Consider the following 72,089-nt stretch of genomic DNA (forward strand, 5'->3'; position numbering starts at 1 on the left):
TAGCTATCGATTGTTTTTCTAAATGGGTCGAAGCGACATCATATGCCCATATCACATAGAACACATTTCTCAAGTTCCTCAGAAATAATATCATTTGCCGGCATGGCCTCCCCAATGAAATCGTCACTGATAACCCCAAGAATTTGAATGGTCCAAAGATTCAAAAATTATGTGATCAATACAAGATCCGACATCTTAATTCCTCACCATACCGTCCCCAGATGAATGGAGCAGTGGAAGCAGCAAACAAAAATCTCAAAAGAATAATCCGAAAAATGACAGTCACTTATAGGGATTGGCATGATATGCTTCCCTACGCCCTTCACGCATACCGGACTTCTGTAAGGACATCAACTGGGGCAACCCCATATTCACTGGTTTACGGGATGGATGCGGTACTGCCTATTGAAGTTGAAATTCCTTCCCTAAGGATTCTGAAGGAATCTGGGATCGATGAGTCGGAGTGGATCCAGTCAAGGTTGGACCAATTAAATTTGCTAGACGAGAAAAGGCTAGCAGCAGCATGTCATGGGCAGTTATATCAGAGAAGAATGGCCAGGGCATTTGACAAAGGCGTCCACCCACGTGAATTTCAACCAGGAGATCTTGTCCTAAAAAAGATGCTCCCGAGTCAAAATGATCCCCGGGGTAAATGGTCACTGACCTATAAGGGACCCTATGTGGTTAAAAAGGCATTTTCTAGTGGAGCCCTGATCCTGACCCACATGGACGGCGAAGAACTTACAAGACCCGTGAATGCCGACACTGTCAAAAGGTACTATGCCTAAAAAAAAAAAGAGATGGGGGTGAAAACCCGAAAGGGCGCTCCTAGCAAAATATGTGAAAGAAGGCAAAAACACGGAAGGGCGCTTTCTGTAAAATGAGTGAAGGGTGAAAACCCGAAAGGGAGCAAAAGCAAGCAAAAAAAAAAATCTAAGGGTGGAAACCTGAAAGGGCGCCCTTAGAACCAGAAAATGGAGAAATAAGGAAGAAAATATGGGACCAGGAAAGGAAAATAAACAATTACGACATGAATCTCTGTCAGTAGAGTACTTGAAATAATGGCAGTTAAGGGACTTCAAAGCTAACTACAAGAAATTTGTGAGATCTATCCCTGTACCTCTTATTTTTCTTTGAAACTGTACCTTTTATTCCTTAGCCGTAATAAAGTCATCCTTTCACTTTGATCTACTTTCCTCGCACATTTGCATTTTAATTTATCTTTTTGCTCACATTCTAATATTGCTTTCCATGCGCTATTAATTTGTTAAAATTTTATTATAAGATTAGGATTTGAATATTGATAACCTCATGTACTTTGCTATGAGATTTGCAGGGAATGGCCCAAAAAAAAAACAAAAAAAAAATAGAGGTGAAAACCTGGAAGGGCGCTTCTAGTCGAATGGGTGAAAAGAAAGTGATAACCCGCAAGGGCGCTTTTCGCAAAATAAGAGGAAAGTCGAGAATAGAAAAGGGGCATCCGGGGAAAGTGAGTAAGGAAAAGGAAGTTGTAGGTCAAGTCTTGTAACTCGTCCTCCATTAATCGTTGACCCTCGGGATCCTGTTAAGTACACTTCATCGCGAAAGAACTTCTCACGTCAGGTTAGGTTTACTCTGTAAGCATTTTTAATTCTCCAGCATTTTAAATTTCCTGCTATCAACCTCTGGTTCATTGATCTAAGTTGATTTTAATTTTCAAGCGTTTAAATTTCCTGTAATCAACCTTTGGTTCCTTGATCTAAGTTGATTTTAATTTTCCAGCATTTTAAATTTCTGCTATCAACCTCTGGATCCTTGATCTAAGTTGATTTTAATTTTCAGCATTTAAAAATTTCTGTAATCAACCTCTAGTTCCTTGATCTAAGTTGAATTTAATTTTTCAATATTTAAATTTCTTGTTATCAACCTCTGGTTCCTTGATCTAAGTTGATTTTATTTTTCCAGCATTTTAAATTTCTGTTATCAACCTCTGGATCCTTGATCTAAGTTGATTTTAATTTTCAACATTTAAAAATTTCTGTAATTAACCTCTGGTTCCTTGATCTAAGTTGATTTTAATTTTCCAGCATTTAAATTTCTTGTTATCAGCCTCTGGTTCCTTGATCTAAGTTGATTTTAATTTTCAGCATTTAAAATTTTCTGTAATCAACCTTTGGTTCCTTGATCTAAGTTTATTTTAATTTTCCAGCATTTAAATTTCTTGTTATCAACCTCTGGTTCCTTGATCTAAGTTGATTTTTAATTTTCAGCATTTAAAATTCCTGCTAATCAACCTCTGGTTCCTTGATCTAAGTTGATTTTTAATTTTCTAGCATTTAAATTTCTTGTTATCAACCTCTGGTTCCTTGATTTAAATTGATTTTAATTTTCCAGCATTTAAATTTCTTGTTATCAACCTCTGGTTCCTTGATCTAAGTTAATTTTTTTTAATTTTCCAGCATTTAAATTTCTTTTTATCAACCTCTGGTTCCTTGATCTAAGTTGATCTACATTTAAATTCCTGTTACCAACCTTAGGGTCGCTGACCTAAATAGGTTTTAGTTTCCTAACTTTAATTTCAAAGTTCAAATTTTAATCGTCCAAAATATGGGTCTGAATCTTTATATAATCCCTACATGGGAAAATTTTTCCTTCAGTAGGAATTATGTAAAGAAGGGCAGCTGTCGACACCATATTTTGGCCGATCCCCCAAAATCAATAAACTCTGAAGTCGATCCCCAGCACCAAGTCTCCATGTCATTTCAATTCATTTATGATCTCTCTTTGCCAGTTGATCACATTTCCGATCTCTCTTCATTGGGATCAAACCAAAGCCAAGTCTCTTTGCCAGCTAATCACGTTTTCGAACTCTCTTTATAAGAAATCAAACCAGTACTAAGTCTCCATCCTTACCGATCTCTCAAACCAAAGCCAAGTCTCCTGGCCAGTCAATCACATTTCCGATCTCTCATCAAGTGAAACCAAATCCACCTCAGGTCTTCATGCCACCCAGTCTTATTTTCGATCTTTCTTTAAGATTTTTTGGATAATTGTTTGATAAAGTTAAGGTTTAAATCCGGCTTAATGGTGCTTCCAATCTTAAGTGTTCAGATCAGGTTTCCAATTTTAATAATCTTAAGTTTCATTCAGTGTTTTGTTCTCGGTTTAGGCCGATCTCATGTTTACAATATTTTACCGATCTCTCATACATAGATTAAATAATTGCTTTCAAGTTATTCTAATATGTTCAGATAATCAGGCGTTTGCGCAACTTAGATACTTTCCAATCTCATCCAGTCATTGAACAAAAAGGAACTTCATTTCATTTCAAATTAAAAATATGTACAAGTCATTCGGCAGGAGGATCACCCCCAGCCTGTTCTACAGTTTGTTCACCCCCTCTATCACCTTCAGCCTCCTCCTCGCTATCCTCTTCATCTTGGGGAGCCAGGTCCACCATCCAAGAAAAGTCCACTTCGGGATAACGCTTCTTGAGCTCAGACAAAAGGTCCCCATAGGCGTTCACATAAGCACCGGCCCCCCTTGTCACTGCCTCTTCTTCTTTTGCTTTGAGTTCGCCAGTGAGGCGAGCGACATCAGCGACTTGGAGCGCCTGAACCTCTTCAAGAACATGAACTTGCTCGGCCAGTTTATCCTCGTAAAATTTCATCCGCCCCTCAATTTCAGCTATGTAGTTTTGGGCGGATGAAAGTTGGGATCGGAGGGAAGCTGCTTCCTGACCCACCTTCTCGACCTCCTGTCTTAAACGGTGAGCCTTCTCCCGGACAATGTGTTGGTTCACCAAACTCTCCACACTCAGGCTCATAGTCCGGGTCAGGATATCATCGAGACTGTTCGGGGTCAACCTATCCCGATCCTCCTGAAGGTAGATGGAGGCTCCCAAGACCTTAGCCAAGTCCGGATTCTCTCGAACAGTGCGATTCTTCTCCAGCGAGTGGATCAGGACTTGAGCGCTGTGTGAAAGGGTCCTCGCAGGAGGTTGGGAAGGACCCCCTTCCGCACTCGAAGCAACAGGAGGAGGTGGTGGCAGCTCTTCATGTTGCGGAGGAGACTGAACCACTTCTACTTCAGGGATCGGCGGTTCAGAAGGTCGGAACGAGCCTCCCTGTGTCTACCCTGGATCGCGCCTTGGTGTCTGAGAGGCCTCGGCATACTTCATCTCCCACACCTTTCTGGAGACCTCTCTCTTCCGCTTTCGGCTCTCCTTAGAAGCCTCGCCGCTCGCCATACCTGCACAAAGGATAAGTCAGTGAGTTCGCTAAGGCCCAGAGATCAGAGATATAGAAAGTACCGAGGCCGAGGTCAGAGAGCTGAAGCCCGCGTTCTTCGCCGGTAATCAGTTGCATTGTCCAATGATGCAGTTCGGGTGTCACCGCATCTAAACAGGAGAACTTCTGAGTGACCACCTGATCTTTCAACTCCATCACCATTATGCCCTCTTCCTTATTCAGGGTGATGCGCTTCGGAAGTAATGGGCCCTGATGCAGCCAGCTACGTGGGAAACCCTTAAAACCGCTCGGAACCTTGCTCCTCAGAATGAAAAAGTGATTCTTCCAATTCTTCAGGGAGGAGGGCAGGTCGGTAAAAAGCCCACAATGTGGTTTCGCTTGAAAGAACCAATACTCGTCGTCCTTTCGACGAGTTAGCCTATGTAGCTCAGCAAACAGCTTCGCTGTTGGACGGAGTCCCTTAGCTCGGCAGAGGCCCCTGAAGGCTACCAGGATCCGCCATGAGTTCAGGTGTACTTGGGCTATGCATACTTGGTGGAATTTCAGAACTTCCTTGAAGAAGTTATCAAGAGGGAACCGCAGCCCGACTTTTAATTGCTCTTCGTATACCATGATCATATCATTTTCTTCGAAGAAGTGATCGACTCGGAGATCGCTATGACACCTGATAAGTTCGTATGAATCGGGCTGAAGGTTATATTCTTGGCTAAACGACTGCAGATCGGTTTCTTGAAGGATCGACGGCAACTCATCCACGGGAAAGTTTTCTCTCCCTGAAGAATGCGCTTGCCTCGAGGGTGCCACTTGACCACGGGCTTGAACGGAAGATGTAGGAGGATCAGGTCGCACACTTGGACCGACCACCTCAACTTCGTCTGATGACCACGAGACGTGAACGGAAGGGGGGCTCGCCACTCTCTGACCCTCGGTGCTAATCATTTTCAAAGAAAAGAGAAAATTTAAACTAAAAGAAAGATCAAAACCCTTACCGGAGTGTGATCGGTGTTAGAAGAGCTTGAAGAAAACGAGAGAATTTTGGAATTTCTCGCGAGAGGCCGAAAATGACATAAGGGAGCAACTGGCTGACCCATCCCCTATTTATACCCGTTTGAGCATTTAATGCTCACGGTGTCCCAAGCGGCGCATCGGTTAGCTGGATTCGCCAGCTTTTTCTGACACGTCTCACGAATATTCCGGAAATTCCATAATTGAATAAGGAGAGATCGGCTGGTTAAAGACCGACAGATTAAGGTGGTTATTTGGAATTACAGATCGGCTAAGGGCTATTCAGTTAGGAATCAGATCGGATGAACACATCAAAGATCGGAAAATAACCAATGTAACAATAATAAAATGATAATTGTCAAAATAAAATTTTATTTCCAAAAGGTCAGATTACATCATCTGGGCGATCTCAAGAGATCGGATTAGATTAAATGTCAGATTACATCATTTAGGCGATCTCTAGAGATCGGCAATACATCCTATCTAGTAAAGGCCTATGTCAAAGCCTTGTCTCGTGGCTGAATCAAAAGATGTGTTTGATCAGGAGACCGGCCGTCGACATCGGATAGATGTACAGCTCAGATGGGGAGACTATGACTCTCATGAGAATAAGAGAGATCGTCATCAATGTTATCGCTCGAGGCAGGCATTGTCGGGACACCCAATGTGGTGAGAAGCCAAATGAACTTCGAAGGGCAGTCACCAAAGATCAGAGGGAAATTAGCAGTCTTCTCGCCCGAAATCAGTTTGCCAATTACATCGGTCGATCGATTCGAGATCAACACAATCGATATTTTCGATTTAGGTCGGTAAATTAGTCCAGTTCTCTCACTATCATCAGAGGTGGCCATAGTGATTTTCTGATCACCAGGGTTGTAAATTTTCAATTGATAAACAAGGTGAACAGCCGAAAAAAGATCAAAAGCGGCTATCATGGCCGGGATTATTGCCGGAGCGGCTAGAATAGGAAAAGTGAGAAGGAAAGAGGAGAAAATCAAATGCGGAGGGGTTTCCTGTTGAAGGTATATATAGAGAAGGTCTGAGCATTTATTGCTAGCAGAAAACGAAGCGGATGCCTCGAAAATCGAAGGAATAAATGCTTTGACTGGACCGAACCAGATGAAGGAGAAGACTGGAGTGGGAGAGATCGGAAGAGGGGGCCCGGCATGAAAGATCGGAAAAGGAGCGTGTTAGAAAGATCAGAAAGGAGGGGAGGTCAGAAAGCAAAGAGAATAAAACAACTGCCACTAACTGTTGTCATAATCAGAGCCAAGGTAGTTAAAGCATTGCAGATGAGATCTCCACCGCACGCCTCATTTGCAGAATCGCCCACATTACTGACAGGTGCCAGAGTATGTCATGACAGTCCTGTACATCCCAACCTCCACCGTTGATCTTACTTGTAAGGACAAGTCAGGAACCCTTGGATCAAAGAGGAAGACGACAAGACCGACACTTTTTATTCCCAGCCTTCGGATCGCCCTTGACAAGAAGATTCTGAGCCGTCAGATTAGAAAGGAGAAAGGACAAATATTCAGAAAAGGATCTCAGTCGTTTTTTTTTATTCTCTTTAATTCCCAACCATCAGATCATGTCCTTTAAAATCCAAACCTTCCATTTCCCTCAAAGGAAATCCTAACCCTTCATTAGGAACATCTGTTCCCTATAAATACCTGCATAAAAACTGTTGAAGGGAGGACAAAGAAAAAAGGGTGGTGATTATAGTGGAAAGGCTCTGAAAATTGATTCAGTTTTGCTACTCTGCTATTTTTAAGCTAGAAAGACTTTAGAAACCAATTTTCTAAAGTATTTTCTTTGAAGAAGTGTTGGACACTGGAACTCTTGATTTTCAGTTTGTTCATTGCTCTGCGATACTCTTTCTTAGTTTCAGTTCTGTTTTCATCACCTTTATATCCACTTTTATTTTCTGAGCTCTATCTCATTCATTGTCATTCCGACTAGATTACATGCTAACTAGGCATTCACCATTTCAAGGCAAGCATTAATCTCCAGACTATTAACACGCAACTCTGCAACATTCGCGACACCATAGTTAGTTCAATAGCTTCAATTTCCTACAGGTGAGTGTCTGAACCGTTGCCTTATCCAGTGTTCGTCTTCATTTTCTTTTTACGCTCGTAATTTTCGTTAAAGTTTGTCTTATGTTAGAAGGTCCCACGTGGGTGGTTATTCTCTTGAGTTTATCTTTGATATATCAGCTCATGTTATTTATTTGTTCTTGGTCTTTTATTATCTCCTAATGTAGGTGTTCTAGTTACGGGTAACATATAGGTAGTTTGATAAAATGTTGGTAGCAGTATTTTAACATAAGAGTTTTTTTTTTTTAAATAAATGTTCGGATAATAAATCAGAGAATTATGAAGTCGAACCACTAGACTAGCTCAGGAAACAATTTGATATAGTGGGGGATCGAGGTAAGATCGAGTCCCGACTAGTGAATGGAAGAGATCGGACGTCACCCACCAAAAGTGCTAGTAAGGCGATCACAAAGGAGATCGGAAAATTCAGTCTAGCATCCTTTCCTTAGCTATAAGGTACCAATGGGTTAAGAGAAAGCCTTGTTCGGGTTCTTGGTGTCTTCAGATGCCAAGTCTTAGGTTCTTATGATAAGTAATTGTAATCAAATTTTAAGAGTCCCTACCTGGCTCTCATTCAAACAAAAAGAGATCGGAGGAGAGTTCTTATCCGATTCTCAATCCAAATTTTAAATATTAAAAGGAGATCGGAGGAGAGTTCTTATCTGATTCTCAAATCAAACCAAATAAATATATAGAGATCGGAGGAGAGTTCTTATCCGGTTCTCTAATCAAATTTTAATAAATATACAGAGATCGGAGGAGAGTTCTTATCCGATTTTCAAATCAAATTTTACTAAATATACAAAGATCGGAGGAGAGTTCTTATCCGATTCTCAAATCAAACCAAATAAATATACAGAGATCGAAGGAGAGTTCTTATCCGGTTCTCTAATCAAATTTTAATAAATATACAGAGATCGGAGGAGAGTTCTTATCCGATTTTCAAATCAAATTTTACTAAATATACAGAGATCGGAGGAGAGTTCTTATCCGTTTTTCAAATCAAATTTTACAAAATATACAGAGATCGAAGGAGAGTTCTTATCCGGTTCTCTAATCAAATTTTAATAAATATGCAGAGATCGGAGGAGAGTTCTTATCCGATTTTTAAATCCAATTTTACTAAATATACAGAGATCGGAGGAGAGTTCTTATCCGATTTTTAAATCCAATTTTACTAAATATACAGAGATCGGAGGAGAGTTCTTATCCGATTCTCAAAATCAAATTTTAAACACGCAAAGTAATCCCATAAACGAAAATCGTAACATAATATCAATTCACTAAGGTCGTCTCATTTACTTATGTATCTGGGTAACCCGAAAACTAGTGAAAAATTAAATATTCTCTTTTATCAAAGGGATTAACATCTTCTTTCTGGCCCAACCCTCCTAGCTATCGGTTTTAATTTATAAAGAGCATAATATTAAATCTGCTGGCCCTCATAGAGGGATGAGGCGGGGTGCCTAACACCTTCCTGCCCGTATACGGACCCTGAACTTAGAATCTCTGTTTTTGAAGTGGTTTTATGTAAGTTTGTTTTCATAAATGGTTTCCTTTAATTTCCCTCAAAAATAAAGTGGCGACTCCTCACTCTTTCCCACTTCGGTGAGTGTTCGTCCAGGTGACTGCAAAATACCTTGCTATATATGTGTGTGACTCACTAGGCTTATCACTAATTGGCAATGAGATATGATATCAACTCTTAATGATTTTCTCTAAATTATTTTAGGCAACTCATAAACCATAGTTAACACCTAGTATAGCATGCCATGACCACCCAATCAATAATAAGGAATGCCTTAAATGAACTTATAATCATATGTTACTATATGATAGAATCTCTTTGTTAGAAAATGCCAATTCAAACCCCATTTGCTATGAATATTATGTTCTCTTTCAATTCCAGTTCTTGATTAAAAAGATTTTCTCATCAAAAACTCTTTTCTGATTAAATCTATCTATCTTGGCTAGGAACTTGAAACATTAAGAACAATTAAATGAACATAGGATTTTATCCCTATTTACTTAGGGTAACAGATTCCATCTTGATTAACATCTATCTCCATATATAACTAGTAGGAGCCAACACATGCCCATATACCCATACACAGTAAAAGTATGAAAGCAGTATCAAACTCAAACCACCTATATACAAGATAACTATGCTATCTTAGATCTAAAGATTATTTGTACTCATATGATTTATGACAATGCATTGACAAAAGTAAACTCCACATGCTTGTCATAAGTATCACTGGTTCAACCTCCTTATCATGTATATGTGCCTATCATGTTTGTTATATGGCATGAGACTCACCATTCCATCTTATTTATATCTCATATAAATACCTTGGGAACAAACATGAATATAATCTTTATAGATAAGTCATGTCCTGTGTGAAGTATCCTCGATTGTGAACCAATTTATGATACTTTGTGCTAGAAATACTATCACTTATATTCTTAACAACTTAAGAATAGAATTTCTAACAAAATATTAATGGACATTTTCTATTACACATAAATACATTATGTAAATGGAAAAGTGAAATTGCCTTTTTATTAATAAAACATGCACAAGATACATACTAAATGATATGTTCTAGGGCATACTACTAACAATCTCCCACTAGCACTAGAGCCATTCATTATAATACCTTAGACCCATCTTCTCAAGATGTTGGTCTAACTGAGCTTGTGACATAAGCTTAGTAAATGGATCAGCTAGATTTTCAACTGATGCTATTTTCTGCATGGCTACATCGCCTCACCTAACTATCCCTCTGATAATGTGGTAGCGCCTTTCTATGTGTTTGAATTTCTGGTGAGACCGGGGTTCCTTAGCCTGTATGACTGCTCCATTGTTGTCACAGTAGAGTGGAACTGCTGACTCAATGGAAGGAACTACCGTAAGTTCTATCACAAACTTCTTTATCCAAACAGCTTCTTTTACAGCATTTGATGCAATAATATACTCAGTCTCTGTAGTGGAATCTGCAGTCATACTCTATTTGAAACTCTTCCAACTGACTGCACCTCCATTACAAATGAACACAAACCTAGAGGTAGACTTTCTATCATCGATATCTAATTGAAAATCAGAATCAGTGTAACCATCCAATTGCAAGTCACCACCTCTATAAATCAAGAATAAATCCTTAGTTCTTCTCAAGTACTTAAGGACATTCTTGACAGCTATCCAGTGTTCCAAACCTAGATTGGATTGAAATATGCTTTTCAAACTAACAACATATGCGATATCCAGCCTAGTACACAACATTGCACACATCAAACTTCCAATAGCCGAAGCATATGAAATCCTAGCCATTTTATCTCTTTCTTCAGGTGTCTTTGGAGACATCTCTTTAGAAAGGTGGATACCATGTCTCACTGGTAACAATCCTCTCTTGGAATCAAGCATGTTAAACCTCTTTAACACCTTTTCCAAGTATAGACTTTGGGATAAACCAATTATTCTTTTCGCTCTATCTCTATAGATGCAAATCCCAAGAATATAGGTTGCCTCCCCTAAGTCTTTCATGGAGAATGTATTTGTCAATCATACCTTTACAACTGTCAACATACCTGTGTCATTACCTATCAACAAAATGTCATCCACATATAAAACAAGTAAAGTGACAGCATTATCACTAACCTTCTTATATACACATGGCTTATCCAAATTTTTAATAAAACTAAATGACTTTATGTCTTCATCAAAACTGATGTTCCAACTCCTAGGAGTTTATTTCAACCCATAAATGGATCACTTTAGCTTGCATACTTTGGAAACATCTTGGGATTCAAAACCCCTAAGTTGTTCCATGAAAATATTTTCTTTAATGTATCCATTGAGAAAAGCTGTTTTGACATCCATCTGCCAAATCTCATAATCATAATATACAGCTATTGCTAATAGAATCCTAATTGATTTAAGCATGGTAACAGGCGAGAAAGTCTCCTCATAGTCGATTCCTTGCCTTTGGCAAAACCCTTTTGCTACTAGCCTTGCTTTATAGGTCTCTACCTTTCCATCAGAACCAATTTTCTTCTTGAAAACCCATTTATTCCCTATAAGTACCATACCTTTAGATGGGTCAACAAGATCCCAAACTTGATTCTTATACATGGAATCAATTTCAGATTTCATAGCAACAATCCATTTTGAAGAATCTATATCTGATATAGCTTCTTCATAGGTAAGTGGATCATCTCTATGATCTACTTCTTCATGAGTAAACAATTCTTGTTCATCTTCATAAAGAAAACCATATCTCACTGGTGGATGAGATATCCTAGTTGATCTGTGAGGAATTGCTGAAGAAGTTTCATCAATAGGTGTAGGTTAACTAGATAGATCTATATCCATCTGATCTATTGGTTAATCAGAATTCTCCAATTCTAACTCTATTTGCCTTCCTTTGCCTCCTTCTTGAACAAACTGTTGTTCATGAAATGTGGCATCTTTACATACCACAACCTTTTGTGATGTAGGCAAATAAAAATAATATCCAAAACTCTCTTTTGGATATCCAACAAATCGACCCTATTCTGATCTGGTTTCCAATTCATCAGTGATCAGTTTTTTTATATAAGCTGGACAACCCCAAATCTTAACATGCTTAAGACTTGGTCTTCTTCCATGCCATATCTCATAAGGTGTGAAAGATACTGACTTTGATAGAATCCTATTCAGAATATGTAAAGCTGATTCTAATGCAAATCCCCAAAAGGAGATTGGCATATCAATATAACTCATCATACTACGTACCATATCTAATAGGGTACGATTTCTCCTTTCAGATACACCATTCAATTGTGGTGTTCCTGGAGGAGTCAGCTGGGAAATAATGCCATGCTCTTTCAAGTATTCATCAAATTCAGTACTCAAGTATTCACCTCCACGATCTGATCGAAGAGCTTTAATACTTTTTCCTATTTGATTTTCTACTTTAGATTTAAATTTTTTGAACTTTTTAAAGGATTCATGTTTGTATTTCATCAAATACAAATACCCAAACCTTGATTTGTCATCAATAAAGGTAATAAAATACTGAAAATCGCCTCTAGCCATTTCTCTAAATGGGCCACATACATCACGATGTATTAGTTCCACAATATTTTCAACTTTTAGCCCTTTTCCAACAAAGGGTGATCTAGTCATCTTGCCTTGAAGGCAGGATTCACAAGTTGGAGTAGGTTCAGAACTCAATGAGGATAAAATCCCCATTTTCTCTAGTTTTGCAATCCTATCTTCTGCAACATGACCTAACCTTAAGTGCCAAATATATTTTGAACTTGAGTTGATTTTCATCATGGCATTGCATTCATTTAGATCACTTGCATTCAATTTGTGTTTATCATTATTATCCAAATAATAAAGATCATCATGCATATAACCCGAGCCAACATATTTATTTTCAAAATAAATATTGCAAACATCATTTGTGAACTGAAATTCATAGCTATTTCTAGTCAAACTAGATATAGAAATGATGTTCTTAAAAGCATCAGGTACATATAAAATATCATTCAAACACAAAATATGTCCACACATGTAAAAAGATTTAGATCCTATGGCTAAAGCTTCAACAGTTGAGTCATCGCTAATCTAGAGTCTAACATTTCAAGAACGCAAGCTACTACTGTTTGCTAGTTCCTGCATATCATAAGAAATGTGAAAACTAGCACCAATCTAAAATCCAAGCTGTAGATGAACTATGAGTATCATCAGAATCTAAATAACAAGACACAGACATACCTTCTGAAGGTCTATCCTTCTTGTCCTTCAGAGAAGGAAGATACTCTTGGCAATTCCTTTTCCAGTGCCCATCTTTCTGGCAGTGGAAACACTTTCCTTTGTCTCTATCAGCTTTGGTCTTCCCCTTCTGTTTGGCTATCTTCTTAGAAGGACCAAGAATTTGAGTTTTCTTTTTCTTATTGCCCTTCTTCTTGTTGGACTTTCTAGCAGAAGAAGATGCAATCAAAGCTACCTCTTTTCCTTTATTGCCCGGCATATTCTTTTGGGCAATAACTAGCATGTTAAGTAAACCAGCCAAGGTGTATTCCTGCTTAGTCATATAGAAATTTGTCACAAAATTCCAAATGACTCAGGAAGGGACTGAAGGATCAAATCCGTTTGCAGTTGGAAATCTATGTTAAAGTCAAGATGTTCCAGCTGCTCAATAAGCCAAATCATCTTGTGGACATGATCCCCAACATTCTGTCCCTCAAACATCCTCATGCAAAATAGCTACCTAGATATCTCATACCTGGCATTCCTACTATGTTCACTATACAACTCTTGGAGGTGAAGGAGGATCTCACTTGCATATTGCATGTTCTCATGTTGCTTCTGTAACTCATTACTCATAAAAGCAAGCATGTAACACTTGGCTCTCATATCATGCCCCTTCCACTTGTCCAAAGTTTCATGTTCCTCTTGAGTGGCCTTTGGAGGTAAGGGACCATGAACATTTGAGTCTAGAACATATCCTATATGTTCAAGGTTCAGGACAAGTTTCAAATTTCTAAGCCAATCAGAAAGATTAGGTCCTGTCAACCTATTGTGATCAAGTATGCTCGCAAGGATATTGGATGGTGGTGGTTGTTGTGTGCTTATTATTATCAGAAGAATAACTATAGAAAATAACTAGATTAATTAGTAAATATATCATGTAATTAACCAAAATGATTATGATTTTTTAATTAAATTGGTCCTCCCACTAACTTAGTGAATCCTGCACTTCCACAGTAGGAAACAAAAATCCTAGTTGGATGGATTTCTAGTGGGTGATTGAATTCTTATAGTCTTATTGATCATCCTCAGGCACATCCATTATTGGAATTACAATAAACTACAAGTGAGCAACTCCTTGCCCATCACATCTCATGTGAGGTTCAATCCTTTATATAGCCCTTAATGCTCAAAATCTCAGGCACATCTATTATTGACTTATCTTGCATTAGTTAAGTTGATCCCATTGAGCTAGTAAATATGCAAATAATTTTAATATCCTCAGGCACATCCATTATTGGCCACCAAACCATTTACATATTTACAACATCTCATGCTTAACAATTATTCCTAAGAAAATCTCTTAAATTAATTGCATTATATGCAAGTATTTAAAATTTTTTAAAATAATTTCCTCAATGGAGGGCCCATTATATAATTACTTTAATTATACCATTTCCAACTTAATCATTTGTTTGAAAGATTTTGTGGTCGGCTTAATTAAAATTATGGTCTCACTTTGTATATTATCCATTTACATGCATATATCATATACTTGCATACATTCCCATAAATCTCATGCATACATTGATAAACAATAAATATGGTATCATCGATGATACTTCACACAGGACATGACTTATCCAGAAAGATTGTATTTATGTTTATTCCCAAGATATTTATATGAGATATAAATAAGATGGAATGGTGAGTCTCATGCCATATAACAAACATGATAGGCACTTATACATGATAAGTAGGCCGAACCAGTGACGCATATGAGAAGCACATGGAGTTTACTCTTGTTAATGCATTGTCATATATCATATCAGTGCATATAATCTTTAGACCTGAGATAGCACAGTTATCTTATATATAGGTGGTTTGAGTTTGATACTACTTTCATACATGTACTGTGTATGGATATATGGGCATGTGTTGGCTCCTACTAGTTATATATAGAGATAGGTGTTGATCAAGATGGAATCTGTTACCCTAAGTAAACAGGGATAAAATTCTATATTCATTTAATTGTTCTAGATGTTTCAAGTTCTTAGCTAGGACAGACAGATTTAGTCAGAAAAGAGTTTCTGATAAGAAAATCTAATTAATCAAGAATTGGAATTAAAAGAGAACATAATGTTCATAGCAAATGGGGTTTAACATTAACCATGACTTCAGCTCGAATTGGGATTTTATAACAGAAAGATTCTAGTGCATGGTAACATATGATTATAAGTTTATTTAAGGTATTCCTTGTTACTAATTGGGTGGCCATGGCATGCCATGCTAGGTGTCAACCATGTTCTATTAGATGCCTAAAATAATTTAGAGAAATCATTTATAGTAAGAAAGAGTTCTGATGATATTAAGAGTTAATATCATATCTCATTGCCAGCTAGTGATGAGCCTGGTGAGTCACATACATACACAAGTTAATTCCAAGTTAAATGTGATTTAATTGATTAATTAAAGAGTTTAATTGATTAATTAACTAGGTTTGGTTTGCAATAAGATTGCAAAGTCCCTAGCATGGCTTGAAACCAAATCTAGGTTATTGGATGTATAGTATAAGTTAAATTTATATTAAAAGAGTTTAAATATGAATTTAATTATGATTAATTAATTAATGGAGATTAATTAATTAATTTATATTTGATATAAATTGATTAGAAGATGAGAAATAATGATTTTGGGTTGAGAACTCAAAATTAAAACATAAGAGTAATTTGGTCATTTCACATGGTGACATGTGGCACCATGAGATGGTGACACATGTCATCATATAAGTTTGCCATTTGTCTTCCTATAATGCAATGTGATCAAAGTCAAGATTAAGTCTAGCTTTGACAATTGACTTAATGTGATTAAGTCAGTTAAAAATAAGATGCAATGTGGTGGTAACATGTGGCAAAGGGTTTAAGTGATTATTTGACATAATTATAAAAGGGAAAGAAAAGAAGAAACACATACAACTCTCTCTTGCCTCTCAAGTGTGGCAGCATATTGCTCTCTTCCTCTCCTTTCAATTTCTCAATAATTCAAAGAGAAATCATCCATTCCCTTTGAATTAAAATTGCTAGGAATTGTTTCTAGAGTCCTATATACACATATAACCTCTCTAAAAGCAAAACCCCAATTTATAATTAGTTGGCAAGGCTTGAGAAGCAAAGTTGGGAGCTGCCTATTAGTGATCTTGGTGTGGACAAGCTAGAGGGACAATATTTGGGGTCCTAGGATCTTCCTAAAGCCAATTGCATCCATAGTGCATCAAAGAGGTTAGTACCCAAATTCTTCTTTCAAACTAGGGTTTAATTGAATTAATTGTTAATTCACAATCTTGAATGGCAAATGAAGATCGTAATACATATTAAAAGTTTTTTAATATGCAATTGAGCATTGAAATTAATTAAGCACATAAGAGATGTGGCATGATGCATGTAACCCAAGAAGAAAATTTTTGAAATTCAATGCTCCAATGAACCAATTACCATGCTTTCGCTCCTTCAATTGGTATCAGAGCTACTATATTTGCCATTAAGATTATATATGAGATTTAATTGTGTGAATTAATCAAATTTTGAATGATCTAAAGCTGTTTGGATGCATCAAGAGGTGGCGGCATGAAAGTGATTCACAACCTAAGGGTGTGTTTCACATATGCGCATGGTTTATGGGCTAATGATGCAATTGTTGTATATTTTAAGGCCCATAATTAGTCTTATACCTAATTAAATTGTTTAATTAGGAATTTTAATCACACAATTAATTATTGAAAAATGTTTTCAAGGCATTAAATTTGGAAAGAGTTTCTAAATTTAAATTTGCTTGAATGAGATTCAAATCTGAATTTTTTGGGTTGAATATGTGATATTCAATTTAATTTTTAGTATGTATATTTTATTTAATTGTTAAATTTTAATATGCATGATGGATGATCATGGATAATAAAAGACCAATGTGATTGGATTTAATTCTTTTATTTTTCTTTGGGTTGTAAAATAATTAATTTTATTTTAGTGGCATATATTATAAATGTTGTAATAATTTGAGTTGTAGTTTCATTTATTTGAGGACTTTAAAGTCCATATTCTTGTAAATTCACCTTGGTATGCCAAGGATTACAATGTAATTAGATTGCAAGAAGATTGAGAAGGTCAAGAACATTGGTGGGACCAATGGGAGGAAATCAAGATCAAGTGTTGATTATGTACTCCAGCAACTCTTGTAAAATGAATGAATGAAATGCACCTAGGAATGTCCTAATTCAATTCTTGGTGGCTCAGAATTGAATCTCTTAGAAAGTCCATGATCATATCATATTATTTGTTTATCCATGTATGCATGAGATGTATGGGAATGTATGCAAGTATATGATATATGCATGCTAATTGGAAAATGTGCAAAGTGAGACCATAATAGTAATTAAGCCGACCACTAAATCTTCTAAACAAATGATTAAGTTGGAAATGGTATAATTAAAGTAATTATATCATGGGCCCTCCATTGAGGCAATTATTTTAAGAAATTTTAAATACTTGCATGTGATGCATTTAATTTAAGAGATTTTCTTAAGAATAATTGTTAAGCATGAGATGTTGTAAATATGTAAATATTTAATGGCCAATAATGGATGTGCCTGAGGACATTAAAATTATTTGCATGTTTACTAGCTCAATGGGATCAACTTAACTAATGCAAGATAAATCAATAATGGATGTGCCTGAGATTTTGAGCATTAGGGGCTAGATAAATGATTGAACTTCACATGAGATGTGATAGGCAAGGAGTTGCTCACTTATAGTTTATTGTAATTCCAATAATGAATGTGCCTGAGGATGATCAATAGGACTATAATAATTCAATTACCCACTAGAAATCCATCCAACTAGGATTCGCCAAGTTAGTGGGAGGACCAATTTGATTAAAAGACCATAATCATTTTAGTTAATTATTTGATACATTTACTAATTAATCTAGTTATTTTTTGCAGTTAATTTTCTGATAATAATGAGCACACAACAACCACCACAATCTAATATCCTTGCGAGCATACTTGATCACAATAGGTTGACGGGACCTAATCTTTTTGATTGACTAAGAAATTTAAAACTTATCCTGAACTTAGAACATATTGGATATGTTCTAGACTCAAATATTCCTGGTCCCTTACCTCCAGAGGCCATTCAAGAGGAATATGACACTTTGGACAAATGGAAGGAGCATGATATGAGAGCCAAGTGCTACATGCTTGCTTTTATGAGTAATGAATTACAGAAGCAGCATGAAAATATGCAAAGTGCAAGTGAGATCCTCCTTCACTTGCAAGAGTTGTATGGTGAGCACAGTAAGAATGTAGGTATGAGATATCTAGGCAGCTATTTCGAATGAGGATGTCTAAGAGAAAGAATATTAGGGATCATGTCCACAAGATGATTCGGCTTATAGAGTAGCTGGAATGTCTTGATTTTAACATGGTTTTCCAACTGTAGACGGATTTAATCCTTCAGTCCCTACCTGAGTCATTTGGGAATTTTGTGATAAATTTCCATATGACTAAGCAGGAATACACCTTGGCTGGTTTACTTAACATGCTGGTTATTGCCCAAAAGAATATGTCGGGCAATAAAGGAAAAGAGGTAGCTTTGATTGCATCTTCTTCTACTGGAAAGTCTAATAAGAAGAAGGGCAATAAGAAAAGGAAACCTCAGGTTCCTGGACCTTCTAAGAAGATAGCCAAATAGAAAGTAAAGACCAAAGCTGATGAAGGCAAAGGAAAGTGTTTCCACTGCCAGAAGGATGGGCACTAGAAAAGGAACTGCCTAGAGTATCTAGCTTCTCTAAAGGACAAGAAGGATACACCTTCAGAAGGTATGTCTATATCTTATTATTTAGATGCTGATGATGCTCATAGTTCATCTACAGCTTGGGTTTTAGATACCGGTGCCAGTTCTCACATTTCTTATGATATGCAGGAACTAGCAAACAGTAGCAGCTTGCATGCTCGAGATGTTAGACTCCGGATTGGTGATGGCTCAACTGTTGAAGCTTTAGCCATAGGATCTAAATCTTTTTATATGTGTGGACATGTTTTGTGTTTAAATAATATTTGGTTTGTACCTGATACTTTTAAGAACATCATTTCTATATCTAGTTTGACTAGAAACGGTTATGAATTTCAGTTCACACATGATGTTTGCAATATTTATTTTGGAAATAAATATGTTGGCTCGGGTTATATGTGTGATGGTCTTTATTATTTAGGAAACAATGATAAACACAAATTGAATGAAAGCAATCTAAATGAATGCAATGCCATGATGAAAATCAATTCAAGTTCAAAATATATTTGGCACTTAAGGTTAGGTCATGTTGCCGAAGATAGGATTGCAAAACTGAAGAAAAAGGAGATTTATCCTCATTGGGTTCTGAACCTACTCCAACTTGTGAATCCTGTCTTTAAGGCAAAATGACTAGATCACCATTTATTGGATAAGGACTAAGAGCTGAAAATTTTTTAGAGCTAATACATAGTGATGTATGTGGTCCATTTAAGGAAGTGGCTAGACGCAGTTTTCATTACTTTATTACATTTACTGATGATAAATCAAGGTTTAGGTATTTCTATTTGATGAAATACAAACATGAATCCTTTGAAAAGTTCAAAGAATTTAAATCTGAAGTAGAAAATCAAACAAGAAAAGCTATTAAAACTCTTCGATCAGATCGTAGAGGTGAATACTTAAGTACTGAATTTGATGAATACTTGAAAGAGTATGGCATTGTTTCCCAGCTGACTCCTCCAGGAACGCCACAGTTGAATGGTGTATCTGAAAGGAGAAATCGTACCCTATTGGATATGGTATGCAGTATGATGAGCTATATTGATATGCCAATCTCCTTTTGGAGATTTGCATTAGAATCAGCTTTGCATATTCTGAATAGGATTCCATCATAATCAGTTTCTTCCACACCTTATGAGATATGGCATGGAAGAAAACTGAGTCTTAAGCATGTTAAGATTTGGGGTTGTCCAGCTTATATCAAAAAGCTGAACACTGATAAATTGAAAACCATATCAGAAAAAGGTCGATTTGTTGGATATCCAAAAGAAAGTTTTGGATATTATTTTTATTTGCCTACATCACAAAAGGTTGTGACAAGCAGAGATGCCATATTTCTTGAACAAAAGTTTATTCAAGAAGGAGGCAAAGGAAAGAAAATAGAGTCGGAATTGGAGAATTCTGACCAACCAACAGATCAAATGCATATAGATTTATCTAATTAACCTACACCTATTAATGAAACATCTACAGTAATTCCTCACAAATCGACCAGGATATCTCACCCACCAGTGAGAAATGGTTTTCTTCATGAAGATGAACAAGAGTTATTTACTCATGAAGAAGTAGATCATAGAGATGATCCTCTTACCTATGAAGAAGCTATATCAGATATAGACTCTTTAAAATGGATTAAAGCTATGAAATCCGAAATTAATTCCATGCATAAGAACCAAGTTTGGGACCTTGTTGACCCACCTGAAGGTATTGTACCTATAGGGAATAAATGGGTTTCCAAGAAGAAAATTGGTTTTAATGGAAAGGTAGAGACATATAAAGCAAGGCTAGTAGCGAAAGGGTTTCGCCAAAGGCAAGGAATCTACTATGAGGAGACTTTCTCGCCTGTTGCCATGCTTAAATCAATTAGGATTTTATTAGCAATAGCTGCATACTATGATTATGAGATTTGGCAGATGGATGTCAAAATAGCTTTTCTTAATGGATACATTGATGAAAACATTTTCATAGAACAACCTAGGGGTTTTGAATCCCAAGATGGTTCCCAAGTATGCAAGCTAAAGCGATCCATTTATAGGTTAAAACAAGCTTCGAAGAGTTGGAACATCCGTTTTGATGAAGCCATTAAGTCATTTGGTTTTATCAAAAATGTGGATGAACCATGTGTATATAAGAAGGTTAGTGATGATGCTATCACTTACCTTGTCATATATGTGGATGACATTCTGTTGATAGGTAATGATGTAGGTATGTTGACAATTGTCAAGGTATGTGTTTCGGTGGTTTTACAACCCCGCAAGTGCACGAATCGCTAACAAGTAATAAAGTGATGAGTAGAGTGTCGTTCCCACGAGGATTTTGTTTAGCAAGTACCAATCTACACAGTAATTTTGACTGTCTAGGCTATCAAATACTTAAGGAATGAAGTTTGTTAACCTTAAATGTCACACATTACCCCTCTGTAAGGTATAACATGATCCCATAGAATACCTAATGAACTACCGAACTTCACCTACCGATAACTCATTAAGTACCCTACAAGAGATTTTAAAATCATTTTCTTACTTTTTAGAAGTGGTGAGCATTTTCTAATAAGTATTAAAACATTTAATTAAAGTTTATTAACTAGTTAAAATTTTTGTCCCTTTTTATTTTTCCACAAATTTTAGAAAAATTTCGGCAGAGTGTCGTCTATATTTTGATAAAACAGTTCTTTAAATACCTAAAAAAAATACTTCCGATGATTTATCTCATCAACTCAACAACTTCAACATCCACCACAACAAATTTCAACATCATTTCTCAAATTCCAAAATTCAAATCAATAATTTTCAATTCCAATATCATCCAAAATAATACTAAGTAATTTCATTCAAATTAAAACAAAATACTTTCATTCATTTTTCATTAAAGTTAAAATAAATTACATTCATCCAACCAGAATTTACATTAGAAAAATCCAAACTAATATTATTACAAACTTTATACAACTGCTCATGACCAGTTCTACATGTACATACATTTACATACATCAAAATAATTATTACAATCAAGGTATAAAATATACCCGATAGAACTTCAGGGAAGGTGGCTCCACAGTCCTCAGCAGCTCACTTTGCTGCTCCTCTAGTCTCTATATCTGCGACAGCGATAACAACCATCGCTGAGTACTATGACCCAGTGGTGCACAACATACTAAAATAACATTTATGCAGAATTTAAATCCTATTTATTCAAAAATTGAACTGAATATGAGAAATAAATACAAAACATGATTTATAAGCTTTTAATCTAAACAATTTCATTTTGAAAGTCTCAAAACAAATTTCATAAAAACACACAGTTATACCATGCCATTCGAAACAATAATCATCTCAATAGCCAGAGGCTTATGAGAAGTCACATCACAATGGTAGCTAGCTCAAATACATGGATATCCATTCAATTTTTTCTTCTACTGGCACACACCTCAACACTTCAGCCAGAAAAAGAATCAAAATTCGAAATTGATTTTTTCCACCAGTCATGCTAGTGAGGCATTCAAATATATGGTCATGACACTGTGGTTTCAAAACTATCTTGACAATTTACTAAACATTTAATGCCATTTCAAATATATACAAGTAACTTTTCAACAATTTAAGTCAAAAGCATAATACACATTTCATGCACTTTGTAAATGAATTTTTAAAGAATATTGATGTTGTGCACAAACCTTATACGAGTCGGCTCTTGGCCTTGACTCGATATCTCGGGTTCTTTTCCGGTATTCTTTTCCACTGAAACACATAGTTTCACAGTGTTTCAGTATCACAACTTATCATAAATCTAAAAATGAATTCAAATCTACTTATACCAAGCTTAAATATAATAAACTTGACGTTATTTAAAATTTATATTTTGGGATTACTATTCACAATACTATTCAAGTCAATTTGTTGACTTTCTAAGGCTTAATAGGTATGGAAATTCTAATTTCACCCACATCCCACATTTTGGTTACCTAATTTGTTGGTTTTGGTTCTTTTCTCAAATTTTAAGTCTTTTAGGCAAAATTTCAAATTTTTAGTTTTGATATCCTGTTTTGTACTGTTCCATTGGTTATGTTGCTGTTAGAATTTGGTTGAGTTTTCTTCATAGAAGTTGTTCCTTATTGCCTTAACTTTATTTCTCTTTTTGAACCACTCCATTTGGAGTTTTGTAGCCCAAGTGATGCCTGGCCGGATTGGTCTAACCCAGATTTTTTAGGCACTAATTTGGTTCTGGCAATTTTAGGTCACTAACTTTGGTTGGCTAAAGGACTTGGTTAAGGGTATAATTTGGACTTGTGTTCTTCATAAACGTTGTAGGGCTATGTCTCCGATTTCTACTGGTAAAATTTCAGGACATTTGGACCTGCCTAGCCCAAGTTATGGCTAAATGAATAAACACTATTCATTTAGTCATTTTTATACAGGTCAGTGTGCCCAATTCCGAATTTAACCTAATTGTTCACTAAGTTATGGTCACTTTCTGGGCATGATTCCTAAGTGAAAAATGTGTTATTTTGTGTCTAGTTTCATTTCTAATTGGCCTCACACCAATTGGGTTGGTAAATTTTCAGTTTTGGTCCCTGAAAATGACCTTGGTCATGCTGCCTATAGAATGACCATATCCAATCCGAATTTCAATTTGGTTCTAACACTTCCTACACATCACAATTGGTCATACATGACCATTTTTCAATTCAAATAAGGGCAATAACATCATTTGGCCAATTCTCAAAATTTTCTTCAATTTTTCACATGTTCAAAACCCTAGCTACACACAAAGTTCAATCTAATGCAAATTAAAGTGTGTATTCATGTTCTACACACCTAATTCACCTCAAATAACCATTCAAAACCATCAAACTCATTCATATCAAACCCTAACCCTAGCTGGATGAATTTCTATTTAGTCCCTCAACAATTGTTTTTGTTTGAATTTAAGTTAAAATCTAAGTTAACTTAACTAAGAACATAGAAATTTAATAAAAGAATTCAAATTTACATACTAACCTTTGTTTGATTTTCCAATCACTAATTTTCTTCCTTTTTTCTTCTTTCTTGTTTCTTCAATCTCCTCTTCTAGTTGGTCTAACAAGTTCTTATGGTTTATTTTGGGGTCAAAGTGGGTTGAAGTGGTTGAAATCAAGCTTGGATGCAAGCTTTCAATGGAGTGACTATGGTGGTTTAAGAGAGTGGGGCGGCAACTAAGGAAGAAGAAGACTAAAAATGATTTTTTTTTCTTTTTTTTTGTTATTTTATGTCTCATTTAACAAGAATTGACTTGGTCAATTATGTAGGGAAATCAAAATGGATTTTGACATCATGATGATGTCATCCAATGATGTAGTAAACTTTTTCTTTTTTTTTTGCATTTATTTTTCTTTAGTTCTTTAATTTAATTCTTGATCCCGAAATTTTCTTTTCTCCGATTTTATTGGACAGTTAGGTCAAGAGTCAGCTCTAGGTGTAAATTGACCAAAATGTCCCTCACTGGTTCGATCTGATTTGCAAGTAATTCAATATTTCTTTCGGATCCCTGACCTAATTATTTGACCTGCTTAACAATTCTTTTTCGTGATTTTCTCTTTTCCACTGTGTTCGCAATAGTCCTAAGAACCTCGGCGTCACATTTTACGATTTGAAATTTGAGTTTAAATCGACCTCACAGTCCTTCCCTAGAAGGTCACCCATTGCTGTGACTCTAGGCTCATTTAACTTCTTGTGTTCTGTTTTTCTTATTTATACTTAACTATTTGACAATTACTAATTATTTGTTTTCAAGGCTTATCTAATTGTCTTAGATGTGGTTTTAATCTCTTTAATTATCCGGACCGACACCATCCACCGGAATAGTGAAATATACCAGGCTATACAAATAGGGGTGTTACATTAAACACTAGAATGGTAAACTTAAAATGAAGTAATCTATTTTGGAATAATTTCAGAATTAAGATTGCACAAGGTTCAGGAGTCTAGGTCAATTAATTGGCTATAACTCACCCTACATAACCTAAAAAATTATGATTCTTGAATCTGAGTGACCCTAAGACATAGAGTAACAATTCATATGAAGGATATTAGGTCTAAATATAACTGTGACATACCCAAATAACTAGATAAATTTTGACTTCAAAATCTGCCTGGTTCTAGAACCAGAAAGAAGCAATGAACCAGTTTTGGTAATTTTTCTATAACTTGAGTTCTAAAACTGCAAATGTCATGATTCAAAAAGGAAAATAAAGATAAGACATAGGGGAACAACTTCCATGAAGGAAGTATGGCCAAATTGACTATGCATCTTGGCCAAATTGCAAGAGGAAATTAAAGTATAAAATCTGAAATCCATAAAATTTTTATGGGCAACTTGGAATAAGAATGGTACCCCACTTAAATGACTTAATGAACACCTAAATCATGTGAATAGGTAATTGGGGCTTGTATCCCCATCACAAGTAGAACTTATGGTACATTGCCAATATAACTTGAGATATAAATTGTAATTAACATAAATGAATTGTTAAATGTATAAATGAAGTGAATCTATCATTAGGACTTATGTTTCCCTTATAAATAGAATAATAATACTTTGCACAATAAATGGCACATGAGAGGGAATAATGTGAATTATAAATACTTAGTATGCAAAACACTTCTTGAATTGCGAATAATAATTCACATAAATAGAGTAATGAATAAATAAATCACATGAATGTGTAAATGGGACTTTTGTTCCCATCATAAGAGAAAGGAAAAATGCTTTGAGTACAAATGATACATGAAATCAATTGATGTGAGTTGTAATCAACATGAATGATATGATGAATGCATAAATTATGTAAAAATGTGATTTGGAAATTTATGCTTCCACCATGAATAAGATTCAAAATGTTATAAAATATAAATAAAAAATATAATGAAATCATAAAACATATGAACACTTAATGGTACTAATGTGCCCATGTACTACCTAAACCTGTGTGTCAGATTGGATAGATTGGCATGCCAATAGAGGATTGATTTAGTAGTACTGCGTAAGACTTTATGCCCATTATTAATGCCCAATTATGTGTTACCATGGCTTCTTAGCCATATTGATTGCATACGTGGTTGACATTATGCGTCCTATGGTATGACGGCCCAAAGCACCACGGTGTCCAGTACTAGCTATATTGATTGCAAATATGGTTGACGTTATGCGTCCTATGGTATGATAACCTGAGGCACCACGGTGTCCAGTGCTAGGGACCCGCTTATCCAATCTAGTCAGCCTGTCATAGTTTACTTAGGCAGTGAAATAAATTAAGAATATTAGGAATTAAATAAATAAGTGAGAAAGATAAAAAAAAATGAGCTAGATTGATTCTAAAAATTTATTTATTATGAAATGATCCAAAATATATAGAAAATGTTAAGTAAAGCAATGAAAATGCTAGAAAAATAAATATAACTTAAATAATTATTACAAGTGTATCTTCCATAATAATATGAACATAAATTCAATATTTTTATTAATTTTGTACATGGTATGTTATTATGGTAAAATTATGAAATAAGCGCTTTCAAAGAACAATAAAAATGACAAAAGATATTTAATGTCAAAAATTTCATATAAAAAAAAAATAATTCTTGATTACACAAGTTATGCCCTTATCTATCTTTATTTGTACATATTATTTTCTTGTTATATTATTATACCACTAAGCAGGAATGCTTAGCGCGATGGATTGTTTCCTCGCGTAGGTACTGAAGATAAAGTCCAGTGAACATTAGACTGGGATTTTGAAATCCGGATCTGCAGAAGTGTCTAAGGTGTCTCCTCCTCAGCAATGCGCATAGATAAGGCCCATATAGGTTATATTAATGTATTTTGTATATTATAAATATTTATTATATTTTAATGTAAATTACGAAATTGTATTTAAGATGTATATGATATAAATTAATAAATTAGCTATTTCATATGTAATGAGGGTTGTAAGCTGTTATAAATCAAAATGGATGAAATTTTGAAATTATGATGGAAAACATGAATTGAAATTTATGAGATGATATTTAAAATTATAGAAATGATAATGTTGAGAAATGATATTTGGGATAATGAATTGAGATTATTTGGTTATGATGAATATGGATGGTATTATTATTGGAAAACATTGTTGTAATTTTTAAATAGGTGAATAGTGAAGCACGCCAAATGGTAATAGAATAGGAGAAACTCCATCAGTTTCTCCTTTGAATTTAATTGATTTTAAAATATAATGAAATTAAATATTTTAAAGGAATAAAGTAAGATAAGATAAGGTGCTCCAGCAATTAATGTGACACGCCTTACTCAGCTACACTGTAGACGGATAAGGAGTATTACAGGAATTATTCATATGTTTAGAGCTAGGAAGAAAGTTTACTTCGCAGAAGATGTTTCATAGAATTCACAACATTATTTATGTATTATTTTAGAGTACAATAATGTTTATGTACTTATATAACAATAATACAAGCATTTTTTTTTCATTTTTTTAAATAGTTTTGTGTTATGATGTTTTATTTTTAATTATAAAGTTGTTGATATTAAAATCAATTATATAATAATAAAAATTAAATAGATTTTATATTTATATATAAAATATATTAGAGCAAAATAGATGCCTAGTTAATAATAATTAGTTATATGGAGAAATTAATATGTAAAGACAAAATATGTCTCTAAAAAATGTTATTAGAGATAAATTCATTTGATTCTGAAAATAGATTTAGAAAAAAAAAAGAGTTTCTTTGTGAAAAAATATATCAGTTTACAAAAGTCATATAAGATGAATTACAAAATTTTATTAAGTCATTTTATTTTTCGTAACAAATTAAGTTTACTTTGCAATAAAACAAAGCAACAATAAAATATATCATATTAAATTATATCACAAAGAGACAAGACACTTTCCTAAATTTGTAAAATAAAATTTTAATTACCCTAAAAAATTGTTTGTTATATTAGATTAATTCACTAAAACTTCATATATTACATGATCATTAGACATTTGGATTTTGGGGTGTTACATCAGCCTTCAATGAGTGACCACTAACCAGCTATGCTTTGCCCTTCGATTGCAATGGATTGCATGCAAATGCAATAAGGGATGGGAGGGATGGGAGGATAGAAAGAATGAGAGAGGGATAGGAGAAGGGAAAGAAGCGGAAGAAAGAAAAGAAGAAGACATATAGTTTTGGGCTATTTAAGAAGAGAATAAGAATGTGAATTATTAATACCTATAGAAACAAAATAACTAAAAAAAGTTGATTTTAATTTATAAGTTGGGCTTGTGAAATTTGGTGGGATTCTCATATCTAGGCATAAGCATAAAGAGAAAATGGTAGCCCAAGACTATGTTGAAAATTTTGAGTTGGTTTGATTTTTTTTCTAGTTTTTCTAAAATAAAAAATCAAACTAAATTGAAAATCAAAATTATCTAAAATTCAAAACCAAACCAAACCACTTAGATAAAAAAATAAAATAAAATCGATTAAACCAAATTAGTTTGGATCATTTGGTCCTCTATTTTTTAAAAAAATATATTAATTAATCCTTGTATTTTTGTACAATTTACTTTTTAGTCCATTCAGTTATTTTAAACGTAGTAAAGTGTGAAAAGTCTAAAATGACATGAATCCATAAATTCAATTTTAGATTGAGTTACTAGTTTGGATCATCTATATTAATGAAACTAACCACTTGATTTTTCTATTATGAAAAATATATTAATTAGTTCTTGTATTTTTGTTTTGTTTTGTTTCGTTTCATTTAGTCTATAATTCCTTCAGTTATTTTAAACGTTAATAAAGAGTGAAAAGTCCAAAATGCCTAGAATCTATGATTCAATTTAGATTATTGTTGGAATATCACTTGTGGGAATATTTTTATTGGATAAAAAATTATAAATTTTTATGCTTTTCATAATTGTAGCCAAAATTTTGTTGGTGTCTTATAATTGGAACTAAATTAGTTATCACAATCGTAGCTAAATGAACTAAATTGAATTTGAGAAAGTAATAGTCAATTACAATACAGGCCCTACTTTATAATATAAAAAATATTTTACATTATTTTTAATTGAAATTTTATATTAAAAAATAATTTTATTGATTAAAATATATTTTAATATAATAAGTAATTCAAAAATTACATAATAATAAATAAATACAAAACAATCACACGGTAATTTTTTTTTGTTGTCAATTACGTAAGTAATCACATTTTAATAAAATAATAATTTTTTACATAATAATAAAGTTCATTGATTTAAACTATAAAATTTTTTTCTAGTTGTCACTATGTAATTTTTTTTTCTAATTATCAGTTTATTGTTTATTATATTATTTTTTCTAAACTGATGATTAATATGATTTTAGAAAGAATAATTGCTATTTTTATTTACAAAATTATGAATGATTTTTTATGGTTGATTGTATGGCGTATACTCGGTTTGTAAGTTAATAATTATTTTATTATAATATAATTACTTTACATAATTCACAAATGGAAAAAAATTACAATCTAATTATTTTGGATTACTTTATTATTATGTAATTTTTGAATTATTTATTATATTAAAATATATTTTAATCAATAAAATTAATTTTTTAATATAAAATTTCATTTAAAAATAAATATGAAATACATTTTATAAAAATATTTAAATATAAAATTTAAATCAATGAACTATTTTACCAATTAAATAAAATTTTAAGAATTATATTATAATTTATCTTTACTTTCTTAAATTTAATTTAATATCTTTGGTCATAATTGTGATGGCTATTAAGCTTTAAAAAAAAAAACTTATAATCATAAAAACCTAAAGGTTATGGACTTTTATCCAATAAGCTATGAAAATTAATCACATGTCGATAGCGCACAATAAAATAAAAGGTACATAAATATTAACAAATCAAACCAACCCATTTTAGCTTTAGTAATGGAGGGATTAATTTTAAAGCCAATTCAACGTATAGAGTCAATTTGATATTCACACTCTTATGTATATAATTAGTTTTGTAATGATAATTATTTTATTTTATAAATAAAAATATTAAATAATTAATTTAAATGAATTAAATAACAATTTTTTACTAGTAAATCATATGTATTACACAAAAATAGAAAACTCAACTTCGATTAAGAATATAGCATATTTTTTCACTCTAATAATAATTTTTTAAATAATGTAAATAATCATAATGTTATCTATTTTTAAAATAATGCGTCGCAAACAAATCTAATTGAAAGATCATTGGAAGAAGACAAAAAAAAAAAAAAAAAAACGTAGGAATTAAAACTCTCGTCGTTGCTCCTTTGATGGCAGGCAGGGTAACCCATTTCTAACGAGTTACGAGAACAGGCACTGGGTGTGTTTGTAAGTTTGGAAAATCTACTCCTTTGTACCAAACCATATCTCATCATTTCGATTTATCATGTTTTCACTTTAACCTATCAAAATTTCCATATCTGCTCACTTATTATCTATCTATTTCAGTGGTTTTTAGATTCTAGATTGTGCTTTAAATATCAAGGTACCAGATCTAAATCTTACCTTTTTTCTATTTGTTTACTAAATTTCAGGTTGTATATCTTTAATACTTTGTATCTGTTGTTTGTTGTTGTATTTGTTCCTTAAAACGGAAAAGGAAAGTTTAATCCTTTCTATGAAAATTTTCCTATAGATGTGTTTATTGAAAACCCATTTCCTAACTTTTTGAGATTTTTACTTGGTCACTGTAATTCTCAATGAATTCTGGTGGCTGTGTGTTCTGTTTCTTTCTTTGATAATCTGTTAGGGTTTTGTTTTATAATTAAATCTTAGATTTTCAAATTTCCGCTCCTTTTGATACCCTTTTTAATGTTCTGTCTGATTCAATCCTTGAAGATTTTATTAAAATAACCACTTTCCATATTTTAGCTACTTCATTTCTTCTCAATTCAATCAATTTGAGTTCAGGGGTGTCCCGGTTTATACTCTACTATCATTTGATTAGTAGTTAGAGCTTTATCTCCAAATTCCACAACTTTAATATCTTTGGTTAGTGGGTTTTGGTTAGAAGATGGATTATGGTAGAGATTTTTCCAGTGCAAACGTTGTCCATGTAATTCCTGGAACAGGACCTGAGAATTGGTTTCCAAATTCTACTGATTCTAGTTCTGTTTGGGCCACAGAAGATGATTATCATGCTTGGAACAACTTCGACAGCCCTTCCGATAGCACTCCCTCCAATTCGAACTTTCAGTCCTCCCATACGCGCTCTGGCAGTGAACCACCAAACAAGAAATCCAAAAACAACTCCCAAGAATTGACTTCCAAGAAATCCATAGGGAAAATGTTTTTCAAGACCAAACTGTGCTGCAAGTTCCGGGCTGGCACATGCCCATACGTTACAAACTGCAACTTTGCCCATAGCATAGAGGAGCTTCGACGCCCGCCTTCAAACTGGCAGGAAATTGTAGCAGCACATGAGGAAGATAAAGGGAATATAATGGAGATAAGAGAGGAGTTTCAAATTCCATCTATAGGGGGATTTGGAGGGGATTCACAGAGGTCTTATAAAGGGAGACATTGCAAGAAGTTTTATACAGAGGAGGGGTGCCCATACGGAGATAATTGTACATTTTTGCATGATGAGCAGTCAAAGAACAGGGAGAGCGTGGCAATAAGTTTGGGGCCAGGAGGGTATGGAGGGGTCACAGGAGGCGGAGGGACAAGTGGAAGTGCGAGTGGAGGGAATGTTAAGCCATCAAATTGGAAGACAAGAATTTGTAACAAGTGGGAACTCACTGGGTATTGCCCATTTGGGAGTAAGTGCCATTTTGCCCATGGAGCTGGAGGTATGTCCTTTTAATTATGAATTATTGATTAGGAATTATCTGGGTTTTGTACTTTCCCTTTTGCAGGGGCTAGAAGTTATTTGCTAGTAACGTTTCCTATTGATATTTTTTTTTGCTCTAACTTAACTTAAAAGTTGTGAATCCTTTGATGTAGAAAGAGATGTTTGATTGCATGTGCTCCAGTTAAAAAATATGACAGAATAGTCTTTATATATATATATATATATATATATATATATATATATATATATAATTAAAAATAAAAAATAAAAAACCTAAACTAAGACTGTTTGTTTGCAAGGGGGAAAAAAAAGCTTGTCTGTAGAGGAAATTTTTTTTTTTTTAAGAAAATGATTTATATTTTATTGTTTGGTTGCAATATTGAAAGTTGGTTGGAAAATATTTGATGAAATTCAGAGTATTATTTGAAAATTTTAACTTTCTTTCAATAAATAATTTTAAAATATTAGGAATTGTAAGGACTTCATATTTTTCTCTTTGTAGTTGAAAGTTATAGAATATTAAAAGAATGGTTAAATTGTGGTTGTTGTCAATCATTGGCATCAATAATGGCAATGGCCGGAGATGATTAGGTTGTGATCATTGCATTAGTAGGACTGTTCCTATGTGACTCCCAATTTATTTCTCTTTTTATAAGTTTATGAAAGTATGAAAAATTATTTCCAGTTTTAAACAAAAGAAATCATTTTCCTTGAGAATATCTTGGTGTTTTTTTTTTTTTGAACAGGAAGTCATTTTCTGTTTAGTAATTTTCCTAAAGTACTGCAAGCACTGTAAAAGTAGAATATGTTTTGCAGGAAAATGTTTTCTGCCAAAAAAGTAGAGCCTGAGTGGAAGAGTTTGCTAATCTGCCATGACTACATTTGTGTATAGCAGTGTTGCTTGTAATGGATATCAACTTCCCATTTAAGGATTTCTTTTATCATTTTTAATGGCATAGTTTGATTCCAAAATTGACTTCTAAGTACTTTCTTGACTAGGAAAAAATGCCTCAGTTGTGGGGTACTTTTAATTTGAGTAATTTATTTTAGATTGCCATTGCCTATCAAGATGAGCTTTAGGACAAAAGTGTGTAAGTAAAATACAACTGTTTCTTTAGTTGTGCTATTAGGACTTTGGTGTGTGTTGGTGAGTGTAATGCAGCAAAAGAACTACAGATGGGGAATGCTTAGATATTATCCTTCACTGTATTTAAGATATTCTTCTAGGTAAGTGGCTCTGGAGATTTAAGACCGAAACACCACCACCCCACCCCACCACCCCATCTATACACCCCCTCTTCTCCTCCCTCCTCTCCTTCCTCCTCCCTTATGGAAAGGGACCACTAGCACTAAAGCCTACCTGTGTTTTAGCTTATTTGAAATTTGCCCTTAGTTTACTACTAAAAAAAAGACCTCGAAGTTTTGTGAAAGAGTGCTGCGAACAACCCTGCTGTCATTGCCTCTTCACCAACATCACAGTCCGGTTACTAGATGAACTTACTGCCACCGCCAATCAACTGGAGACTTCTAGGCGATCCTTCCAGTGTACTTCTAATCACCAGCAATTGCCTGGAGTTCAAGATCTGTTCAGGTCAGAGGCTATCCCACTCGCAACCTGATCTACCCTTGACAGTTTCCGACATCTGGACCTTTCTGGAGCGTTGCTTTCCGATGATCTGCAGTTTCCCACTGTTAGGAAACCTTATCTCGGAGCCCCTAGAGTAACAACTGATCTCCTTCTACATCCTACTAATGCTGACATTAGCCATGCCACGTTAGCTTGACAGCTCAGTTTGCCACATCAGCACAATTTCAACTTGATCCTCTTTCACTAATTTTGGGAATTCTGAATTTTGTTTTGGCATTAATTTTGGGTAAAAATGAATCCAAACTGCTGAAATTTGAGTTTTCTTTAATGAGGTATGCTACTTTAGTTTGAAGTCATGCTGTGCACTCAAAGAATACAAGATGACATTAATAATTCTAAGGTACAATTAGATGTCATGGGATAAAATTCAAGGATTACAAGCTGAAATTGGTGACTATTATTAATAGCTTGATGAAATATGTTATTTGATGGATTTATATGGTGGTCCTAACCATGCTCCTAGTGGTTTATTTGATGAGTATTGATCTATTCAACAAATCTTACAATTTAGGGAGAAAGCACTTGAAGAATGTAAGAATGAGTATCAGATTCAATAGACTTGTCAACAAATCAAGGAAAGGGAACTTGAAGAATTTGGAGCGTGGAAAGAAGCACATTTGTTTCAATTGAGAGACCAGTTGGATATATAAAAAGTATTGAAAATATAAAAGCAAGAAGCCTTGGAAATGCATGGAAACTGCAAGAAGAGCAAGAAAAGCAACTTGAAATTGGGGAGAGAGAGAGAGAGAGAGAGAGAGAGAGAGAGAGAGAGAGAGAGGGAGGGGGGGTGGGGCACTCGGTTGGAAGCAAGTTGAAGATGAAATTGAAAAAGAGCAACTTGAAATTGAAGAAGATCAAGCTACAAATCCGATAAAGGAAATTGAAGAATCCAAAGCTGTGATTGTTGAGCCTTCACCTGTTGAAGAGTCTATTTTACAGCAAGAAGTTAATCAAGTCTTGGAGATTTCAATGGAGATCTAAAACAATCAAGTCATGGAGTCAATGAAAGTTGAAGATCCTATTGAGTTGAAGAGCATTTTAACTATTGTCCCAAGCCAGGATAAAGGAGGAAGGTTGCAGTAGGTGACAACCAGCGTAAAAATTTCGTCACACTGTATGATATGGATTCAAATGATATAAACGTTGGGGCGTCCTCTACTAACGACGCGCTACATCAGAGCCCGGGTGTAGTGATAAATATGCAAGGGTGTAGGGCGTTCACCGAAAGCGACGCGCCATGCCAGCGCCCGGGTGTGGTGTTAAGTCCATAGGACAGATAGTAGAACAAATAGTGGAACAGAACACAAGATAGATATAGAAAACAATAGAAGATATCATAGAAGGAGACCAATTAGGAAGGAGCAGGATAGGAGGAGGATCAGGGTTGGTACTTGGAATGTTGGATCACTTATAGAGCTTGTGGATACCTTGGAAAGGAGAATGGTGAATATTGCTTGCATTCAGGAGACTAAATGGGTAGGAGAGAAAAGTAAGGAAGTGGATAATTCAGGGTACAAACTGTGGTTTACCGGAAAGGAGTGTAAGAAGATCGTAGTGGGTATAATCATAGACAGAACATTGAAAGACGCAGAGTAGCGATGAAAAGAGTAGGAGATAGAATTATACTAGTAAAGCTAGTACTAGAAGGAGAAACAATAAATATAGTTAGTGCTTATGCCCCACAAATAGGACTAGACAGTGAGAGTAAACAAAGGTTTTGGGAAGATATGGATGATTTAATGCAAAGCATACCGAATGAAGAGAATGTTTTCATTGGTGGAGATTTGAATGGACATGTAGGAAGTGATAGGCAAGGTTATGAGAATATTCATGGAGGTTTTGATTTTGGCAGTCGAAATGAGGAGGGGAAAAGCATCCTGGATTTTGCTATGGCATACGACCTAATACTAGCAAATACCTACTTTATAAAAAGAGAGTCACATTTAGTGACTTTCAAAAGTAGGCAACATAGAAGTCAAATCGACTTCCTCTTAACCAGGAAGACAAATAGAGCTCTATGCAAGGATTGCAAGGTCATTCCAGGAGAGGCTTTAACAAGTCAACATAGGTTGGTGGTCTTGGATGTCAAGTTTAGGAACAATTCAAGTAAGGTTAGAAGAAATAGTCTAGCTCGAACAAAGTGGTGGGAGTTCAAAGGAGAAAAGCAAGTGAAGTTCAAAAATGAGCTTCTCGAGTCCGAAGTATGGAAGCTAGATATGGAGGCCAATGATATGTGGATACAGATGGCATCAAAGATTAGAGAAGTAGCTAGAAAAGTACTTGGAGAGTCTAAAGGACATGGACCACCCTCAAAAGAGAGATGGTGGTGGAATGAGGAAGTACAAAAGGCAGTGAAGAGAAAAAGGGAACGGTATAAGAAATTACCTAAATGTGATAATAATGAGGCATATGAACAGTACAAGATAGCAAAGAAAGAAGCAAAAAAGGCAGTTAGTCAAGCAAGAGCACAGGCCTTTGAAAACTTATATAAGAAACTTGGAACTAAAGAAGGGGAGAAAGATATTTATAGATTAGCAAGGAGTAGAGAAAGGAAATGTCAAGATCTCAATCAAGTTAGGTGCATTAAGGATAAAGAAGGAAAAAGTGTTGGTAAAAGATGAGGACATTAAAGAAAGATGGAGAAATTATTTTAATGATCTCTTTAATAATAGTCAAAATGGTAATAGCGTTAATATAGATTATAGAATAATAGAAAAGAATGTAAATTATACTAGAAGGATTCGATCTTTAGAAGTAAAGGAAGCACTTAAGAGAATGAAAGTGGGTAAAGCCTGTGGACCCGATGAAATACCAATTGAAGTGTAGAAGTATTTGGGAGATAGGGGAGTGACATGGTTAACTAAATTATTTAATAAGATTCTAAACTCAAAGAAAATGCCTAATGAATGGAGGAAGAGTATTTTAGTACCTATTTTTAAAAATAAGGGAGACATACAGAGTTGCTCAAACTATAGGGGAATTAAACTCATGAGCCATACTATGAAGTTGTGGGAGAGAGTTGTGGAGCATCGACTACGTCATGATACTTCTATCTCTCTCAATCAATTTGGTTTCATGCTCGGTCGTTCAACTATGGAAGCGATCTTTCTCATTAGAAGCTTGATGGAGAAATATAGAGATGTGAAGAAAGATCTACACATGGTTTTTATTGATTTGGAGAAGGCTTATGATAATGTTCCAAGAGAGGTCTTATGGAATGTGTTAGAACAAAAGAGGGTATCTATTAGGTACATACAAGTATTGAAAGATATGTATGAAGGAGCAACTACTATTGTGCGCACAGTGGGAGGGGACACAAGTGATTTTCCGATCTCAATTGGATTACACCAAGGATCAGCCATAAGCCCTTACCTTTTTACATTAGTTTTAGATGAACTAAGAAACATATACAAGAGAGTATTCCTTGGTGCATGATGTTTGCGGATGATATTGTTCTGATAGATGAGACACGAGAAGGAGTCAATAGGAAGCTAGAACTTTGGAGAAGTACTCTAGAGTCAAAAGGGTTTTAAGTTAAGTAGAACGAAGACAGAATACATGCATTGCAAGTTCAGTGAAGGCCAAACTGGTGATAGGGAAGGAGTTAGTTTGAATGGAGTGGTATTGTCCCAAAGTAATCACTTTAAATATCTAGGCTCAGTTCTTCAAGTAGATGGGGGATGTGAGGAGGATGTTAGTCATAGGATTAAAGCCGGATGGTTGAAGTGGAGACGTGCCACGGGAGTTTTATGTGATTGTAAGATTCCCAATAAATTAAAAGGAAAATTTTACCGTACAGCCATACGACCGGCTATGTTATATGGTAGTGAGTGTTGGGCACTGAAAGAGTCGTATGCATCTAAGATAAGAGTTACAGAGATGAGAATGTTAAGGTGGATGAGTGGTCATACTAGACTAGATAAAGTCCGTAATGAGAGTATTAGAGAAAAGGTAGGAGTGGTGCCAATTGAAGATAAGTTGAGAGAAGGGAGATTGAGATGGTTTGGTCATGTGAAGCGTAGACATACGGAGGCTCCAGTTAGACAAGTAGAGCACATTATGTTAGAGGATAGAAAGAAAAAAAGTGGTAGACCTAAATTAACTTGGAGGAGAGTAGTACAACATGACTTAGAAGCATTAAACATTTCTGAGGATTTAACCCAAAATCGTTCAGAGTGAAAAAAGCGAATCCATATAGCCGACCCCAAATTTTTGGGATAAAGGCTTAATTGAGTTGAGTTGAGTAGATGTTTCCAGGAATACAAAACAGAGCACAAACTTGTTCAAGTCAATCTTGTTGCTACTATCTAAGAAGATTGTATTGTGTGTTCTTCACATCTGGTTTGTAATCCTTCAGCACTTCAAGACTTGAGGACTAGTTTCCCCCAACCAATGGACAACAATGCAATATGGGAAGATAATTCTATTTAGGAATTATTTTCATTGAAAAATTAGGAAATTTAAGAGTTTTATTATTTAGGAATTTTATTCTTATTTGATCTATTATTTTTTAGTTATCTTATTCTTAATTAGGATATAATTAAGGTTCTGAAATCCTAATGTGATTAGGATTCCTAATTCCATAAATAGGACCTAGAGTTTCTAATTATTATTAGTTTTGATTATGATTATTAATACAATTGAGAATTAGTTCTCTTTTTCCTAAGTATTTGTTCCTTGTTCCTACATCACAGGGGAATGAATGCGTACTCAGAGGATAATGTTGGATGGCGAATCATTTGATTGGGGCTTTTGTTAGAGAGTGTATCAATGATGTAAAAGAAAATTTTATTAAAAGTTCAATGCATGCATAGATGCTTACTATGAAAGAGTGCTGGCAAGTCTGTTCAACACCTATTATAATTTTTTTTTTCTCTTTGGTTTTTAAAAAGAAATTCATGACAGTATTTGTTCAAAATGTGCATATATATCAGTTTCCTGATGTACATATGAAACGTACTGCATGGTTGATTCATGCATGACCTATATATGAAGCAAGACACTTTATCTGAAAGGTGAATAAAGTACACCTATGTCCATGAATTTAGGATATGATTAAATATTTGCTTCTCTATTTTGAGCTATAGTTAGAATTTCTTTCAGGGTGGGTGATTTTGAGCTTGTGCAATGTACATATGAATTGCTGTGTGGGTAAATTAGCATGTTCAATATGCCTCATAAATTGGTTGACCTATTACTCTGTCCATTCTATAGGGGCAAGAGTCTTTGTGTTCAACTGTTTCTGCACATGCTGTTTGGTGGGTTTTAATTTTTCTATAAATAATAATATCCGCATGTAGGATGCATCAATATTTTGGGAGAAGGCAAAAGAAGGAGCAAAAAAAGAAAGAAGAAAATGCTCACTCTTCAAATTAAAGTGAGGAAAGGAAAGGAAAAGGAATCCAAGACATTTTGATTCCTTAGTTTATCTAAAACACCCTGCCCTGTAAGGATGCTTAGACATGGTTATGATGATTTGGTGTCTGACTTTGGATGTATGTATTTGAGTACCCTATACCTGATTCCAAACACTGTAGCAGCTGTGACATAGTTCCTCCTTTCTAAAACTTGCTCACATCCCCTTTTTTTTTTTTCTTTTTCTCTTTCAACACATCAAAGTAGACCAATTGGAGTCACCTTCTAAAATATTCTTTTGCCTTCCAATTACGTTATGTCCTTCACTGATGATTGTCCCTTTGTTTTAGCCACTACTCATGCGGAGAAAAACATCAAGAAGTTGTTTGAGCCTCAAGTAGCAATAGCATCTGCATTTTACAGCCTTTCTTCCATTTATGTAGGTAGTGTTAGAAAGAAAATGTGATGACCTCTAAACCTTTCATTAAGTCAATTTCTAGAATGATGGGGTTGGGATGTGCAATGCCTGGCTAAACCACCATGTCTTCTACCCAAACGTTCTGACAGTTGTATCATACAAATTGGAAAGTGACTTTCACTGAGATTTGAAGCAATCAGCTTTGGTTTCATATGTTGAGCCTATGGAAGAAATGCACTTAATGTGGAAGTCACATGTGAAGGGCAACTCAAGACTCAAAATATATGCTTGACTACTCAAATGCCTAATTCTTGTTTTAGAGCTGATTTCTCAAAACTCTTGTCTTATGCTAATCATCTATTAACCATTCTCTTGTTCTCTATGGTTTCACATTTATAAACATTGGTCTTATGATCTTTGGCTAGCGCAGATCTTTTTGGCTTTGAAATAAATACATGCATGCTATTCAACTATTAATTTTGTGTCTCTTTGTGAAATAAAATTAATGCATGGCCATTCAACTTATTATTGTTTATGAGATAGGAATATGTTATTGCATTTTAAATTTGAATTTTAATTTCATTGGCTGCAGAGTTGCACAGGTATGGTGGAGGGCTTGTGGAGTCGGAAGCTAAAGATGCTTCAGTCCCTACTGAACCAAAGCAGGGAGGGGTGCCTTTGAAAACTGCAGCAGAAACTGTGGTTGCATCTGTTACTACAGTTCCCCATTCAGATGTCTATCACCACAGCGTTCCATCGCAAAGGCCATCATCCATTTTGATCCAAAGGCCAGGGCAAAGAACTCATCAAAAATGGAAAGGCCCCGACAAAATCAGTAGGATATATGGTGATTGGATTGATGACATTGAATAGAATATGGAATTGCTTTCCATGGATTAAGGAATCTGATAAGAGTTTAAAATGTTCAACAGTTGATGCAAGAAATGATTAAATGAAGACGGAAATAGTGTTTTAGGAGCTTCAGCTCTTGGGTTCCAGAGCTGGCTTCAAGTGTCAGGAGGCGCCTTGTACGTTGGAGTTCTTCTGCATGTGTAGTAGTACTGTAGCTGTGTGGAATTTGTATTATATTTGTAATCTTCCATCTTTGTAGGCAGTCATAATCACTGGATGACTCATCCTTAGATGAACTGTTATCTTTGTAGTTGAACCACTTTAATGAATTGCCAATCAAGTATTTAACCAAAAGCCTATGAACCTCTCGCTTTCAAGTTGGCTTAACTGAACTCACTCTTCATCTATAGAGTCTTAGTTAATTGTGTCCACATGATAAAACTTTCAGCGTTAAGAAATTACTGTCGTTTGTGCCTCTGAGCTAAGGGAATAGCAAAAATTTTCTTTAAAAAATAGGAATTGGCAAGGTCTTCATGTTCCATGATAACCGAAGGCAAGATCGTCTCTTGGATAAAATCTGAAGTTCTCTCTCAAAAGTTGCTGACACTTAGAGAAACTGATGGAGGGGTGTTTGATAAATTGTATATATGCTTGCCTGCATTGATTTAAAAAGGTAACATGCCTTTAGTTAGCCTTGATAGTGCTTCTTGAAAGTTAGTTACAGAGGACAATCACTTCTAGTTGTTACAATTGACCCAAATAATTGTATTTTTCCACCGACATATTTGGTGGTTGGCAAAAGAAAACAAAATCTAATGGCAAATGTCTTAAGAAAGATTTGGATATGACAAATTCCCATCAGTGTCTAATAGACATAAGGTATAGCACTTGAACACATCGTATTCTTGTATATTGAAGTATATTGAAGTACATTAATCTAACATGCAAGATTCCATCCATATTAATGAAATGTTGCTTCTACATATTTAAGGCCTATAAAAAAATTGATAAAAGACATCAAAATCTCTCGAAATATTTCAATAAAAGATGAAAAAGAAATATTTGAACTTGTACATAATCAACCATTTGTAGGACTTGTGAAGTCACCAAATGTAATGCAACTTTCTGAGTTGTTATGTCCTTTTGAAAATTTTACTTTAACATGATCAAGCAATCTCAAAGTGTATCTATCCTCTTCTTCTCTAGCCACAACAATTGAGTGTCCTGTTGAGTGTGACCTTGAAAATCTCTCTATCTTTTCATGACTTTGATTTTGCTTGTTTGCATCATCACCCACCAAATTGCCTTCAGCATTTCCTGATCTACCTTCCTTTTGATCACCATCATCATCTTCTGCAATATCAATACTTATAGCATTCTCTGCCAAAGTACCATTATTATTAGTTTGATGGTCATTGTTTTGCTCAGATGCTGGAGTTTTTTCTAATGTTTCTCTGGGCAAATCAAGATCACTACGACAAACTGGACATGTTTTATGAGATTCTAGCCAAAGATCAATGCACTCTTGATGAAACACATGATAACAAACTGTTAAAAGCCGAAGCACATCATCATCCTCAAACTCTGCCAAGCAAACAGCACATTCAAGACCATACTTTTCTCGTCGAAAATCTTTCACACTTGAATAACTAAATGTAGGAAAAATTTGTATTAATGCAGGATCAAGACCATTGTTTGCAGGTGAAGAAGCTGGATTTAAATTATTCCCGGAAGTGCTACGTCGTAGATGCCAATTGTTAACCACACTTTCCATAAAACATCTACAAAAATATATAGAAAAGAAACCTAAGAAGAAGAACACCAGAAGAATTACAGTTAGAACTATAGTTATTGGGGGTGAAACAAGGCTTGTTTGATCGGCAGGTAATGGTGGATATGATGATGACATTGGCCGGAGATCGGGTTTCTTCCGGCTTTAATTTAGAATATTTTTGCATGGATATTGAGAGAAAATGAAACAAAAGAATAAGTGAAAAATGGAGATATGATCAAATGGTTGATCATAGTATTAGGAGGTAAGCCATTTGATGTGGAATAAAGATTGGTTTGTTGTCCATGATAGACTACGACTATTGAGCGAGTCCTTCTCAAAAGGTTGAGGAGAGCTTTGTCTGAACATTAGCAATTTTTGCTTCCGCAAATCACTCTCTTTTGCATTTGTTTTTCTTTTTCATAATCACTTAAACACAACCGCTAATACTAATCCCTTCCTTTTCTTTTATATATGAACTAGATCAGATTATGTTAGATATATTTTATTTTTTATTAATTTTATTTTATGAATTGATTTTTTTTTAGAAATGATATTTTTATTTTAAGAATTATATATATATATATATACCCAGAGTTAAAAAAAAAAAAGGTCAAATCACACTAAAAAATTAAATTTAAATTTTTTATGTGGAAAGACAATTATAACCTTACACCTTTAGGTCCAATGAGAGATATGTTCGCGTGCAACTAGTAGATTTCTTGAGTGGTAAATTGTAAGATCATTGAAATGGAATTTTGGTGAGTCGTGAAGTTTACTTGCCCTCTCTGATTAGTAAGTGTTAGCCCATTAACTTTTTACTTTTTAACATCATAACCTCAAATTCAAATGTTGATAATTATCTATCTGCTTTTGGTTACAACAAGTTCAGTATTAATTAATATAATTCAATAGTGTATCTATTTATTTATCTATATTAATATATAAAAGTAAAGGACAATTTAATTTTAAACGAATTTCAAATGATATTTCAAATTTCATTTTATATATTAATATAGATAGATATAGAGAAATGCTAGTGTATGAATAGTGCACTTTATTCTACACAACCAGTGAAGGACGCAACATTTGAATTTAGTAGTGACTAATAAAGTATGCAACATTCTAAAGTCTTTTGTACTTTATTTATAACTTGACTATTTTAAATTTCTTTTTATTACCTAAAAGAATTAGTTTTTGCGAAATATGCTTATACTTGTTATATAAACTCGTAGTTTAATTTTTTATATAATTTTTTATTAACTTTTTATATAGTTTTTTATTAATTTTTTTATTTATTATATAATATTATCATAATATTATAAATATTATATTTAATTATTTAAATTAATATATTAATTTTAAATTTATTAATTATATAAATAAGAATATTTATTAATTTAAAATTTATTTTTTATCATATTCTTAAGAAAGTTACGTGTTATACTATTAACATATCATAGTAACTTAATTATACACTTAATCGTAATATAATAAAAAAAATATAATATAAGTTTTCAAAATAGAAATAGATAAAAATATTTTAAAACTAAAATAAATTAATAATAAATAAAAATTAGCTCATTGAATTTAATTCATTTAAATTTTATTTATTTTTTTTAAATTTGATTTTTATATATTTTATTTTAATTTTTTATAATTTAAAATAATGTTAACTTACATAATGAAATTGCATATATAAATTAATGTGAAAGAAAATTATTTGTAAAATTAGAAAGTAAAATAGTTTTTGAAATGAATTTTCGTTAGTTTAGTTCATCATCATTATATAATTTTCATTTTTATTATATTGATATCTTAAAATTTTATATTATCGTATTGTTGAATATAAAAAATTTTAAAACCTATTTAATATATTAATTATTTAATATATTTAATAAACATTTTTATGTTTTAAATTATAGATTATATTATATACGTTATAAATACATTATTGATTAAATTTATAAATATAAATTTAATTATGCATGTTATAAGTAAAACTGAATATATATATATATATATATATATATATATATATGTGTGTAGTTTATATAATCTGTTATTATAAATGTATCGTATATATTATATGTTTAAATTAAAATTATATTTTGTTTCTAAAAAAATCATAAAAAATATTTTTATAAAATTAATTTCAGCTTTAATTATTTTTTTATTTGGCATTCAGTGTAATTAGGTATAATATGATTCTTGATTCAGTTATTAATAATAAAATAAATTTAGTTTAATATGATTTATTTTTTACAATACCTTTTCTATTTCAATTCTTACTATTTTTTTTTCATTTAAAAGAATAAAAATCATAAACACTACTATTTTCAATGCTAAAAAAAATAAAAATAGAAAACATTAATTGTGTAATAATATAATTATAAATATAATTAATTAATGTACTGTTAATATTACTCTTTTATTTATTATTAATGTAAGAAATAATATTTTATAAGCAGCATGATGCTAGCTATACAATAACAATTTTTAAAATCATACTTTTAATAATATAGTTATACATAGGAATAAATTAATTAAGTTTAATTTAGCTGTTTTTAATGATTTTTTTTAATATTGATCTTTCAATAAAATTAAATAAAATTTATTTTAAGTTGTTTATTTAACAAATTTTAAAATTAATAATAATCTATGAATGATTTATATTATTTTTATTATCGTTTTTATAAATTATTGTCATTAAAATATTTAATCTTAATTAATATTCATAATTTATAAATATTAATATATTGTTTCATTGCAATAAAAAAAATCTTAGATGGAAATTAACTTAAAAAATAATATACAACTAATAAAATATTTTTAAACATATACAATAAATAACTAATTATAAATATAAATATGAAAAATTAGATACTAATCAAGTATTTTATTTAATATTATAATACGATCAAATTATATTTTTTATTTTAATTAATCACTTCTTTTAAAATTTTATATTTAATTTAAGTTAAGTATAAATATGATTAAAAATTTTAAGTTTATATTAACTTTTAAATTAAGAGTTTTAAATTTATACAAATTTTAAAATTAATTTAAATAATAAAAATATATTTATAATTAATTTTAAGAATAAAGGGCAATTTGAATAAAGTCAATATTTCTCCCTTCCTTCGTGCATTTATATATAATATAAATAAACGTGTATTACATATTTTATGTACTCGTTATATATACCCGTAATTTAATATTTATATATATTATTTTTTAAATGATATAATATTATTATAATATATTAATTATTATTATTATCATAATATAATAATTTTTCATTTTTTGTGTTATGTATATTATACATGCATTTATCATTTTTAGATTAAATTAATGAAAATGAAAATATATCAATAAAAAAAATTATAGAAGTGAAATTTATAATAAAACATTTATTATTATAATATAATTTTATAATTATAAATACTTTATAAATATATAAATTTAACTATTTGTTATTTTATTATTTCATAAGTATTGAGTTTATCAAAACTAATTAGCCTTTAACATTTTATAATTTTTATAAAACATATATAATTAATGTGAAAATTTTAAATTTTTTTCAATACTGTTTAAAAATTTATACACATAGTAGTAAAATAAATTCAATTTGTTATAATTTTATATAATGTTCTAATTATTTTTAATTTATTTTTTAATTTTATTTAATAAAATTAAATATATATATATATTTATATCAATAAGTATCAATATTATTAATTTTTATTTGATATACAATATTTTACGTAATTTTATATTTTTTATGATATGGAGAAATACTTTAAAAATAAGATTAAAAAATTAATATATTAATATGAATAAATTATTTATAAATAATAAATTAATAATTAAAATGTTCTTTTTGTATAAAAAATAAAAAATTGACACTAGTAGAATAAAAAATACTAACATTAATGTATTATTATTTTTAATTGAATGATTACAATAAAAGACATATAGAAAATTATTTGATTTACAATAAAATATTTTTTCAAACTAACTTATAATATATTTTTAAATTCAATTTATTTTTAATTATTTTTCTAAAATTAAACGTCAAATTTTGGTAAAGAAAGTTGTTGGATCCAAATAAATAAAAATTCTATTAAATGAGGTAATGCTTATAATCACATGAAAATTGTAACTTTTTTAATCAATTTGTATTTATATTTAAATATAAATTTATTAAATTAAAATAACAATTCTATATTTAAAATATAATTTTTAATTCTTTTTATATATATTCACTATTTATCAAATTAGGATAATATTATATTATTAAAAAATTAAAAAATATTATTATTTTATGCGTACGAATATTAACATTTTTAAACTTTTAATAACGTATTATTTTAAAATAAATAATTAATATTTTAAATCATAATCATCCTATTAATTATATAAATTTTATAATTAAATTCAAACTTAACATATATCCAGTTAATTGTTAATTTTTAAATAATATATATATTTATTTATTTAAATATTTTTTCTCATACACATAATTTATTTTATGCTTTCTACGTAATTATACATTATTTACAAATTTTATGTTTATATAATTTTAATATATATTACATACTAATTGAATATTATATATATATATATATATATATATATATATATATATATATATATATATATATATATATATATATATATATATATATATCAATTAGTAGTATTTACATATGACTTATAAATTCAACTTTAATTAGAACTAATAAATTAATAAAATAATGAAGAATTTTAGAAATATATTTATAATTAAGAAAAATATAAATTTATTTTATATGAAATATTTTTAATGAACTTATAAGAAATTAAATTAAATAAAAATTTCAAAAACATTAATAAAAGAATTTACATGTTTGGTTAGCAAAAATTAATTTTTTTTATTCTTCCACGTAAATTCAAATAAAATTATATTAAAATAATTTTACCTAAATAATTATAAGATATAGATAAAAATTTATTATGATTCATTAAAAAGTAATTTATAATATCTTTCTATTTTTGTAAATAATATAAATCATGAAGATATTTTTATAAAATTTTATTTAAAATTATATTATAATAAAAATTTAATTAAGTATATCTTAAATACAGGTAAGATTAAAAATTTTAAATTTATATAAATTATAAAATTAAATTAAATATTAAAAAGTATAATTGTAAATACTATAAATAATAAAGGCAATTTGGTCAAAGCAGATATTCTCCCCTTCACACATTTATATATTATATAGAAATTAAAAAAAAAAATATAGACCATTAATTTTTCAATTTAGTTGGGCTAATAACATACTTTTTAAATTATTAGAATATGTGCTAATTAATTTTTTTAATTTGGTCAATAAAAAAATTAACCTGTTAAAATTTTATTATAAATTTTTAAGGTACTAAATATGAGAGTTTATAAAAAATATGCTCACATTTAAACTAATTAAAATTGAAAATTAAAATTTTGAAGGAAGGCAGTGCCCCTTTAAGATATAGCATTTAGATTGAAGTATCTTATGTATTTTACTCATGATTTGAATATAAATGACTAATTTTTCAATTTAATTGAGCCAACAAAAATAATCTTTTAAATTATAAGAATATGGTCTTAATAATTTTTTTTATTTAATGGAGCAAATAAAAAAAATTAACCTTTCAAACTTTGTTAGAATTTTTCAGAACTAAATGTGAGAGTATTAAATACACATTTATAATTAAACTCTTCTTAATTAAAAAAATTTAAAATTTTAGCGAGTGATTGCCCTGTTAGCCTCCGCTAGTTCCCATGGCTTCGTTCTTTGATTTACAAATCCAATAGCTTTATAAACCCATTGCATGTTTTTTCTTTTCTTATCATTATTTTTGTATGCTGATGATTGAGAAAAATAAGCAGTTTTATAGTTATAATTAATTTATTGAATAAACTGTTGAGTGGCAATTTTTCTTAAAAAATATATACATTTATATAAATTCATTAATAATATTAAAATTTTAAACATTACGAATAATTATAGAAAGTATAAGATCCTACTTCTATAAATCAGGCATAAAATTTATTATTATAAATAGGGAAGTGCATTGCTTTGAATCAAACTAAATAATTATATCAAAATGAATCACCACTATAGAAATCGAACTGAATTTATTTTACTGTTTTAATTCGGTTTTAGTTATTCATAAAAACTCAAACTAAAATCATATTAGAACAAAATCGAAGAATCGATTTTATATATATATATTTTTTAATAATTTTTTAGATATATTATATATTTTTGGCTATTGAATAAAAAAATACAAAATTTTTAGAATATTCATTATTGTATTCAAAACTTTAAATTACATGTATTATAACCGAATTTTAGTTAGTTATAATTGTAGTCAAGGATTAAATTAAATTTTAAAAAGTTAACAGTATGATATAATATAATTTTTTAAATTTATTTAATTAACAAAATAGTCTATTAATTTAAATTTAATATTTAAATATTTTTTATATATTATATAAAATATATTTACAATAGAAAATATATTATTTTTAATTACAACTAAAATATTATTTTATTAATTAAAATATATTATTTAAAATTACATAATAACAAAATAATTACAGAATAATTAAATTATATTTCTATTGTCCTTTGGCAACGCACAGCAGTGAAGAGATAAATCACTATATATAGGAAGTGCCTACTTCCATAACTTAATATATTAGGGACACAACCAAAATAAGGAATGTACTAAAACAATATTAAATATTAGTTATTTATAAATAAAGAAAAAAAAAGGCAATCTCATTTAAATTTTGTTACCATTTTATATAGTATAATTTCTCCCACACTTAATAGTCAATTTTAAAAGAAAGTAAAATTTTTAAAAATAATTAATTAAATTAAAAAAAAAACTATGTAGCCTATAAAAATTTTTTACACCTTTATTCTTGAAAAATTAATAATTTTGCAAATAAATTATACTTTTTTATTTAAGTTACCACTATTGTTAAATAACTTATTAAAATACAATATGATTGTTAGTGATATACTCTTATTGAGGTATGCATTATTCACTAATTATTTTATACATAATTATTTTTTTAATATTAATAAGTATCTAATTATTCATGAGCAAATAATATTAGAATAATCCTTTAAAATAAATTTTAAAAATTAAATTGATGAAATTTTAAACATTTAAATAAATATTAAATGAGTATCTATTACCCTTTAGTTTAAGAATTTTTTCAATATGAATAGAGGAGTTTAGACACTAATTAACTGGCCATTCAAAATATATATGCATGTATACTTCGTCAATAAGTCACAAGCTGATATAGATAGACTCATAAATTTTGAATTGAAAATGATATATATAATAAAAAAAATATTTTTAAAAATTATAATTTGCAGATTTTTTTTAAAAAAGGATTTTTGTTTTTTGTATATTTTTCATGATATATAATGAGATTGCATAGTTAGATTAATGTGAAAGAAAATTATTTATAAAATTAAAAAATAAGAAAAATTTTTAAAAGTATTTTTTAGTTTAGTACATCATCATTCTAAAATTTTCATTTTCATTAGATAGATATTTTGAAATTTTATATTGTCATTTTTTAAGACAAATAATTTTAAAACTTATTTAATATATTTAATAAGTTTTTTTTAATTATAAATTATAGTATATATGTTATAAATATAGTATAGATTAAAATATAATTATAAATATAAATTTAATTATATATTTTTAATTAATTCATATTAATTATATAATTGATACTAGTCAATTTTTTTTTCTTCTTTTCCTTTTTTGCATTTTCCTCTCATTTTTCCTAATTTGATTAATTAATTAAATAATTTAGTTGATTAATTAATTAAATAATTTAATTGATTAATTAAATTAATTAATTTAATTTGCAATCAGATTATAAAGTTCTTAGCATAAAATAATATTTAAAATGTTTAAATATAAACTTGATTAATTAACTAAAAAAGTTTAATTAATTAATAAGGCAGGAGAATTTATTTTGCTAATATGACTTAAGAAGCCATGAGAGAAAATTGATAAATTGCTTGTTAGAGATTTCTATATACTTTAGAGATATGGAGATCCCTAAGGTAGTTTAATTCGATTAAATCCCTAAAATGTTTAAACTTGACAAGTGGCACCATAAGATGTTGAAAAATCATCTAATTAAATGAATTAGATGATAACACTTGTAAAGTTAACAATAATTAGTGGAAGATAACCTCATCTTCACTAATTGAGTTTAGGGATTTAAATATCTAAATGTTAGAGATTATATAACACTATAGGAATATGAGAATCCCTAAAACACAATAAGCCATCATCTTTCTATTTGGAATCTCTAAATGTTAGAGATTTCTTTTATGCTTTAGGGATATGAGAATCCCTAAAGCATATAAAGCCAACATCTTCTTTATTTGAATATGACTTTTGAAGAACACTTCTTTTCTTCTTCATTTTCTCTCAAGCTATACTATCTCCACTCTTTCTTCTTGTTTAATTCAAGAGATATTAGAAGTTTTACTCCTGAATTAAAGTTAGAGAAATTGTTTCTCTAATCACTCATAAAGATTAAAACCATAGAAAATAAGAGTCCTTCATTTGTGCAATTGTTGGCCAAACAAAAAAAGAGCACATAAAGGAGTTTTGGTTGAAAGGTTGAAGCTTTGATTTATTTGTTCGTGTGGACAGACAAAAGGATTGACATTTGGAGGTCTTAGCTTCTCGAATTTGGTGTTAGATTATTCTACGTCTATTCAGGTAAAATTCCTAAAACTTTAGTTTTATGATTATAGTTTTAGTTTCCTCATAGCAAATAGACTAATAGCAATTGAATAACAAAATTTGCAACCAAAATATGTAATATTTTACAATAGATAAATGAAGTTGCATGTGATGCATAATATCTAGGGATTAAAATTTTAAAATTACTATTTTTATACCCTTGATGGTATTTTACTTTCAACCTCTTCAATAATTGGAATGCAATTTGTGGAGTGAGGAATGTAACAAAAATAATAATAAAATGAAAAAAGAAGTAACTGCATGACATTGATTGATACTTAACTCCATTTTAATAAAACTCTTTTTTTTAATAAATCATATTTCCCTCTTCAAAAAATAATATTTTTTACCTTAATATTAGAAAAAAATATTATTTTCTTAAAGATCTATTTTTTAAGATAATCAAATTTATATTTCTTCTCCACAAATATTTAAATTTTCCTTTATCAAATAAAAATAAGGCTTTTAATTCTGACAATGTGATAAAAAAATATATTTAATTTTGAGCAAAATTGCAAGTTTATTTCTCTGCTAGCAAATTTAATTTAGAGCAAATTTAATCTTTACTTAACAAATGACTCAAGGTTTAAGTTTTATTTTTCTGTTTACCCACTTTTTATTTTAAGCAAATTTAATTTTTCAATAAAGGACTTAAGGTCCACTCTTTATTTTTCTAGTAAAAATACTCCTTAGGTCTTATTTTCTTTAAAATTTTAGTTATTTTTCATTAAACTTGTCCATTGTCCAACTTAAAAGCCTTATTTTAAAGACATGTTACTATCTTTCCTTTCCTCAAAATTAATAATACTAAACTAACATTTATTTTCTTAAAACTGTTTTAGAAAAATTGTTTTAAAAACAAAATAAAATAAAATAAAAATGGAGTCAATATTCACTATTATGGTTGCTTTACTTTTGTATTTGATCTACCCTAATAATGAGACATTTATGTGTTCTTGCATTTATGCATTTTTTTTTTCAAATCAAATACAAGAAATGAAAATCATAACTTAAACTCCATTTTAAAATTGTTGATATTAATTTATCAAAGCACATTATTAAATCAACCTATCTTGCTGAGAGACGATATGGGGTGCCTACTACTTTCCTCACACGTAACCCTGAATTTCTGAATTAGAAGTGGTAAAACAATTTTTTTTCTAAATTTTTTAAAAGTAAAAGGTTTTCTTTAATTTCTCCCAAAATTAAAGTGATACCCCACTTTCACTTTAATGAAAATTGCCTGTCAATCACAAAACCTTTACAACACCTTCTATTACTAAAGTTTTGTATGTGAAACAAGAAGAATCAAGAAAAAGAAATTAATTTATTAAATTAAAGAGTCTCTCAATTATTGATTTTGATTATTAAAAAAAATTTGATTTTCTTGTTTGTGTTTTATGTTGTTGCAATTTGCATATTATATAATGAAATTTTTTTTATTACATAATGATTATTTATTTTAGTAGTCTATGAACATTTTTTTTATCACATTGATTTAATTACACAATGGTCACTCAATGCAAATTAAAAAGAAATAATAATAGAAAAGAAATTAAAAAAATCTATTATATAATGAAATAATATGATGTTTATTAAAGGTGCTTAAAGAAAATAATTAATAAAAAGAAAATTTGTCACACCTTACCCTTCCGTAAGATATGACATGATCCAGTAATATGTTTAATGTATTATCGAACTCCGCCTACCAATAATCCATTAAACATACTACAAGAGATTTTAAACAATTCAAATTCATTTTCAAGTAAACTTATTGAATAAAAGTTGAGAAAAATTACTGTGAAAATCGTTAAGAATTTAAAATAAGCATTTTAAACTTAAAGAAAAATTTTGATAAAAACCGGCATGGTAATGGCTGAATTTTCAACAATAAAAAATTTTAAAAAACCTGTTTAAACCTGTGCAGTATAAATAATTCACAACCCATAAAAATCCACATCTCATCAAATCATAATTCAATAAAAGTATTCTCTATTCACATTTAAAAGAATCCATATTTACAAAATTACATTCATTGGATAACAAAATAGAAATTTACATTGTTTTTATACAACTGCTCAAATATTTTTATATACATATAGTCATTAATTACATCAAAATTACAATATACAAGGGCATACTTAAACTATTGTTAGTTGTATGTGCCCTAGAGCATACACTAATCTTGTACCTTGTAAATGATATTGTAAATATTTTAATGGCAATTAACATTTCATTTAACTGTTGTATGTTTCATATCATATTTATTTGAAATTGTCCATTAGCAATATGTTAAATATTCTATTCTTATGAGATAAGAATATGAGTGACAGAATATATGGGATATTTGCTATAAATCAGAGTTTGCAACTAAAAGATATTTTGGCGGGCATATTATATCCAAAGAGTTGTCACCTATGTTTATCTCTATTGATCAGTATGAGATACTGATGTATATGGAATGGTGAGTCTCATACCATCTGATATGAGATATCGGGATAAACACAGTGAGCACTTATATGATAAGTAGGTCGAATTTGTCACGTACAGATAACATGAACATGGCGTTTACTCGAGTCAATAAAATATTATCTGTGTCCTACTTGTGCATATAATCCTTAGACCTGAGATAACATGATTGTCTCTTATATGGATGGTTTGAGTTTGATAGCACTCTCATATCTGGACTGTGTATGGATATTCGGTGTGTGTTGGCTCAGATCGGTCATATGTTGGGACATGTGTTCAATCAAGAGGGGATCCGTAGCCTTGAATAAACAGGGTTAAAAGTCCTATGCGGATTTGAGCTGTTCTTGATAAGATTAAGTTCCTGACTAGGATAAATGACTTTGTCAGGAAAGATGTTTCTGGAAAGTAAAGTCTAATATGTCAAGAATTAGATTTTAAATGAGTGCATAAGATTCCATGATAAGGGGTTTGACTCTACCATGACCCTTAATGGGACTGGGACATAATGCAGAGGGATTTTAGTGCACGGTGATGTATGATTAAAGGTTCATATTTAAGTTATTCCTCATTACTAATTGGGTAGCCATGGCATGCTATGCTAGGTGTCAACCATGGTCTATGAGATGCTTAAAATGATTTAGATAAATTATTTACGGTCTGAAAGAGTTTCAATGATATTAAGAGTTAATATCATTTCTCATTGCCAATTAGTAATGAGCCTAATAAGTCACACACCTACACAAAATAACCACCAAGTATATAATGATTTTATTGATTAATTAAAGAGTTTAATTAATTAATTAAAAAGATTTGGTTTGCAATAAGATTACAAGTCCCTAGCATGACTTGAAACTAAATCTTAGATATTGGTTGTATAATATAAATTAGATTTAAATTTAAAGAGTTTAAATATAAATTTAATTGTGAAATTAATTAATGAAGATTAATTAATTAATTAATTTATATGTGATATAAATTAATTTGAGGGAGAAAATTATAATTTTGAGTTGAGAACTCAAAAATAAATACAAGGGCATTTTGGTATTTTCAGATAGTGACACGTGGCACTCATAAATGTATGCCACTTGTCTTCCCTTGATGGAAGATGATTATTTGATGATTTAATCTAAGCATGACAAGTGGCTTAATGAGATTAAGACACATTAAAGCAAGATTAAATAGGATCATGACAAGTGGCACTCTATTTAATGCATTTTGTCTTGCATATAAATGTAAGATAAGAAGAAGACAAAATGAATTGAATTCTTCTTCTTATTCCTCAAGTTGGATAGCAACTTGAAGACTCCTCCCTCTTTTGTTTTTCTTCCATAGATTCATAAGGAAAAACTTGTTTTCCTTTGAATAAAAAATACTAGGAAGTGTTCCTTGCTAGCTACATCCAATATAACCTCACCTAAAGCAAAACCCTCAAGTTTAGTGGTTGGCTAATCACAAAAAGAGAGAATTGGGGTTGCCATTAGTGGAGCTTGGTGGTGTTTATTGTGGACAAGCTAGAGGAGTTCCAATTGGCTCCATTAAGACTTCCAAAGGGAGCAAGAAGTTGATTCTACACCTCAAGAGGTTAGAGTCCTCAAAACCCTCTTTTAGTTAGGGTTTAATGTGTTTAATTGTTAAACAACAAAACTTGATGGCAAATGAATGATTAATGCATGTTAAAAGTGTGTTTTGGCATGCCTTTAGGTGTTTATGGTTGGTTAGGTGCATAACACACTTGGTATGTCTGCATGAAACCCAAGAAAAATTTTTGAAATCCAACATTTAAATCCCTAATCCTCACTTCCCACTACCTTCAATTGGTATCAGAGCCACTATATTTGCCATTAGGATTGTTTATGGGACTTAATTGTATGATTGGAAGTGGTTTGGTCAATTTGGATTGGATTCGGATTGGAGAAGCCCTAGAAAAAGCATTCTGCCTAAAAGAACACGGCTTGGGCGTGTCCCAGGCCACAGGCTATGTTTTGGGTATTGTTGAGCAGAGCCCGGGCGTGTCTCGCTACATGGCCCGTGCTTTCACGCTCCCAGGGGTGTGTCTCGCAACACGGCTCATGCTTTAGAGTGCCCAGAGGCGTGTTTTGCTACACAGCCCATATAAAATGCGCGCCTCGGGGTGTTACTGGGTCAGGGGCGTGTTGCTTTCTGCTGGGGCGTGTTTTTTGGCTGATTTTAAGGGTTTTTATACAATTGTTGTATAATTTGTGACCCAAAATCAAGCCTAGACCTAATTGAATGGTTCAATTAGGATTTCCAATCATACAAATAAATTTTAAAAATTATTTCATGAAAATTAAATTTGGAAAAAGTTCCTAAATTGAAAATTAATTTGAATGAGATTCAAATTGAGTTTTAAATTGAGTATGTGATATTCAATTTAATTTTGCATGTATATTTATATTTAATTGTTAAATATTAATATGCATTATGGATGATCATGGATAATAAAAGACTAATGTGATTGGATTTAATTCTTTTATTTTTCGTTGGGATGTAATAATTAATTTTATTTATAGTGGCATGTATTATAAAAGTTATATTACATAGGATGTATTTTCATTTATTTAAGGATTCTAAAGTCCAATTTCTTGTAAATTTACCTTGGTATGCCAAGGGTTACTTTGTAATTGGATTGCAAGAAGGACAAAGACATCAAGAGCATTGGTGGGACTAGTGGGAGGAAGTCAAGATCAAGGTGTTAATTAATGTACTCCTTCAATAACTCCTGTAATAGAATAAATGAAATACACCTAGGAAATGCCCTAATTCAATTCTTGGTGGCTTAGAATTGAATCCCTTAGAAAGTTCATGATCATACCATTTTATTTAATTATCCACGTATGCATGAGATATGTATAGATGGATGCTGATATCTGATATATGCATGCCAAAATGGATAATGTGCAAAGTGAGACCTTAATAGTAATTAAGTCGACCACAAAATCTTTCAATTAAATGATTAAGTTGGTAATGGTATAATTATGGTAATTATATCATGGCTCTCCACTAGGGTAATTAAATTTGAAAATTTTAAACACTTAACTGTCGGCTATGGTTACATAGGGGTGATTTTTGTGGTCTAAGAGATTTTTTAAATTTAATTATTAAGCATGCGATGTTGTGAGTATGTGGGTACTTTGGTGATCAAGAATGGATGTACTTGAGGTCATCAAGGTACAAACTTCCATACTTACTGACCTAGTGGGCTCGACTTAACTAATGCAAGATAGGCAAAAAATGGATGTACCTGAGGCTTTGAGCATTAGGGGCCAAAACTAATGATTGAGTTTCACATGAGATGTGATGAATAAATGTTATTCACTTATGTGCTGTTAAAAGTATTCAATAAAATGTGATTTGAGGATGTTTAACAATATATAAGAATTCAATCATCCACTAGAAATCCATCCAACTAGGATTTTCGTTTCCTACTATGGAAGTGTAGGATTTGCCAAGTTAGTGAGAGGATCAATTTGATTAAAAGACCATGATCATATTGATGGTTAATTTACTCGATACAAGATAACTAATTTGAATTTTACTTTTTCTGCCGTTATTACATCTGATAATATGGCATAAAGGTCCAACTCTTTATCATGCATACTAGATGAAAATAGGCTCATAGGACCTAACTTCTCTGATTGGCTTAAAAATTTGAGAATTATTAATTCTCAATCTTAAGCGTATAGGATACATTCTTGATCCTAAAATTCTTGATCCATTACCAGCAGAGGCCACAGAAGAAGAGCATGACACTTTGAGAAAGTGGCATGAAGATGACATGCAAATCAAGTGCTACATGTTTGCTTTAATGACTAATTAGTTACAGAAGCAGCATGAGAAAATGCAAACTTCTCCTGAAATACTGAGTCACCTTCAAGAGTTATTTGGTGAAAACAGTAGGATGGCTAGATATGAGATATCTAAATAACTGTTTAGGATGAAGATGCATGAAGGCCAAGATGTGGGAGAACATATCCATACCATGATACGGCTTATAGAGCAGCTGGAGGCATTGGATTTTTCCATGGAATTTTCTCTCTAGACGGATTTGATTCTTCAATCCTTGCCAGAGTCTTTGGGAAGTTTTATTATAAACTTCCATATGACAAAACAAGAATGCACTTTGGCTAGTCTTCTTAATATTCTTGTCATTGCTCAAGGCAATATGCCAGGCAAGAAGGGCAAAGAAGTGGCACTTGTTGCTTCTTCTTTATCTGGTAAGACCAAGAAGAAGAAGAACAATAAGAAGAAGCCAACTTCCACCCCTGGTCCTTCTGGTAGAGTGGGCAAAAAGAGCCAACCAAAGAAGAAGGCAGAAGCAACTTCTGCAGACAAGGGAAAATGTTTCCATTGTCTCAAGGACGGGTACTGAAAGAGGAATTGTCCAGAATACTTAGAGTTGGTAAAGAACAAGAAGGCAAAACCTTCTGAAGGTATGGCTATTTCTTATTTCTTATATTCTAGTATTGCTTATCATATTAGTTCTGCTTGGGTCATTGATATTGGTTATAATTCACATATAATTTCTGATGTGCAGGAACTAGTAAATCTTAGGAGCTTGGATCATGGAGAACTGAGGCTAAAGATTGGTGATGGATCAAGTGTTGATGCTAAAGCCATTGGATCTACTTCTCTTATTGTATATAATCATTTTGATGATCATGTTTTGTATCTAAAGGATGTTTTGTATGTACCCAATATGTATAAAAACACAATTTCAGTATCTAGTATGACTAGAGATGGTTATGAATTTAGATTAATAAATGATGTATGTACAGTTTATTATGGTAATAAAATTATATGTTTGGGTTACTGCAAAATGGTCTTTATTTTATAGCTAATAAATGCAAAACAGATCCAAGCACCGAACATGAAATTAATGCAAAAGAAAATATTAACCTTAATCCAAAATAACTTGGGTACTTAAGATTGGATCATATAGCAGAAGAAAGGATCACTAAGTTGGAAAGGATGAGGATTTTGTCCTTTTTGAGAAATGAACTATCACCAACTTGTGAGTCCTGCCTTTAGTGCAAAATGACCAAATCTCCTTTTATTGGACAAGGGGAAAGGGCTGAAGAAATTTTGGAACTCATACATAGTGATGTATGTGGACCATTTAAAGAAATGGTTAGAGGTGGATATTACTACTTTATTACTTTTATCGATAATAAATCTTGGTTTGGGTATTTGTACCTAATGAAATACAAGTCTGAATCCTTTGAAAAGTTCAAAGATTTCAAGGCTGAAGTACAAAATCAAATAGGAAAGAGTATTAAAAACCTTCGATCTGAATGAGGTGGTGAGTATTTAAGTACTGAATTTGATGAGTTCCTTTGGGAATAGGGCATTTTTTCTCAGTTGACCCTCCTGGTACACTGCAATTGAATAGTGTGTCGAAAAGGAGAAACCGTACTTTGTTAGACATGGTAAGTAGCATGATGAGCTTCACTGATTTGCCTATTTCCTTATGGGGATACGCATTAGAGACTGCACTGTACATTCTTAATAGGGTTTTAACTAAATCTGTTTCTTCCACACCATATGAGATATGGCATGGGAGACGACCATTCCTTAAACATGTTAAGGCATGGAGTTGTCCAGCTTTTATCAAAAAACTAAAAACTGATAAATTGGAAACCAAGTCTGAAAAAAGTAGGTTTGTTGGATATCCAAAAGATAGTTTTGGATATTATTTCTATCTTCCACAATCACAAAATGTTGTGATAAGTAGGGATGCATTTTTCTTAGAGAAAGAGTTTCTTCAAGAAGGTGGCAAAGGAAGGAAGATAGAATTGAAATTAGGGAATTCCACAGGTGACCAATAACCTGCACCCATGGATGTTGATCCAGTGAGAGAGTCTATACTTATAAATGATTCATCCACAACACTGGCTCTTCGTAAATCTAGTAGAATATCTCATCCACCAGAGAGATATGGATTTCTTCATGAGAATGAACAAGAGTTGTTTATTCATGAAGAAGTTAATCATAGAAATGATCCTACTAGTTATGAAGAAGCTATATTAGATATAGATTCTTCAAAATGGCTAGAAGCCACGAAATCTGAAATAGATTCCATGCATAAGAACCAAGTCTAGGATCTTATCGACCCATCTGAGGGTATTGTACCCATAAGATGCAAATGGGTTTTCAAAAGGAAAATTGGTCCTGATGGGAAGGCACAGACCTTCAGCTAGGCTTGTAGTGAAAGGGTTTTACCAAAGGGAAGGAATTAACTATGAAGAAACATTCTCTTCCGTAGCCATGCTTAAATCCATAAGGATTCTTTTAGCTATTGTAGCACACTATGATTATGAGGTTTGGAAAATGGATGTCAAAACCACCTTTCTCAATGGTTTTATTGAGGAAGACATATATATGGAACAACCCAAGGGTTTTGAATCCAAGGAAGGTTCCAAAGTGTGCAAGCTTAAGAGATCCATTTATGATCTTAAGCAAACTTCTAGAAGCTGGAATAAACATTTTGATGAAGCCATTAAATCTTTCGATTTTATTCAAAATATTGACGAGCCATGTGTGTATAAAAAGACTATTGGGAGTATGACTACCTTTCTAGTGTTATATGTGGATGATATATTATTAATAGGCAATGATATTGGTATGCTTACATCTGTAAAAACCTGGTTGTCAAGCACTTTCTCTATGAAAAACCTTGAGGAAGCAACCTATATTCTGGGAGTTCGAATCTATAGAGATAGACCGAAAAGAATAATAGGTTTATCCCAAAGGCTTTACTTGGAAAAGGTGTTAAAGAGGTTCAACATGCTTGATTCTAATAGGGGATTGTCACTAGTTAGGCATGTAATTCATCTTTCGAAGGAACAGTCTCCCAAGACTCCTGAAGAAAGGAAAAAGATGGCCAAGGTTCCTTATGCTTCAGCTATAGGAAGCCTAATGTATGCTACGTTGTGTACTAGGCCTGATATAGCCTACGCTGTTAGTGTGACTAGCAGGTTTCAATCTAACCTAGGTTTGGAATACTGGGTAGCTGTCAAGAATATTCTTAAGTACTTGAGAAGGACTAAGGATTTATTCTTGACATATGGAGGAGGTGAATTTCAACTAGAAGGATTTACAGACTTTGATTTGCAATCAGACATTGATGACAGAATGTCTATCTCAAGGTTTGTGTTTTTATGTAATGGAGGCGCTATTTGTTGGAAGAGTTCCAAACATACAACTACAGTAGACTCCACCATTGAAGCCGAGTATTTTGCTGCATGTGATGCTGCAAAAGAGGCTGTTTGGATCAAGAAGTTCATTTCAGAACTAGGAGTGGTTTCTTCCATTGAGTTAGCAGTTTCTCTCCACTGTGACAACAATGGAGCCATTGCACAGGCAAAGGAACCCAGGTCTAACTAGCGATCTAAACACATAGAGCGGCGATTTCATATTATCAGAGAGATAGTTGGAAGAGGCGACATCGCCATGCAAAAAGTAGCTTCAGCTGACAACCCGACTGATCCACTAACTAAGGCCATGACACAGCAGCAGTTAGACAGACATCTTGAGAAGATGGGTCTTAGATACTGTAGTAAGAGATTATTAGTTGTATGTGCCCTAGAGCATACACTAATCTTATACCTTATAAATGACATTGTAAATATTTTAACGGCAACTAACATTTCATTTAAATGTTGTATGTTTCATATCATATTTATTTGAAATTATACATTAGCAATATGTTATATATTATATTTGTAACACCCTCACTTTAGCTGGTCTGTACATTCGACTGTTTCGATGACCAATGTCTGTCTGGACAGCTAGAATGTCTGGAACTATTTGTAAACTAGAGTGAGGAGTCATAAATAACCTAAATAATGATCCATTCTTTCTTTATTAGTATATGTTATTTTCTTGTTATATTATTGCACGACTAAGCAGCAATGCTTAGCGCGATGGATTTGTTTCCCTCGTGCAGGTACTGAAGCTAAAACCCAGTGGACATTTGATTAGGATTTTTGGAGTCTAGATCTGCAGAAGTGTCAGAAGTACTCAAGGTTGTCACCTCCTCAGCAATGCATGTAGATAGAGCTCACATTAGTCATTTTATGTATTTTGTATATTATAAATATTTCGTATGTTGTAATGTAAACTAAGAATTTGTAAATAATATTTATGTGATGTAAATTAATAAATCGGTTAGTTCATATGTGATTAAATTGTATATCAAGTAAATTAATGAAACTTGAGAATTTCTATATATAAATTGTGCATTAATGAATATGTATGGAAATGAATGGATTTGTACAAATGAGTATGTGAATTGCAAGAATTGAATGTGAGATAACTATGATGAGTATGAATGAGATTTTTATTGTAAAATATTATTGAAAATTTCAAGCAGGTGAATAGTGAAATACGCCAAACGATAATAAAATAGGGAAAACTCCTCTGGTTTCCTCGTAGAAAAATAATTGATATTAAAATATAACAAGATCAAATTATTAAAGGAATAAAGCAAGATAAGATAGGGTGCTCTGGCACTGAGTGTGACATGTCTTGCTCGACTAAACTATAGTCGGGTAAGGGGTGTCACATTTATTGGTATCAGAGCATGGTTTAGGCGTTCCTAGACATCAATAGATAGAATAAGATCATGTGCATAACATGCATTGCATTCATAAGAGTTGAGGTAATACTAATGTAGATTTGTTTTCTTTGATTATTCCAGGTTAAGGTATGGACTTGAAATCGCAGAGGGTAGTAGAGGAAGAAGTAGTAAGCCGCATCCCAACTGGGTGTGATGTTGGAAATAGGGGAGATCCTGCTATGCAAGTGCCAGAGGGGCCTGCATAACCCCAACAAGCCTTATTTGCGCAGATGACTGAGTTCTTTAGGCAAATGACTGGGGCAATTCCACCACCACAGCCTCAGCAATAATTGCCTTTGGGAAAAATTAGGAAGTACGAAGCTGTAGATTTCAATGATAGAAAAGAAGACGATTCTTCAACTGCGGAGTATTGGTTAGAAAGGACTGAAAGAGTCCTGCAGCAGCTCCATTGCACACTAGAAGCGAGTTTGGAGTGAGCAGTTTCACTGCTACAAGGAGCTGTATATCGATGGTGGGATGTCGTAACCAAGGTAGTGCCACCAGCTGAGGTAACTTGGGAATTCTTTTTGATAGAGTTCAGAAAGAAATATATTAGCTGTGTTCATGAAGAGGAACATAATAGGAGTGGTGATCAGCAAAAGAGGGAATTTGGATAGTCTAGTAACAAGAGACCTAGAGAACAGTTAAGTCAGACATCGGATCAGAGTAGGAGACAGAGGCCCAAGCCTATACCTGGAAGAGGTCAACCAGAGATACTAGTAGTGACTGCACCAAGACTAGCAAGAAAATGTGGCCATTGTAACAATTGGTATAAAGGCAAATGTAGGGAATTAACTGGAGCCTGTTATAGATGTGGGGCTATGGACCATCGTCTGAAAGATTGTCCTAAGAGGAATTTACCACAGACCCAGACAGAGGTCGTGGAAGGACCAGGTGCAACAGTAACACCACTTGCAAATGTCACCCAAGCCGGAGAGGAGCAAGATGCCCCAAATGTGAATTTGAGGTAAAGTATCCTTCCTTTATGATATACCTAAGTGTATAATGATAGATTCAAAAAGACTAAATAATACCATATATATAAAAGGAGTAGACAGAGGGAGCAATAGAAAGGTAAAGGAATTATCTCAGATACCCAAATTAGGTAAATTCCGAGGACAAAATTTTTGTTAGAGGGAAAGAATTGTTACACCCTCACTTTAGCTAGTCCGTACATTCGACTGTTCCGGTTACTAATGTCTGTTCGGAAAGCTAGAATCTCTAGAACTATTTGTAAACTAGAGTGACGAGTTATAAATAACCCAAATAATGGTAAGGCAAAATTTAGAAAAATTTAAGAAATAAAATATAATGAAGTTAAATGAGCCGGTACCCTAGCGATGGGCGACCTTGAAAGGACCTTGCTGTCTTCACAGCTAGAAGCCCTAAACTCGGGAGAAAATTCATGAAATAATTTGTGGGACTCCAGAGAAGAGTCATTGAGGTTTCGATGACATTAGAATGCCAAGAAAATGCTTAGAAAATTTTATCAATTGGTACAGACGATTTTGGCTCCTTAAGCCAAACAGAAGGCATTTTGGTTATTTTGCCTACAGAGAAGATTTTTGACTAACTTGTCTATTTAAATAAATAAATTATATGACATAAAATATGAATAAGTATTACTAAAAATTAAATTAAAATAAGTATTACTAAAAATTAAATTAAAAATTAGTAGAAAATAAAAGAAAAGAAAATGAAACAAAATGCAAATTATGATATCACCATGATGCAATTAAAAGCCCTCCTCCCAATCACAACTTGATAAACAAATTAAAAGGGATAAAAATGACATAAAAATGAGATAAAAACAAACCATTTCTAGCAGCCTTCTTCTTCCAAGTCCCGCACTAAAGAGAGAGAGAGAGAGAGAGAGAGAGAGAGAGAGAGAGAAACCCACCATTGTTATGCTCACAAGCTTAAAACCCTAGCTAATTCCACCATAAAACCACTTACCCCCTTTACAAAAATTAAACCACTAGAGCAAGCTTGAGGTAGCAATTTAAAGAAGAAATTTAGGAGAATTTGAACATGTTACAAGCTTGGAAGAGTGATCAACATAAGTTTAGTGCTTATTCTCCATTATTTTCTTGATTAATTATTGGATGCGATTTCTAAGCATGGGAAATAGTAAGAAGAATTGATAAAATTGGGTATGTATGCACGGGAGGAATTTCTGCCAGCCTACGTATATGGAAGAAGTGATGTGTTTAATGAGATTTAAACTTGAATTTTAACTTAGGAGAGGTGCTAGATATGAAAAGTAAGTTAAATTTGCATGTGTAGTATGAATTGTGATTATGGAAGTTAGGGTTTGGAGCAAACTTAGGGTTTTGCTCATGTGTTGGTGAATGGAAGTCCTAATGGTCAATTAGTGACCATTTGGCTATGTTAATGAGGAATTGAAGTGAATTATGGCTTTGGATTTGAGGTTGGGTATGCTGCCTCATAGGACCAGCAGGGCTGGATGTGAGTCCAGCAAGTTTGGGCAGCTCTAACTTGAGTTGTGTAGGTTCAATTGGTACAAGGCTAATTGAACATGAAACTAGACACATAATGGCAAAACTTTGATGAAGAAACTTTGCATAGAAAATAAACTTAGGATGACCTAAAAATTGGCCAAATCCGGGTAACCAATTTTGGACCTGGTAAAAGTGACCAAATGAATTGTTCATTTGGCCATAACTCAGTGTAGAAATATCCAAATGACTTGAATTTTATATCAATAGAAAGCTTGGACAATTTAGAACAACTTTTATGAAGAACATAAACTCAAATTCTAAACTTAACCAATTCAAATTGCTAGTATGATTTAGGACACCAAATCTGGCAGAATCAAATTTGCCCATAAAATCTGGGTAAAGACCAATCCGGCTAGTTATGGTAAATTGATCATAACTTGAGCTACAAAACTCCAAATGGAGTGATTCAAAAAGGAAATTAAAAAAAACACATAAAGGAACAACTTTGATGAAGAGAATTTTATCAAATGTCCACTGTAACAATGACCAATGGAACAGTAAATTTAATGTATAAAATCTGAAAATTTTGAATAACATAAAATAAGATTTGAAATGGTATTGGAAATCAATGCCAACAAAAATAAAATGTAAAATGTGGTATCTTGGTGAACTTAGGCTCAACAAATCTATTATGTATTAAAAAGTCAACTTTTGTGTAGGAATAGTTAAGTAAATAGTAACCTCAATGAAATGAATGCAAAGAACCAAAACTTAAATTGCTAATGATACCTCACTTAAATGATTTAACGTTTGTTTAAATCATGGGATTTGTAGGCTCATCACAAATAGAACTTAGGAGAAATAGTTGATATAATTTGAAATGTGAATTGTAAATTACTATAAATGAATATTAAAGGTATAAATGATGTGTAAATAATATTTGGGGACTTTCTCTTTTGATTGAATAAAAATGAAAATTTGCTTGAACCTAGTTACATGTGAATTGGTGTGATAGATTAGAGATGAAATTGTAAATGAACTATACAAATGAAATTTATGAACATATGCATTAGATAAAAATGAATTTGGACATTGTATTCCCACTAAGAAATAAAATAAAACCTATTGACACTTAATGGTACATGAGTAAAATTAAGAGTAATCATAAATACTTAGTAAGCAAAAACATTTCTTGAATTTCAAATGATAAATTATATAAATAGTGTAATGAATAAATGAACCATATTAATGTATGAATGAGACATGAGTTCTCATTATTGTAGAAAGGAAAAATATTTTGAGTACAATGGTACATGAGACCATTGTTTTAAATTGTGATCATTATGGATAACATAATGAATATATAAATTACGATGAATGCATAAATTATATAAATATTAGACTTAGAGATTTATGTTTCTATTATAAAAAAGATTAAAATGCTAGAAATTATAATTAGAACCTATAATGAAATAATGAAACTTATGAACACTTAATGGTACTATGTGCCCATGTATCGCCCAGACATGTGTGTCAGGTTGGATAGATTGGCATGTCAATAGGGTATTATTTTAGTAGTACTGCATAAGGCTTTATGCCTGTGGTCATGGCTTTATGCCCGCACTCATGACTTTTATGCCCGATTATGTGTTATCATGGCTTTTTAGCCATATTGACTGCATACGTGGTTGACGTTCTGTGTCCCATAGTATGACGGCCTGAGGCACCGTGATGTCCAGTGCTAACGACCCGTTATCCAGTTTAGTCAGCCTGTCATAGATTACTTGGGCAGTGAAATTTATTGAAATGAGTTAAGAATAATAGTAACTGAAAATATTAGCAATTAAATAAAAGAGTAAGAATATTTAAAATAAATTAGATTAGTTATTTTGTATAAAGAATTGAAATGAATTAGAACGATATTAAAATTTAATTATTATAAAATAATCTGTGATAACCTAGAAAGTATTGAAAGAAATGAGAAAAAAAATTTGCAATAGAGATATAACTTAAATAAGCATTACAAATGTATTTTTTTTTTATAATAATATAAAGCTAAGAATAATATTCTTAGAATTTTCGGGGATGGTACCGTGAATTTATGAATTAAACGCTTCTGAAGAGGAATAAATTAGAACAAAGGACAGTTGACCAAATTATGATCCATTTCTTTCTTTATTTGTATATGTTATTTTCTTGTTATATTATTGTACCACTAAGCAGTAATGCTTAGCGCGATGGATTTGTTTCCCTTGCGCAGGTAGTAAGCTAAAACCCAGTGGACATTTGACTAAGATTTTTGGAGTCCAGATATGCAGAAGTGTCAGAAGTGCTCAAAGTTGTCACCTCCTCAGCAATGCATGCAGATAGGGCTCACATTAGTCATTTTATGTATTTTGTATATTATAAATATTTCGTATGTTGTAATGTAAACTAAGAATTTACAAGTAATATTTATGTGATCTAAATTAATAAATCGGTTAGTTCATATGTGATTAAATTGTATGGAAATAAATGGACTTGTACAAATGAGTATGTGAATTTCAAGAATTGAATGTGAGATGACTATGATGAGTATGAATGAGATTTTTATTGCAAAATATTATTGAAAATTTCAAGCAGATGAATAGTAAAATACGCCAAACGATAATAAAATAGGAGAAACTCCGCTGGTTTCTCCGTAGAAAAATAATTGATATTAAAATATAATGAGATCAAATTATTAAAGGAATAAAGTAAGATAAGATAGGGTGCTCCGGCACTGAGTGTGACATGTCTTGCTCGGCTACACTGTAGTCGGGTAAGGGGTGTCACATTTATTGGTATCAGAGCACGGTTTTGGCGTTCCTAGGCATCGATAGATAGAATAAGATCATGTGCATAACATGCATTGCATTCATAAGAGTCGAGATGACACTAATGCAGATATACTTTCTTTGGTTATTTTAGGTTAAGGTATAGACTCGAAATCACAGAGGGCAGTAGAGGAAGAAGTTGTAAGCCGTATCCCGACTGGGTGTGATGTTGGAAATAAGGGAGATCCTATTGTTTAAGTGCCAGAGGGGCCTGTACAACACCAACAAACCTTATTTGTGCAGATGACGAAGTTCTTTAGGCAAATGACTGGGGCAATTCCACCACCACCGCCTCAGTAAAAATCGCCTTTAGGAAAAATTAGGAAGAATGGAGCTATAGATTTCAATGGTAGAAAAGAAGACAATTCTTCAGCTGCTGAGTGTTGGTTAGAAAGGACTGAAAGAGTCCTGCAGTAGCTCCATTGCACACCAGAACAGAGTTTGGAGTGTGCAGTTTCACTGCTACAAGAAGCTGCATATCGGTGGTGGGATGTCATAACCAAGGTAGTGCCACCAGCCGAGGTGACTTGGGAATTCTTTCTGATAGAGTTCAAAAAGAAATATATTAGCTGTGTTCATGTAGAGGAACAGAATAGGAGTGGTGATCAGCAAAAGAGGGAATTTGGACAGTCTAGTAATAAGAGACCTAGAGAACAGTTAAGTCAGATATCGGATCAGAGTAGGAGACAGAGGCCTAGGCCTATACCCAGAAGAGGTCAACCAGAGATACTAGTAGTGAGTGCACCAAGACTAGTAAGAAAATGTGGCCATTGTAACAATTGGCATAAAGGAAAATGTAGGGGATTAACCGGAGCCTGTTATAGATGTGGGGCCATGGACCATCGTCTGAAACATTGTCCTAAGAGGAATTTACCACGAACCCAGACAAAGGTCATGGAAGGACCAGGTGCAACAGTAACACCACTTACAAATGTCACCCAAGCCGGAGAGAAGCAAGAGAAATGTAAATTTGAGGTAAAGTTTCCTTCCTTTATGATATGCCTAAGTGTATAATGATAGATTCGAAAAGACTAAATAATACCATATATATAAAAGGAGTAGACAGAGGGAGCAGTAGAAAGGTAAGGAAATTATCTCAGATACCTAAATCAACTAAATTTCGAGGACGAAATTTTTGTTAGAGGTGAAGAATTGTAACACCCTCACTTTAGCTAGTCCATACATTCGACTATTTCGACGACCAATGTCTATCCGGACAGCTAGAATGTCTGGAACTATTTGTAAACTAGAGTGAGGAGTCATAAATAACCCAAATAATGGTGAGGAAAAATTTAGAAAAATTTAAGAAATAAAATACAATGAAGTTAAATGAGCCGGTACCCTAACGATGGGTGACCTTGACGGGACCTTGCTGTCTTCACAGCTAGAAGCCCTAAACTTGGGGGAAAATTTATGAAATAATTTTTGAGACTCCAAAGAAGAGTCATTGAGGTTTTGATGGCATTAGAATGCCTAGAAAATGCTTAGAAAATTTTATCAATCGGTACAGACGATTTTGGCTCCTTAAGCCAAATGGAGGGCATTTTAGTCATTTCGCCTTCAGAGACAATTTTTTGACCAACTTGTCTATTTAAATAAATAAATTATATGACATAAAATATGAATAAATATTGCTAAAAATTAAATTAAAAATGTGTAGAAAAGAAAAGAAAAGAAAATGAAACAAAATGCAAATTATGACATCACCATGATGCAATTAAAAGCCCTCCACCCAATCACAACTTGACAAACAAATTAAAAGGGATAAAAATGACATAAAAATGAGATAAAAACAAACCATTTCCAGTAGCTTTCTTCTTCCTAGTCCCGCACCAAAGAGAAAGAGAGAGAGAGAGAGAGAGAGAGAGAGAGAGAGAGAGAGAGAGAGAGAGAGAGAGAAACCCACCATTGTTATGCTCACAAGCTTAAAACCCTAGCTAATTCCACCATAAAACCACTTACTCCCTTCACAAAAATTAATCCTTACCACTAGAGCAAGCTTGAGGCAGCATTTTAAAGAAGAAATTTAGGAGAATTTGAAGTTGTTACAAGCTTGGAAGAGTGATCAACATAAGGTTAGTGTTTATTCTCCATTATTTTCTTGATTATTTCTTGGATGCGGTTTCTAAGCATGGGAAATAGCAAGAAGAATTGATAAAATTGGGTATGTATGCACAGGAGGAATTTCTGCCAGCCTACGTATATGAAGGAAGTGATGTGTTTAATGAGATTTAAACTTGAATTTTAACTTAGGAGAGGTGCTAGATATGAAAAGTAAATTAAATTTGCAAGTGTAGTATGAATTGTGATTATGGAAGTTAGGGTTTGGAGAAAACTTAGGGTTTTGCTCATGTGTTGGTGAATGGAAGTCCTAATGGTCAATTAGTGACCATTTGGCTGTGTTGATGAGGAATTGAAGTGAATTATGGCTTTGGATTTGGGGTTGGGTATGCTGCCTCATAGGACCAGCAGGGCTGTATGTGAGTCCAGTAAGTTTGGGCAGCTCTAACTTGAGTTGTGTAGGTTCAATTGGTATAAGGCTAATTGAACATGAAACTAGACACATAATGGCATAACTTTGATGAAGAAACTTTGCCTAGAAAATAAACTTAGGATGACCTAAAAATTGGCCAAATCTGGGTAACCAATTTTGGACCTGGTAAAAGTGACCAAATGAATTGTTCATTTGGCCATAACTCAGTGTAGAAATATCCAAATGACCTGAATTTTATATCAATAGAAAGCTTGGACAATTTAGAACAAATTTTATGAAGAACATAAACTCAAATTCTAAACCTAACCAATTCAAATTGCTAGTACGAGTTAGGACACCAAATCTGGCAGAATCAAATTTGCCCATAAAATCTGGGTAAAGACTAATCTTGCTAGTTATGGTAAATTGATCATAACTTGAGCTACAAAACTCCAAATAGAGTGATTCAAAAAGGAAATTAAAGAAGACAAATAAAAGAACAACTATGATGAAGAGATGTTTGTCAAATTTCAACTGTAACAATGACCAATGGAACAGTAAACTTAAGGTATGAAATCTGAAAATTTTGAATAACAGAAAATAAGCTTTGAAATGGTATTGAAAATCAATGCCAACAAAAATAAAATGGAAAATGTGGTATCTTGGTGAACTTAGGTTCAACAAATCTATTATGTATTAAAAAGTCAACTTTTGTGTAGGAATAGTTAAGTGAATAGTAACCTCAATGAAATTAATGCAAAGGACCAAAACTTAAATTGCTAATGATACCTCATTTAAATGATTTAAGGTTTGTTTAAATCATGTGATTAGTTTGATGGGATTTGTAGGCTCATCACAAATAGAACTTAGAAGAAATAGTTGATATAATTTGAAATGTGAATTATAAATTACTATAAATGAAATATTAAAGGTATAAATGATGTGTAAATAATATTTGGGGACTTTCCCTTTTTATTGAATAAAAATGAAAATTTGCTTGAACCTAGGTACATGTGAATTGGTGTGATAGATTAGAGATTAAATTGTAAATGAACTATACAAATGAAATTTATGAACATATGTATTAGATAAAAATGAATTTGGACATTGTATTCCCACTAGGAAATAAAATAAAAACTATTGACACTTAATGGTACATGAGTGAAATTAAAAGTAATCATAAATACTTAGTAAGCAAACACATTTCTTGAATTTCAAAAGATAAATTATATAAATAGTGTAATGAATAAATGAACCATATTAATGTATGAATGAGACATGAGTTCTCATTATTGTAGAAGGGAAAAATATTTTGAGTACAATGGTACATGAGAACTATTGTTTTGAATTGTGATCATTATGGATAACATAATGAATATATAAATTACGATGAATGCATAAATTATGTAAATGTTAGACTTAGAGATTTATATTTCTATTATGAAAAAGATTAAAATTCTAGAAATTATAATTAGAACCTATAATGAAATAATGAAACTTATGAACACTTAATGGTACTATGTGCCCATGTATCGCCCAGACATGTGTGTCAGGTTGGATAGATTGGCATGCCAATAGGGTATTGTTTTAGCTGTACTGCGTAAGGCTTTATGCCTGTAGTCATGGCTTTATGTCCGCACTCATGGCTTTTATGCCCGATTATGTGTTATCATGGCTTTTTAGCCATATTGACTGCATACGTGGTTGACATTCTGCGTCCCATGGTATGACGGCCTGAGGCACCGGGGTGTCCAGTGCCAACGACCCGTTATCCAGTTTAGTCAGCCTGTCATAGGTTACTTGGGCAGTGAAATTTATTGAAATGAGTTAAGAATAATAGCAACTGAAAATATTAGCAATTAAATAAAAGAGTAAGAATATTTAAAATAAATTAGATTAGTTATTTTGTATAAAGAATTGAAATGAATTAGAACGATATTAAAATTTAATTATTAAGAAATAATCTGCGATAACCTAGAAAGTATTGAAAGAAATGATAAAAAGATTTGCAATAGAGATATAACTTAAATAAGCATTACAAATGTATTTTTTTATAATAATATAAAACTAAAAATAATATTCTTGGAATTTTTGGGGATGGTACCATGAATTTTAGAATTAAACGCTTCTGAAGAGGAATAAATTAGAACAAAGGACAGTTAACCAAATTATGATCCATTTCTTTCTTTATTTGTATATGTTATTTTCTTGTTATATTATTGCACCACTAAGCAGTAATGCTTAGCGCGATGGATTTGTTTCTCTCGTGCAGGTACTGAAGCTAAAACCCAATGGACATTTGACTGGAATTTTTGGAGTCCAGATCTGCAGAAGTGTCAGAAGTGCTCAAGATTGTTACCTCCTCAGCAATGCATGTAGATAGGGCTCACATTAGTCATTTTATGTGTTTTGTATGTTACAAATATTTCGTATGTTGTAATGTAAACTAAGAATTTGCAAGTAATATTTATGTGATATAAATTAATAAATCGGTTAGTTCATATGTGATTAAATTGTATGGAAATGAATGGATTTGTACAAATGAG

At 32.1% G+C, this 72,089-nt stretch overlaps 2 protein-coding genes across 2 annotated transcripts; one reads left to right on the forward strand and one right to left on the reverse strand.

The window, feature by feature from the left end:
• Nucleotides 1-30,183: 30,183 nt before the first annotated feature.
• Nucleotides 30,184-40,400, forward strand: LOC131173768 (zinc finger CCCH domain-containing protein 12-like). The gene is made up of 2 exons (XM_058135939.1): nt 30,184-31,771; nt 39,787-40,400. Exons 1-2 carry the CDS (start codon nt 30,994-30,996, stop codon nt 40,065-40,067), a joined length of 1,059 nt encoding a protein of 352 aa, XP_057991922.1. The 5' UTR covers nt 30,184-30,993; the 3' UTR covers nt 40,068-40,400.
• A 643-nt stretch (nt 40,401-41,043) lies between these two features.
• Nucleotides 41,044-41,956, reverse strand: LOC110639364 (RING-H2 finger protein ATL29). The gene has a single exon (XM_021790280.2). The coding sequence runs from the start codon at nt 41,953-41,955 to the stop codon at nt 41,125-41,127; it is 831 nt and encodes a 276-aa protein (XP_021645972.1). The 5' UTR covers nt 41,956; the 3' UTR covers nt 41,044-41,124.
• Between the last annotated feature and the right edge of the window lie 30,133 nt (nt 41,957-72,089).

The sequence above is a fragment of the Hevea brasiliensis genome, chromosome 15, assembly GCF_030052815.1.
Source record: "Hevea brasiliensis isolate MT/VB/25A 57/8 chromosome 15, ASM3005281v1, whole genome shotgun sequence".
In the NCBI taxonomy this organism is placed as follows: Eukaryota; Viridiplantae; Streptophyta; class Magnoliopsida; order Malpighiales; family Euphorbiaceae; genus Hevea; species Hevea brasiliensis.

Excerpts from the sequence above, each read along its gene's own strand:
- LOC131173768 (XM_058135939.1), top strand. The coding sequence starts at position 30,994 with ATGGATTATGGTAGAGATTTTTCCAGTGCAAACGTTGTCCATGTAATT. Across the intron at positions 31,772-39,786 it reads TTTTGCCCATGGAGCTGGAG|AGTTGCACAGGTATGGTGGA; the intron begins GTATGTCCTTTT and ends CATTGGCTGCAG.
- LOC110639364 (XM_021790280.2), bottom strand. The coding sequence starts at position 41,955 with ATGTCATCATCATATCCACCATTACCTGCCGATCAAACAAGCCTTGTT.